The sequence below is a fragment of the Ursus americanus genome, chromosome 11, assembly GCF_024610735.1.
Source record: "Ursus americanus isolate L20-20 chromosome 11, mUrsAme1.1.p, whole genome shotgun sequence".
NCBI lineage: Eukaryota > Metazoa > Chordata > Mammalia > Carnivora > Ursidae > Ursus > Ursus americanus.
This window is the reverse complement of record NC_142137.1, coordinates 30883206-30955294: the sequence shown is the minus strand read 5'-3', so window position 1 is coordinate 30955294 and position 72089 is coordinate 30883206.

Here is a 72089-nt window from a genome sequence, read left to right as displayed (position 1 = left end):
GCAGGAGCTGCTGTGATGATTTCTCTGAAGTTAGTGTGAAGTTGATTAGCTTTAGCTAACATGACATTGCAAAAAGGGCAGTTTTAGTCTCATAATGATTCCAAGTCAAACGAGTGGGAGAAAGTTAGAAGTGTTAGTTTGGGGAGTTCTAGCTACATATTGGAGGAAATTAGAAAAATTCAGAACCCAGTCCTGCTTACAGGTAGAAAGCAAACCTCAAAGATAATTAATAACACTGAAATCTGATATCCATCAAGGTGCATTACTGAAATAGAGTTTTTTCTAATCATCCCCATTTCTATCAAAGAGAACCATAGTAAGATTAATTTGTTTGTGAATTAAGTTCAGTCTTAATAAACTTGACTTGATTATTTATACAAGAGCAGCAAATGATTGTCCATATAGGTTTTTTTTTTTTTTTTAAGATTTTATTTATTTATTCGACAGAGAGAGAGGCAGCGAAACAGGGAACACAAGCAGGGGGAGTGGGAGAGGGAGAAGCAGGCCTCCTGCTCAACAGGGAGCCCGACGCAGGGCTCAATCCCAGGATCCTGGTACATGACCTGAGCTGAAGGCAGATGCTTAATGACTGAGCCACCCAGGCACCCTGCCCATTTAGGTTTTTTAAAATCAGCATTGCTGAAACTTTTCATAAGGAATCTCAGATTGGCTTTTCGATGACTCTTTAGGCTAAAAAGTCAAGCCAAGGACTTGTCCAATTGTATCCTGTTACAAGGAAACCAAATTTTTACTGAACATATGTAACTATATATACTGTTAGGAAAAGTAAGGATATTTAATAAGAGCTTCCAAATTCTGGAGAGATCAGGTGGAGAGTAAAAGATGAATGTTTTAACTTTTGTGCAAAGATACATTTTCTTAGAAAAGAAAAAGGGGTCTTTTAAATCTAGAAAACAAAACATTAAAGAACAAGCAATATTTTAAATGAAGCCATAAAAATTATAATAAGCATTAGCAGTTTATCCAGGCTTATGTACTTAATTCTTATTCTCTTTCATCTATTGTTAGCAATTTTATGAATTCATCAGTTTACACATCAGAGTTTTAGAAATTCTTCCTGGCTCAGTGTTATGATCTTAAAATTATCAGAAACCTGTATTCTAGGATTCTTGTTAAGATCTTTTCCATGGTTTCTTTGAAGATGAAACCTATCTGTAAAGGCATCAGGATAAAACAATAATTGCCTGCAAATGACAAAAGACCTAAAAATGACAATGGTTAAAGTTTAGATGACAGTTCTTTATAATAACATATAATTCACAAGGAATTTGGTTATTTCTATGACATACATTTTAAAATTATGACTGATAACATTATACCAGAGCATACCAGAATTTTAGGAATTTGATATAACTTCTGGAATATTTATAAAATACACTTATATAAATACAACATAAAGAAGGCCTAGTGTTACTTTTTCTTTGATAATGCTTCCCATGAATGGGTATTTAATATACCAAATAAGCCTAATTACTGTATATGCTCCTTTTATACTGAGAGAAAATTATCTGTTTAACCAAGGTGGCAATAAAAGATTTTAAAGGCAAGTATAAAAGGTAAGAGCAAAATGTAGCTCTTCATATTGAGAAAACTGGGTTTACTTAAACAATTAAAGACTTGATGGTAAAAATAACATTAAGTACAAGGAGATCATTCTGATACATAAAATCTTTGGTTTCTAGGCAGACTCCTTAAAAGGTCTAAAGGACAACTTTTGCATATGATTTTTTTTATTAACAGCAGACCACTAATTTAAGAAAATGTTATGTTTTTAACAGAGAGAAAACCAAATTCTAATTTTACAGCAATATGCTTTTGATAGCAAATTTTTTTTAACTTAAATAAATGCATTCCAATCTTAGTTTGATTACACACAAAGTTCCCTTCTCAAGATTTCCCTTCTACAAACCTTCTGCAACTTACTCTATCTAAGTTTTGTCCTACCTTTTTTCCTTTCTTACTCTGAAACAATCAGTTTACTTTAGGACGAAACCATTTTTCTTTTTCTCAACCAAAGTACATCTCCATTCCTCATGCCTTCTTTTTTCAAAAACATACACCCTACTTTCCTTAATTCTTAGAAATAATCATCTGTCTTTCCTCAATCATCAGAACTCTGCTCTCCATTTCACCACTTTCCCAGATATTCCACCTCTGAGTCCCACGCAGGTTTTGTCACAAGTGCCTGGATCTTCTGTGGCCTCCTTTGCCCTCCTAGCTTTGCAAAATAACAAAATAAGGCCTCCAATGTTGAATTTCACATCCTGCCCTCCCATCTTGTCTGCCATACCTGAAGGTGGCAGAGCAGTGGACACCTGCCCGTCCTTCCCTAATCTCAGCTCTTCCAACTTCTGTTTGTAATCTTTGCTTTTCAGTGAAAAATAGGAAGCAAGCAAATTGTGAATTGCTCGTCATATATTGAGATACTGTGGTTAATTAGCAAGGTTATAAATACATTTTTTAATTTCTAGAAGTATATTTTCTTCATAGTAAATTTTTCAGTGTGGACAAAACATGTTTATTAATAGACCCAAATATCTTTAGCTCCTCTGTAAAAGAAGTCAAAAGTAGATAAATTTATTTTTAGTAATGTTTCAGTATTTTACTTCTATTTTATTTTATTTTATTTCATTTCATTTCATTTTACTTTACTTGGAGATGACCTAGATACCCAATAAATTTGACTTAACTCATTATTTAACATAACTTAGCAAAGCTTTAAGGTTCTCAGTAACCAAAAGATTTCGGAAACCGTTTGCTGAAAAGTTCACCTAGAACTCTTACCCAGTTTGTATCTATTTAAATCATTTTTTTTAAACAATCTTATTTAGGTTACTCCTAAAGATTTCATGATTCATTAAAGCAGTTAGCCAACATTTTAAGTTATTTTTCTTGCTGACAAATTTTTGTAACAGAGATAATATGAGCTTATTTGATTTTCAGTAAATTTAGGTCGAATAAAGTATTATACTTCATGTTGGTAACTCTAAGGACATGTCTGTTTTAATTAAACAGATGAACTTAAGCTAACTTTTATTTATCAAAGATTATTCCAGATCTGTAACTTGAAAAACATTTGGGTTAATTTCCGTTTCTGAGAATATACTTTATATAAATGTTTGATTTTTTTAAGCCAATTAAATAGAGCTCTTTACAAATTAATTTCGCCAAGGGAACTTCTACAGCAATCTGTGCTTTAAAAGGCTCTTTGCTCCCTTTGTTTTTCTTTTAGTCTCTATGGGTAATGTTTTGAAGACTAGGGCAATTACTATTTAAATTTTTTCCTTCTTTTTTTTTAAGTGCAGGACAATTGTTTTCCAATGTCCTGATTTTTTAATTGTATCTGCAAATGTCTGAGGAAAATAAGAAAGGATCTGGATCCATTTTGAGTTCAAATCAAGAATTTTTATTTCAATTCTCTCCTTTCTCTATTTTTTTAACAGGAAAAACTAGAAACCATTTAGCACTAGAGAAGAAGGGGAGTTCAAATAACAGAAGGAAGTTTGGGCGACCTGGCTGGTTCTGTGAGGAAGAGGCCCCAGATACTTTGAAAATTTCTTTTCAGTTGTTTATTTGCTTCAGTTAACTTAGAAATAGTATTTTGTAAAGAGGCAACTTTAGAATTCTGGATACATTTAGAAGCCTCTAGAACCAATTAAAATAGCTATAGGAAAACAAGTTTGGGGAGTTTGCAGGTTCCCCATGCAGGGCATTGAAATTCTAAATTATAAGGTTGGTCCATTTAGTCAAACATACATATGAAGAGGGGTCATAAATTTTGAATGTAAAACTGATGGGGTCCCTGAAGGAAGGCTATCCCTAGAGCATTTAGATGACTGGAATCCCATTTCTCAGAGGTTTTACTAGAGGAAAAGAAGAAAAAAAATCTCTAAATAGCCTGATGGGTATGCTTTCAGTGTTGAGAGTTGTGTTTTGTTTCACAGTGTGCTTTTCATGGGATACTATTTCTCATGGTGGACAACCTTTGTCCCCAGTTGTCCAACCTATGATCAGGTGTCCCCTGTTGCATGGAAATTGTCTTTCACTTGGCAGATGACCCACCATAAATGTGGTCTGTTTATGCCTGACTAATCCTCTTACAGGAATTTTTTGGTTGGGTTTGGTTTGGTTTGGTTTTGAAGTCTCTCGTAAGGAGGTAACAAATGCTCCACTAGTGTTTATTTGCTCAACTACTCATGACCACGGATATTATTATTTTTGTTTTGTTTTCTTCTCAAGAATTCCAAAGGAATTATACTGAAATTCTAATGTGTTGTCAATAAAAATATAACCAAGTACTCACCGGAATGGATAAAGCTTTTAAACAGATCCCAAATAAAGTCAGAGCTCAACCAAAAGTGAGGGAATGTAAAGAGGGGGAATTCAGGGAGAGTCAGTTAAAATAAAAAACAAATGGAGACCAGCTTTGAAAACTACCCAAGCAACGAAACCAGTCCAGTTACACAAACAAAGCTCAATTCAGCCCACTTCGCGAGACCAACACAACCTGGGTCAGGTTTGTTCATGCCTCCAGCAAAACTTCTCAAGGTTTGTTCATGCCTCCAGCAAAACTTCTCAAGGTTGACATGAAACAACCTCTGTTCAACCTCCCACTCTCCAAGAAAATTCAAACACTATCAGTTTTCTGTAAATCAGGTATTTTTTTGGGAAATCAGTCTCTTGTCTTCCTGCGGGTACATATATGAGATTCTCCATTTTATATCTCTGATTCTATTTTAGATTATTATTCTTCCACAGTATATACCCAAAAGAATAGAAAGAAAAAAAAAAAAGGAAGGTACTCAACAAACACATGTACACACATATTCATAGCAGTACTATTCACAGCAGACAAAAGGTGGAAATAATCCAAATGCCCATCAATGGATATATGGAAAAATGAATTGTAGTAAATACATCCAATGAAATGGTATTCATTCAAAATGAATTATGATATATACTTACGTCAAAATATTATTTAGTCATAAAAAGTAAATGAATGACACATGTTACAATATAGATGAATCTGGAATGCATTATGCCGAGTAAAAGAAAGTAGACAACAAGAGGCCATAGGATTCCATTTATATGAAATATCCAGAGTAGGTGGAGATGGAAAGCAGATTGGTAGTTACCAGAAGTTAGGTGTAGAGAGCAACGGAGATTAAATGCTTAATGAGCGCAGGGCTTTCTTCTGGGATGATAAAAATGTTTTAGAACTAGATAGAGCTGATGGTTGCACAACATTGTGAATGTACTGAATGCCACTTAATTGTTCATCTTAAAGTGTTGACTTTTATATTATATAATGTTCACCTTACTTGAAAAACACAGAAGAGCAGTAGGCTTTGAGAAGTTATCTTTTACCCAAAAGTATGAAAAAAAAGAAGTAATTTGAGCTCCACACTCAGTCAGTCTTACAGGAGATTGAGTACTATTTTTCTTTTTGCTGTACTGATTCTGTTTTGCTTTGTTTTGTTTTATTGGAAGCAATGTTTGTTTGTTTGTTTGTTTTTGAAAGATTTTATTTATTTATTTGACAGAGATAGAGACAGCCAGCGAGAGAGGGAACACAAGCAGGGAGAGTGGGAGAGGAAGAAGCAGGCTTCCAGCGGAGGAGCCTGATGTGGGGCTCGATCCCATAATGTCGGGATCACGCCCTGAGCCGAAGGCAGACACTTAACCGCTGTGCCACCCAGGCGCCCTGAAAGCAATGTTTTTATATGCCTATAGAATGTTTGCTCTGAAATCTATCATTGCCTTTAGTGTTTTGCCTTTACAAGATGAGAAAGGAGATACTTGTAATTGTCGAGAAATCCATGGTTTCCTGTTGCAAGACAGAATTCTTTTAGCCACTAAAGAAGTATGCCATCTATATCTAAAGCTCAAGACTTAAATTTCAAGAGATGCTTAAAAGAGAATCTTAAAATTCAAGTTGTTAAAAAGCAAATTTTATTCAGGGGGAACTTGCATTTACAATGCCCAGACAATTGCTAAGATTTGTAACCAACTCAGTTTCTACAGGAAGTAACCAGTAACAAATTAACCTGAATCCATTTGTTTCCTTCCCTAAACTCCAGTCCTGGGTGTTTCAAGTTCTTGCATTAGGGTGGCTCTACAGTAAACAAGTTTCCCCCCAAGATCACGTCCTCAGAAATCATAGATATTTAGTTGGATCAAGGTTTTGTGAAAACAGAAAGTGCATATATTATTAAGCTGTGGGGGAAAAAAATAAGAAAGATAGGACGATCGGTACAATAAAAAATATGGATTAAGGTCAGGATCTTAGGGCTGGAAAAGAAAGGTTTGGAATTCATCAGCAATAAGTATCTTTAATGGCTACTTAAGGATTGTGAAGATAATCCAGAGAGACTGCACAGCGCAAGAGAAGAGAAAAAGGAAAGATCAAACACCATGGATTATTAGTACTTAAGGGCAGGGAAGTGAAGGGACAGCATACATTATATATTGATCTTTGAAAAATACAGGGGAAGAAATAGTAGAGAACTTTGACAGAGGCATCAAGGAAATAAAGCAAGACACAAGAGACAAATGGTTCATGCTATCATCGAGGGATCAAGTAAGACATGAAATAAAAATAATACATGGAATTGGCGTTTATGGATTAAGTAAGACCCTAGGGAACATAATTTTAGGCAGAAGCTTGATTAGTAAAAAGTAGAGAAGAGTAGATTCTGAAGGGAAGGAGGTAGGTATGTACCACCTGGAAAAGTGGTTTTCAAAAAGGTTATAAAGATGGGAGAAACCTGATCCTGTGTATATGTGGAGGTAAAACAGACAGCAATGGAGGTGTGACTGAATAAGATACTTGATCAAGAAGAGATAACTGATAAAGAGAAGTACTAAATAGGATAGGATATAGAAGATAGGAAAAGTTTAGCCCCTGAAAGATGAGGAAACTACTACTTTTGATCTTGAGTGAAGTGATCTAGAGCGGTCACCTAGAATATGTGCTGAGTCCATCCACTCTGTCCACCTCTCTACACAAAGCTGCCACCATCTCTCTAGACTGTAGCAATACAGTCTACAGATTCTGTTCTTACCACACTCTCATTCTGTTCCCACAGGGAATCCAGAATGATTTGTTAATACATAAATCAGATTATGTTACCTCCGGTTTAAGCCCAGTGCAGCTTCCCATTACAATGACAATTGTATCAGATGTCTGTCAGGACCCTCAAAGTTTCTCATGAGAACGAACCAGGACCTGTATTTCCATAACACTCATCATCCTTGCTCCCTTTACTCTCTCTGATCCAATCAACTTGGTTTTCTTTTCATGAACACACTAGTTCTTCTCATAGAGAAGGCCTTTCTGGATACTGTTCCCTGCATCTGAAATATTCTTCTTCTTCATACTCAACAGATAGGCAGCTTCTTCTCATTTTTCAGGTTTCAATGCGAAAATAGCTCCAACAGAAAGGACTTCGGTCACAAATCAATATAAAAAAGACCTCTCTCCTCTCAAAGTATCCTTCCTAATATTTATGACAAATTTATCATTTGTTTAATCAACCAAATTATAGACTCAGTGATGATAAAGACACAGATGCTCAATGAGTACTTGCTGCATGAATGGCAAACAGTATCTACAACTACATCTATCCAGTGATATCAAGTGAAGTAGAATTGAGGTGTGACTAGCTGATACCAAATTTCTCTGTGAATTAAAAATCAAATTCCATTACTTTTGCTAAAGTAATGAGTTTTTGTTAGGGGCCAAATTAATGGCATCCTGAAGGCTTTTCAGAGGAAGATAAAATCTGAAGGATGAAAAGATTTAGCTACAGGAAGCTGAGGGGGAAGGGTGTTTATCCCCCTTATAGAGAAAGGGTGACCAGAGGGGCTGAAAAGGGATCAGAAACTCTTAGTCCAGCCACAGATAGCGTTGACCTCCTATGGGAGAGCTGTCTTTTTATTTTGTTATTGTTATTGTATTTGTTTGTTTAATTTTCATTTAAGATTCTGAGTCAGTTACAAGAAGAAACAATATAAAAAGGGCAGCATACCTTTCTACTTCATTTTTTAAAAAATATTTAAACAATGTACAGAAAAGCTAAGCTTAAATCACTGCCCTGTCCCTTAATAACCCCCCTGCAATGACCACTTGAGAAAAAAAATGAACAAAAAAACTTTTTTAGGCCTTTTGGTGGTCATGCACTACTCTAAAAGATTTGAGCCCTATTTCTTGATCTACTAACTTTAAAAGTCATCTCTTGACTTCTAGCTACTCACCCATCCCTTCTTTAAATAATAATATATCATTCTTCTAATTTCTCTACTGATCTGTGCTGCCACAAATGGTGAACCTAAATCTTTATTACTTGTCCCATCAAACACAGACTCTTTTGACCCCAACTTTATAAAAGGAGACATTAACCTGTACTATTCCTGCTCTCTTTTGCAGATCAACCTCCAGCCACTATAATTTTTTCTTGACACAAAGATAATAACATTCTATCTAGTAATCATAATAAAGATTTCCTTCCCCTGTCAATAGCTTGACCTTAAACACTGAAAATCAATGCAATGGAATATATTTTTTAAATAACTCACCATCTATTCTGTCCTGTCAGTGATCCGATGATTCCTGCTTACCCCTCGAAGCCCCTTCACCATGGGACAGAGAGGAGAGCAAATTTCACCTAAAGAGAAAGAAATGATAGTTTGGAAATTCCCATCAAGAAAGAAAATAAAATATAAATTTCTTCCAGGTTGGGAGGAAAATAGAGAATGAGAAATACTCATGTAGTAATAATCTAAAGGGTATAAATTCTCAGCCTTTACACTGCCTCCTTTTCTCATATTTCTCCAAGTGTCAAAATTCCAGGTTCAGAAGTGTATAAAAACACACGGGTTTAATTGAAACCTCCCCCCACAATGAAATGTACATTATTAATCCTGTTCTGTTTTTCCTTCATGTGCTTATCATATGGTAAACACCGCAAATCAAGTTCCCAAACAGAAGGTCTGAAGGAAAAACCACCGAACTTTGCCCTCACTGCTTAGAGTTTCAGGTCAGAAAGATATTACTTTTGTTCACTAGGTGTTTAGCAGAGCACACACAGCGTTAAGTGATATAGAAAGATGAACAGCGACAACAAAGCACTATCAGAGAGATACATGAAAAAAAGGGAAGATACAGAAAGCTTTTCTGATATCTTCAACAAGTTAAATTGCAAGTTCCATTCTGCATGTTTTATTTCCTATAAAAAATAAATGTGCTTTCTCTGTAAGTGCCCATTGACTGATATTTTTTTTAAATTAGTTTTTTGAGAATATACAAAAAACATCAGTAAGCCACCGTTTGAAAAAAATTCAACTTTGCAGGCCAAATTATTTACAACAAATATAGCAGGTTTATATTAATATCCGGAATCTTACAAAGAACTAATTCTTATATATGTTATTGTGGAGATCTTATTTAAAAGGTCATTTATGTAAGGTCTTAAATAGGCAAAGAAATATTGTTCAGACGTTGTAGATACAGGGAATGGTTTGAAAACTGAAAATTTTAGCTGGAGTATTTGGAAGAATTTGGAAGCAGGTAAAAGGCCACCATTAAAATGGGATAAATGTAAAGCTAAATATGAATATATTTATTAGCTAATTAAGGAATCATGAAAATGGTGGACCTGGGCATGCTTTGACCTTCAAAACTTACCTTGTTCTCCCAAATTTTTATTTTCCCCCATACTCAAGGTTTGAACACTGTTATGTCAAGTTGTCAGATTCCAAAAATCATACTTACCCAGTTTCTTACAGACCTCCTCCTATCCTCATGTACTAAACATCTAAACTCAAATGAAAAATACATGTTGGGAGACTCTCCCTGCAATCTTCCCTCCTGTATGAACACTGGAGGAAAACATTTTCCAAATAATTATCTTGATGAGATAAATAAAAATGATATAGATATCCATTCATTATATTAAAAAAGAATTTTGGCTCAGAATCCACTGCCCCAACTATAAACATACAAGACAGTTTTTCCCCAAATGAAAGAAAAGCGGGAAGGGAAACAGAACTTGAAAAGTTACACTACATAGATGCTGATCGTCCGGAAGCGCCCAGGGTCAACAGAACCTACTGGCCTGCAACAGCTGAAGACAGAGTGGTTTAATTTGTAGAAAACCATTATACTCTCCATACTGCAAAGGCAAAGCCACTGCCAACAATGGAAAATTCTGCGGGCCGTGGCCCTAGCTACTGTACAGAATATAGGCTCTCACCTAATCAATGTGTATGACTTCAGGTCACCCATCTGTCTTTCTAAACAGGCAAGCAACTGCACTATGAAAAGCAACATCTTAAAAATAAACATGGATGATACATTTTACCTGTAGGCTGAAGTTGGCACTACATATCTAACCCGACATCTCTAATATCTACATCCACCATCTACAAAGGGCTTTCTCCCCATTTTGGATTCCCATGTTGCAATAATAGAACATTACCTCAAAACTGCAAAATCTTTTAAAGCTTATCTTATTCTGGGAAGCAATCACTCCTATTTTCTCACAATGAATTTAACTTTCATAATAAAGAATGTTTAATTATAGCAGCAGTAACCCATTTGGAATTGAAGTTTGATATCTGCTGTGTTTTTTTTTTTTATGACAAGCTAGAGCTTTTTGAAGATATATTTTATTTTCCAGAAGATTCAAGCAATTCTTCAAATGAGTTTGAATCTTCAATTAGGAAAAAGGCACTTATACAGGCTTGGAGGAAAAGGCACTTATATAGTGGCTTCAATTTTACTTTGCCAGATAATGATATAAACCGCAACACATCAGAGAAGATAATGAGCTTCTAGAGCTTTCACCAAAACCTCATGAGCTTAAATCAGATCTTACTGTCCCTAACCCATATCTGAACATTCCACTGGATGTGCAGAAAATTGCTTAAAGACAAAGATATATGGTTTTGAGGCTTTAAAGTCCTTATAATACAGACACATATCACACAGATTTTGACAAGCCTCCCTAGATACCAAAGATGAGCTGTCATGGCATACACATCCCCCACAGAAACAAGTTCCAATTATCAATTTCACCACTAATATATCTACCTTAGGAAAACATACTAACCCAATTCTGTGTATAGCCATTTAATTTTTTCCCCCGAGGGACTAAAAACTCCCAGAAATGAAAATTTCTCATGAAAAGCAAAGTAAAAATTTTCTATAGCACACTGTGAAAAAAATTTAAAAAAAAACTTAGTGATTTTTAGTGATCTCAAATGATTGTGTTTTTTTCACTCATTTTTCTGCACAGATCAAAAATATTTTAATTATATCACCTTCCAAAGTGAGTTTTGTAGCAAAATAAGCAAAAGAAAGCAAAACCAATCCAACATGCACATTAAAAAGTGGCAAAAGAGATCACCAACACGAAATCATTAAATGCTACACATTCTCAGTAACAAAGCGTAGGTCTTAACTATCATTCTCATCGATCCACTGAACAAACACAAATATTGAGATACTTCTAGTTACTGTGAAATGTGGGTTTTTATTTCTCATGCTTTTGAGCTTCCACATGAAAAATAAAAGAGAATAAAATGTGTTTTAAAAATGTACCCTCTTAGGGGAGCCTGGGGTGTTCAGCCGGTTAAGTGCCTGCCTTCGGCTCAGGCTATGATCCCAGGGTCCTAAGATCAAGTCCCACATCAGCCTTGCTCAGCAGGGAGCCTGCTTCTCCCTCTCTCTCTGCCTGCCATTCCCCCTGCTTGTGCTCTCTTGCTCTGTCAAATAAATAAATAAAATCTTTAAAAGAAAAATCTACCCGGCTTTAAGCAAAATAAATGCAGTAATGCAAAAGTTAGCTACTAACTTTTGTTTCAGGCGAAGATATTATCTGCACCAAATTTCTAGGAATTAAAACAATATTGTATAGTAAAAGAAGACCTCCCTAAAAGGTCAATAGACAGCAAACATTAGATTTCCAAAGACAGTTTTAAAGAATATAGTTTGGACTCCTTAGGATTTCTAAGAACGTCAGATCCAAAAAGAACACTTTCATTGAGAAGAACTTGCTTAGCAATCAAGAATCTAAAAACAGTGTGTGCCTAGCCAGGGACAGCTACACTAGGCTCAGGACAAATAAAAATGTGAGAGCCCTTGTTATAACGACAGGGATGGGGGAAGCTTGTTCTTTTTTTCTATGGTCTTTCTCACTGTCAACTTGTTTTTGTTTTGATTTTTAAGATTTTATTTATTTATTTATTTAGCAAGAGAGAGCATGAGTAGGGGAGGGGCAGAGGAAGAGAGAGAGAGAACCTCAAGTGGACTCCTCGTTGCTCACAGATCCCGACGCAGGGCTCCATCTCAGGACCCTGAGATCATGACCTAAGCGGAAATCAAGAGTCAGATGCCTAACCAACTGAGCCACCCCGGCATCCCCTCAACTTCTGTTGGGTTTTCATTTGCTACTTAAAGTTCCATTCTCCACTATGAGAAGAGTCCTCGGTGAGGGCAGACCTCCACAGGCCCACGGGAACTGCTGGGGTAACTTAGCACATAGGGCGCATAGGCCCAATCACCGCCCTCTCAGTGTCTGCACTCAGCCTCCTCCATGGGTAGGAGAAGGAGCAGTTGGCTGAGAGCCCGTCCCAGGGTAGGGAGGAGGTCATGGACATTGGGCCCCTACCTGAGCTGAAAGTCCAAGTCCCAGTGCCAACTCTATTGTCCCATAAGACTCCAGGCACAAAACACAAATCCCAAAATAAAATTATTAATATTTTTGAGATAGTGACTGCAGACATAAAACTTAAGTCCTTTCTGAATGTGTGGCCCTGTGAGACTGCACTGTTCATAATTCCAAGAAGCCAGCCCAGCTCTAGACTGGAGTTTTGGGTGCAATTGACATCTGGGGCTAGATAATTCCTTTTTGTGTGGCTGTCCTGGGCATTATAAGATGTTTCATAGCATCTCTGGTGTTTACTCACTAGATATTTGCCAGTTGAGAACAAAGCCCTAAATTAATATTTACCTGCACAAACCCAGGATGCCATTTTTGCACTCCTGACATTCACTTACTGATAAGCAGAGAAGGAGAGATTCTAAAATGCACAATTAACCTTATGATAATCATTTAGCAGTTACCAGTTAAAGAAACAGAAGGCATCAAAAGACGTGGCTTATGACAGACTTTTGGTGCTCAGCACTGACCGCCTGCCAGGACAACTTCTGCCTGGGGCAAGGAGCAAGTGATTCAGCCTTGTAAGGAGGTTAGGGAAAAGCTCAAAGGACATACTTCCTATTCTTCAAACAGAAGGCATAGAGTCCAGTTACTACTCTATTCAGCTCCTATTTTCTCTGGAGCAAATAAATCAAGCAAATATCCCCCACGTTGTAAGCCTCTTGAGAATTATTGCTTGGATTTTGTCGAGTTGGAAGCAGAAAGGGTGGATCAGACAGCTTTAGGAGTGCCATCTAATAGGGCATTGCCTGGGACACAAGGATCAGGTAGAAAATGTTTCTCCCTATCAACTTCTGTGGAGGCCACACTGATTTTTAGTTTATAAAAATTTTGTTTATATTCATTGCGTATTCCTAGGTACCAAAATCCCAGTACATTAGTCGGCTTATTATGATTGACCAGCAGCTTCTTTGGCCATCTTTTACCATCTCTCCAACACCTCCCCAGTTCCCTACCTCTCCTCCCCACCTTTATCCCTGCCTTCTACTTCTCCCAAGGACTCTGTACTTATCAGCTGGAGTAACTCTTCCTCCTTCAGGACCAAATCAGTTACCTGATAAAGGGGGAATGGGTACTGGGGGGACAAGTACAATAAAGTACACTAAGCTGCCATTCCAGTCTTGTGTCCCCCCCCATTTCCCCACATAAGCTCATAGACGGACAAAGATGTACGCAGTCTTACATATTCCACCCTTCCTTGTCTTTCCTCATGATGTGCCCATGCCAACTGCTTGCCTCTACACCTGTTGCATTTCTTTCATTTGTCCAGATCCAGGTCAAATGCAGCTTCCATGAGGCACCTGGGTGCCTCAGTCTGTTAAGTGTCTGCCTTCGGCTCAGGTCATGATCCCGGGGTCCTGGGATTGAGTCCCGCATCAGGGTCCCTGCTCAGTGGGGAGTCTGCTGTCCCTGCCCCTCTGTCCATCCCCCTGCTCCAGCTCTCTTTCTCTCTCTCAAATAAATAAAATATTTAAAACAAAACAAAACAAAACAAATGCAGCTTCTGCTATGAACCTTTTCTGACCATCCCATTCCATGAAAATTGCAGGCTTTCCCAATTTTGTGAGCATGGTGGTCTGTGCAGCCTATGGGGCATACCGCCTGGCACATGGTGGTCAGTCAGTTCCCAGCTATGGAAAAATAAAATCTCCTCACGTTTTAAATCAGTTACTATGATACAATGTAATGTTTTGTCATTCTTCCCAACTATATTATAACCCTCAAGAGCAGAAGTTATCCTTCCATAGAATGAATAAATTAATGCATAATTTGTCATTACTTTAATTCTGTGCTCTTAGTTTGTCCTCTTCTTAAACTGAAGCTGTCCCGAAGGAGGACTCTTTATTCTCTACCCTTGAAAAACCATCAGTCCCCAAATTCAGCTCTTCCCAAGTAGATATTTCCCCAGTAAAGGAAAACATTGACATCTTCTCACTGCTTCCTGCCAAATTATTGATTATCTATCAGCTCTTGGATTGTGTTATATTGGTTAAATAATCATCCTACTAGGGGCTGTTTTTCCAGGTGTTAGAGTTTACATACACATGGCAGGCAGAAACATTGTGATTATTATTTTAACAAGCGAAGCACAGGCCCTTATACTTGTGGAACAAAATCAAGAAGCATAAGAAAATTGTTTGGGTCCAGTCGGAGCAAACTGAGAATAACTTTTTGTTAGAGGTATTCAGTTAAATCTGAATCTTATAAACGATCTTAAGAAAGCATGAATGAATTGGACATGTTTTGTGGCCTGATAGAAACAATCGTCTCTTTACACTGAGGGTAGAACAACATTATGAGATGTTTTATCAGCTGAGTGGATAAAACTGTAAGTTAACAGAGTGAACACAAATGAACAGCTGTGGTTTGAGACTGGCGAAACAGTGAGAGAGCAGTCCACCTACGCGATGCTCATTGAAACTCATATTTCATTGGCATATTTGTAATCTCTGCAAATCAAACAATAATTTAGATCTCAAAGGAAACGTTCAACAGTTAATAGTCAAACTTGGTCAGGAGGAAGTTTATAACAGTTAATATATGTCAGTTTTAATTGTGAGTGTATCTTGATTCCTGGCACACTTGTTGACCCACTGTTGATCACTGCAGAATTATAAGATAAGTAAGATATGCAATTATAAGATACGTGAAGTATATGGTGTGATTCTGCCTTTTATAGCTTTGTCTAACTCTTTCAGGGGTTAATACTAGGATATCACCCAGTCATTTAAAATTAAGACTACATGTTCAAAAACCTTCCAATGAAAGTTTTATGATTTTATGTAATTGTGATCTATTAAATGAGACTCTAAGAAAGGAGAGGGAAGGTTTTGTTATGCTAGTTTTTCTTTTAATGGGAAGTACTTATTTAGATTCTGAGATTTTTTAAAAATTTAAACGTATAATTAAATACTGTTAAATAAAGTGGATATATCAGTTAAGGAAAATTAGAGGAAAGAAGAAATAAAACAAATAATAAAAGTGACCAAATAGCAAAAATGTTTATGTGTCAGTGAAAAACAGGAAGATGGGCTGGAAAAAGAGCAGTCGCGCTGTATTCCGTCCAGAACAGATGGACCAGAGAAGTCCACCTGCACCCGCAGCTTCAGAGGAAACTTACACCGACTGGAATTTGAAGACACTGTTTTATGTTCCCAACCTCATGGGCACTCAGCAGGAGACAATTGCCATCAATTCATCCCAATTAGTGTCACATTTTGGCGCAGCCGAGATCTGCCCATATGGAGGTCCAAAATTTGTAAATAAGCTGTTTCAAGAATATATGGGGGGTAATATGCAGCGTGAGGACCAGGGAGTTGTTGGAAACTCATCGAAAACGTAGTTTAGGTTTGTAAAAGCTAAATATCATTTGGAAGTACCAGGGAAGAGAACATATTTTCAATCCCAAAATAGATCTTCTCTTTCTGGCTCTGTCTCTCAAGTCCAAGAAAGGATGCGCTTAAAGGTGCTTGTGAAAGTTTATACTTTAATGAATGCAGAGCAGCCAGGCTTGAAAACAACTTTCTGGATGTATTCCTGGAATCCTAGTGTATTGTTCTAATGATATGAATGGCAGTCCGAAACTTTGGGTTTAGCTTCCCCTTTGACAAGAACCCACCCATCTGCATGACCTTTTTGTCACCCTGCCTATGTAAAAATACCATAGTAGACACTATTAGCACAAAAATTACCCTTATGCATAATGAATGCAGGAGGAAACATGCAAATGACTCTGAAAGTTACTTTTTGAACTGCAAATTTTCCTATCATATCTTGGGGACAAATGACAAATGCAAAGATGTGACCTCCTGTGAGATGCTTGGCATGCTATACACCTTATGTAGCGTCTTTCCTCCTTCTGCCTGCCACAGAAACCAAACTGCTCTCCAAAGGATTGAGCTAAGAGGTATTCATTCATGGGGCGCCTGGGTGGCACAGCGGTTAAGCGTCTGCCTTCAGCTCAGGGCATGATCCCGGCGTTCTGGGATCGAGCCCCACATCAGGCTCCTCTGCTATGAGCCTGCTTCTTTCTCTCCCACTCCCCCTGCTTGTGTTCCCTCTCTCGGTGGCTATCACTATCTCTGTCGAATGAATAAATAAAATATTTAAAAAAAAAAGAGGTATTCATTCACTCACCCAAGCATGGTTCTTTGACAAATGACAGACTCAATTTTATTCCAACATTGGAAAAATGTGGAATTGTATTTAATATGATTGATAGAAAATTCATCCTTTCCCTCTCCTTGTTTTTCAGTAATCAGCAATTTCCATGTTATATAAACATCAGAATCAGCCATTCTTAAAGTGAATAACATTTTTTCCTACTACTTAAAATTGTATGTTTGGGAAAAAATATGTTGCTTATGTAATTTTCTTCTCTTTAGTTGATTAAAATAGTACTATAATCTAAAACATTGGTATATGATCATTAGCATAACAATTAACGTACGGCTCAAATTGTCCTATTATTAAGTTTTTTTAAATAAAAAGTTTACTTTGGATTAATATAGAAAAACAATTCATTATTTTTTATTAAAGTAAGTTAAGGCGTAGTGCTCTCTAGAGCAAATAAATACCAGAGAGAGAGAGAGAGGAGAGACAGAGAGAAATACAAAGAGCATTACTATGTCATCATATAGAAATAAGATAAAGCTGCCATTTTAGAACTTCCAAAAGTGCGCCCTACCAGAATCAACCCAGAAGTTCTAAGAAGGGAATTTCTGGTTGTCTGGTCCTTAAGGAATGTGGATAATCCCCAGCTGGGCCAGGTTTCCAGAGTCCTACTAGCAATCCCTCAATAACACTTCTTTTTTTGATATGATAACTCTGAACGAAAGTGTATTTTGGAAGTACCATGGATGCCGCATTATGCAGACTAGACTAGGGCCAATGAAACCTGTTGCCAAATATCTTTGCCACTGCATTACCAAAAACAACAACACAGAAGACTCAGGAGTTATCAAGATCCTGGTTCCCAAAGGGTGAAAAATACACACAACCATCATATTCACAGAAAGCAATGCCCATGAGTGATTAGAGTTCATGTGGAAAACTTTTTAAGGAATTTAAAGTATTAATAAGTACTCTAAATCATGCATAAATATTTAACAAAGACATATTATTTTTAGATTACAAACAAATACAGGTTTCCCCGGCTATCTAAAGTAGAGCATTTCTGTGAAAACTTTTTAAACCCAAATGGCATAAAGCAAAGAAATAATTACCATTAATTTATATAGAAAATTTTTTGAGCATTCCCAGACCCCCAAAATAACCTCTTTTAGGGTTTTCTGATACCTTAAAACACATCTTGCTAACAGACGCATGAAATAAATTGAGATAAAGCCCAGATGCCCACAGACATAGGTCAAAGCCGTGGTGGCTCGCTGCTGAGATGCTGAGTGGAATTCCAGGGCAGGGAGCTTGGTCGTGCCGCCCTCCCTGCTTGAAGTGCACATTGCCTCCGTAAGGGCTCCCTGCAAAACAAACGCTAAACACTACTTTTGCTTTTCAACTTTTGTTGTAAATGCAAAAACCCTCCTCAGATTTCTTTTGGTTAGTGAAAACAGGTACTAGTGTAGTCTTTTGTAAAACCAAAGGGGCATAACGCAAACTTTCAAAAAGCAGGGGCTACCTATGTAAGTCCAAAATAAATTCATGCTCATTTTCTATAATCGTGGTCCTAGCATCAGTAGATATCAATCCTCCTTCCTTTATGTGAATGCTTCCAAGTTACATGAATCAGGGGTTTAATCTTTTCAAAATATTTCAGTCAACACATTCTTTTGAAAATAAAACTCATCAAAAAGATAGGATGAAGAGATAAATTCTACAGTCATGGAGCTTTGACACTCAAATCCTAGTATTGCTTTTATTCTGATTGTCTGCAGCAGGGTCTTGGCAGGAAACACAGATGCACTTATAACGTTAATTGAAAGAAGTTGAATAAGGAGATGTTCCCATGTGTGGGTCGGTTTCAGGGACATGGACCTGCCGGGCTGGCTGCACGGGCCTGCCAGCTCTACTGCTGCACAGGTCCCCGTGCTTCAATGCCCTGTGCTTGCTGTAAAGCTCTACTGTTGCCATCTTGAAATTCTTAATAATTTGTGAACAAGGGGCCCCACACTTTGTCTTCCTTGCACCCCACAAATTACGTAGTCAGTCGTGTCAACAGGAAATGTTGAAGTACCTGAAGGAATTCTACTCCAGACTTCCTTCAGACTCAAGACTGCAATGTTAACTCTTCTCTAGGTCTCCAGCCTGCTGCTGCCTCCCTTACTGATTTCAGACCTGCCAGGCCCCATAATCATGTGAGCCAATGCCTTAAATAAAAATCTGATAGAAAAATCTAGAGACAGATAGGTAGATCAGTTACTCTCTCTAGTGTCCTGTTCCTTCTTGTTTCTTTAGATGTAGAAATGATAGTCATCTCTTTCTATCCAGATAGATATATATAGAGATGTATAGAGATGTACAGAGGATACTATATTATATATTTTATAAATGATAGATAGATATAGATCCAGTGAAATAAATACTCCAGACTTAACTCTTCTCTATCCTAAAATTTCCCCGTCAAATCCTCTCTTTGCCTTAAACTAATTAAAAGCTAAAGAATAGGAGAATTCGTTCACGTAACTTACAAATATTGCCTTTTGAGGCACAGAGAAAGATGGAAAAAAGTGAGAATGGACCTAGAGGGCAAAATAATAATACCCATCATTCTCGTATAATTTTCTAATCGTAAAATTCTAAATATAGTTTTTAGTTGATGTATAGTTATCAGTATAATGATCGCTTTATCATACTGAACTTTTTTTTTTCAAATTCATGAGATGTAGTTGCTCTTCTGTCTTCACAGATGAGGAAATAAAGACTTAGAAAATTTAAGTAATGTGTCCAATATCATAGAGCTCCTAAATGACAGAGCTGGGATTCAAATTCTAGTCGGTCTGATCCCAGAGACCGTGGTTTTGGCTAATTCCTAAGCAGATGTGTGTATTTTTCTTCAGTGCACTCTTATCCTCAATACACCTGAACACAAAACATTCAAGTTATTCCGAATATCTCCCTTATATCTCATGGTCAATTTATTTCCAATACCTACAATCTTATTCTCCTAGCTTATTCTCCTGGTGGGAAATTATTTCTGCTGAGATATCACCTAACAGCATACTCTAGAAGGTAAGGGGAAGTTTTCTCAAATACCAGGAAGTCACAGAATTTGCAGCTGACTGCATGAAAAGCATTTTTCATATTTGTCTTTTTGTGAATATTTGTTTCCCAACTTTTTTGGATAACCTTTGAAAGGAAAGAAGAATTATAAAGTTGTTTTGTTTTGTTTTGTTTCCACACTTCTACAACTCTTTACTCTGACAGTGTGAATAGCTGGCAATCAACATCTAGTGAGTGAACATTTTGCATAGTTAATAATCTGGGTGGAGTGTTTGATCATTTCCAACAGGAGATTTGAGCATGGAGAGTCTTGATCTTGTCTTAGTCCTACCCGCCAAAGCAGGAAAAAGGACCAGGCATCAACTCACCCATGAGTTTTGATAGGAGATAAGTAGGACAAAGCAGCAGAGTTTAGTCTCTGCACATCTCCTGCAAATGGGCCTCCAACATAAAGTGTAGAACCTGGAGTCGGCTGCATCACAGAAGTTCCGGCATGTGCAGTCAGTATCAAAGGCATCTATCAGAAGTGGTAGAATTCCATTCAAAGGTCAGGGTTTAAGATCAGAGCTCTTGATTCAGGAGTGAGAATGACAAGAGCAAGAGTATGTTAGGGTCCATAAAGAGGAATTGCCCTGAATTCTAAGCAGGCTACTAAATGATGGATAATTTTAACAACTGTCACAGAAGCAAAGAGCAAGGTAGAGACCTATTTATCCAACTTAAACCTCATACCAAATCCTCAGAGTGAGGGTTAATGGTAGTCTCAGGCCTGTCTGCCATTCTTGGACCATGCTTGACACAAGATAAATCAGACCAGAGCAACTGATGGAGGCAGAGACTCTGGATCAGACTGAAATCCATAAATGCAAGCAGCCTTTATTTCAAATATCAGATGATATTTATTTTTTACCTGAGACACAAAACAGAGTCCATTTGGAGTAATCAGACACCCTAGACTAAAAATTCATTGACTCATGAAAAGCATATATTGTGTTCTGGTTTTGAGCTCTAAAGTCCCAATGAGTTCAAATCCTTTTAGTCAAACTAAGAGAGAGGCTAGATGGAATGTTAAGTTTGAACTGGGGGCTCCTATCAACTTTTGTTCTTTAATTTCTCTGATTACTTATGAATTTAATATAATGATTAATATGGAGGTGGAGGGCTATGTATACATAGTCAACCTCTCAGAAGTGAGTATCTGAGTTACTTTCTCAGACAAGTAGGAGTTTGTCCATTGGCCTGCTATACTTATACAGGACCACCTATGTAACCAGAATTCCCAGATTATAAATGGTTAAACTGTCATTCATTGATTTATGCATCAATTTATGTAATCTATGTGAGTGATAATTATGTAGGAGATTTTGAGTTGATGGGCCCAACAATGGGTTACACGTGATCATTATATTCATTTGATGAAAACCTCTGGACTATCTGTAACATCAAAGGTTAAGTGGTTCTGTCCATTTAGGAACTGAATGAAGACATCTATTGACACCTTGATTATACGATTGATAATCTGGTATAGCCTCAGGATACAGAGAGAATCTGCCACTGTTCTGAGATACTACCACTCTTGTGAGATCAGATTTGTGATGCATGCCGAGAGTGGAGGCTCTAATTTGAACACACTTTACAATTTTTATATTATTGACCCTGTTCATTCAATAACATGTAGATCCAAATCCAGTGAAGCCATTCATTTTCTACTCTATATGCTGGAGTAGATATTTAGATGGTATAATTCTTTTCTTTAGGACTATGGACACACTTGTCCATTAATTCCTTATGGTTCTAGAAATCTTGAGAAGTTTGAGTTTGAAATAAGTTTTTGACTATAATAAAATTTGCCAAACTTCCTTGAAGAAAATCAGGCACATATGGTAAGCACCAGCTCTAAAAATATCAATGAGCACCAATTGTACATTATAAACAATCACTGGGAATCAAAATCCTCTCAGGATTAAATATTTATTTTAGAATCCATTATGTTAATGATTCAAGGTCACCACATTAATACAAAGACACCACAAGTAAACAGAAGAAAGTCTTAGGACAACATGATGATTACTGCTTTTGTGGACAAGTTTACTGAGGGTTACCCTAAATTTATAAATACCAGTAATTCTTAGAATGTGCATTAAGTATTATTTAAGTGTAACTGACAAATCATTTAGACCTGCGCTGATCAGCTATACTCTAAATGCACTGGGATAATGATAATGGTTCAGGTAGCTGCTATAATTTCTTATTAATGAGTGGTCTATACATATAGTTCATTAAAAGTACATTCAAGGACTTCTTGGATTTCTCAAGAGATAGGAAACATTTCTTAGGGAAATATGGCCAAGAATTTTTCAGCAATTACCTATAAGTACCATATAGTTATTTGCACCACAGAAAAAGATAAAACAGTGAAGAAGTTTGCAAAAAACTGACCTAAACTGAATAGACAGATTTTTTAAGAAAAGGTAAGTAGAAGGAGGATCAGGACTTCCGGACTCTCTCTCAGATAAACTAATATTTTGCTGCCAGAAATTATTGAATTTACCAAAAGTGCAGACTAATAAACCAAGAGACTATATTCTTTCCAGATAAATTATATCCTAACTAAATCATTTAGTTACCTACTCAAAAAATAAAAATGAAGCTCAAACAATATATAAAAATGAGAATGTGGAAATAATCAAAGACATAGGGGATTAAAAAATTATGAAATTATTTTGTTTATATGTACACAAAAATGTTTTGAAAATCTGACTTAGTTTTTCTATAAAAATATAAATATGCTCATTCCTTCAATAAAATTCTCAGTGAACTATTCTCTCCAAACATACACCAAGTAATTGTAAAGATTAAGTCTTTCAAATGCATGTGGAAAGAAGAAGAAAATCTTTCTTGTTTTACTTGTGAGCTGCCTGGGTTCAAAACCTACCTTCAACTAGCTTTACTGGAGTTTCTTAACTTCCTTGTGCCTCCCTTTTGTAATTTGCAAAATGAGGATGCTAACAGTATTTCCTTCATAGATCTGTTATGAGCACTGAATAAGTTAACATTTGTGAAACATTTAGGGCAGTTCTTGGTGCTTAGTGCTATATATGATTTTGTTAAATAAAATCAAATATCTAACAAAATACATTTTTTTAAAACCACTGACATTACAAATTTTAATGTGAATGTCACAAACATTAGCAAAATTATTTCATCAATGCAATAAATGGATAATATGCAATGAAAAACAGATTTTATACTGGAATTCACTGATAATAGTCTAGGATTATAATTTGCTAAATTTAAATATTAATTTACATAAGGAGTTTAATAATATTTCATGACAAAAAGTTTTTAAAAATGAAATTATATCAAAAAAATGTCTCTTTGTATAATTACCACTTACATAAAGGAAATACAAACAATTTGAAAAGAAACAAGTGAAAACATAAAATACAGTATTTAATTGATTTTTTTTTTTTCTAAAAAATAACACTAGAGGCAAGTAATACTTTTAAAGATATTCTCAAAAAGGCCCTGGAGAAATAGACATTTCCCACAGAAGAATTCCTTTTGAACTGAGAAAAAAAAAAAAAAAAACTAATCTATGTGGAATTAATGCTTTTTAAAAATAAAATTGTTCTACATTTAAAATGCCCAGAGCAACTGGAAGTAATAACGTATTCTTTATGTTCCCTTTATGTTAATAACTACATTTTTAAGAAAAGTGAGACCAAAAAAGTTAGTTTGGTTCAATCATCATCAATATAAGTGCTCATATTGTGAATTTCATGCTTGCAAATAGCAGCTTTTGCTACCATGCATTATTTTCCAATTTTAAACTCAGTCTGGAATCATGAGATAACCTTTGGCTGGACATCTTCAATTTCTATATTAAACAAAGAAAAGAAAAAGGAATACATATACAAAGAAATAGTAGGATATTTTTTTCTTATTTCTGTATTTTTAGTTTATTTCTACATAAAGTATATAAAATACACTCCTCAATCTCAGAGTCAGGAGAAATAAAAAAAAAAACAAGCATTTGTTGAGAACCTCATATATTTCCCAAATTTTTAAAGATATATGGAAACTGAAAAGTATACAAAATGGCTTCTCTCTTTAAGAAGCTTATGATCCAGTTGAAGGGAACACCACAATCATAGCTGAAACAGTTTGAGAACACGCGGTACTTAAGCTGTAACAGCACCGTGGTCTCAGAGAAGAGAAGAGGTATGTGAGGTCTTAGGGGGGATGTAAGACTTGAGCTGAGCCTGGAAGATTCAGGGGATCTGAGTGGTGATAGGGATAGCAGGGAAGGCCGTGATCTTAAGGTGAAAGGCAGAGTCTGATTTTTGCAGTGTACTGTGGAAATTGTCCTATCCGAGGTCTGGAATGCTTAAATGGGAAATGAGATTTTATGACAAGATTCAGTTCCTATTATAAGTCAATCTTTATAACATAGGTGGTTATGGGCAGGATTAGAAGTGAGACAGTGGAGTCAACTTGAACCTGGAGCTACAGGAAACTACTTTAAGCTCTTAAACAGTGAAGTAACATAAGGAAAGATAACTCTTAAAGATAATTTGGTTACTCTCTGCCAACTGGGTTTCAAGAAAGAAAATTTTAGGGTCAGGAAGATCTGTCAGGGATTTGTTGTAGCACTCCAGGTATCAGAAGGTTTAGTAGTTTTAAAATGTGCACACAAATCCTTTAATACTCCTCCTTTCAAAAAGTGTAGCCTAATTCCCTTCTCTTTGAGTCAGCTAGATTTAATGACTCTTTTAGTGTATTCCAACCGATAGAATAAAGTAGAAGTGATGGTATGTCACTTCTGAGACTGTATCATAAAAATACATTGTGGATTTCTCCTTGCTTTCTTTCTCAGGGTAGTTAGCTGGCACGTCATGAGTATTCCTTTGGAGGGGCTCATGTGGGGAGGAGTTAAGGTTTCCAACCAACACACAGCTAGAAAGTGAAGCCTCTAGATCACAGCCATGTGAGTGAACCTTCTTGAAGCATATTCTTCAACCCCAGTCAAGTCTGCGGATGACTACGGCTCTTGCCAATATTCTACAGCTTCGTAAGTGACTCTGAACCAGAACCAACCGGCTAAGCTACTCCCAGATTCCTGACGCTTGAAAATTATGTGAGATAGCAAATATTTGTTCTTTTAAGCAACTAGGTTTTGAGGTAATTTGTTATACCACAACAGAAACCAGTAACAGAATGAAAGTCTAAAAAAGAGCTAATAATAAATTGGTTGGTTTTCTCCTGTTGTTTGGTTGGTTTCTAATTTTTTTAAGGAGTGTGGAGAGAAGTATGTGTAGAATGCAACAGTTTGACCATTTCAAGTAACAAAAGAAAATCTCAAAAGGCTGGTATTATAGTATATTTGGTAAGGTTGGAAGCTACCCTCATTTTGACCTAAAGCCGTGTTAGTAAGATCAACATCTTATGGAATCTGGTCATAATTTTGTTATTTCAAGACAGAGAGAGATCAGGCCCTGAAAAACAAAATCAGGAGATCAATGTAAGATTCAGGAAAAGAAAAACAAAACATCTACAATGGGAGAAAAACTATGAAGAGGGGATGTAAACTTGTCCTTGCTCTGGGCTCCAGTCCAAAATCCAAATCCATGGGAAATCAATTTATAATCAGTTGTGAATTCAGCAAGCATAGAATTAAAGCAGATATATCTGATCTAAGTGATGATATAAACTAAAACTTTAAAATAGAGAAATTGTTTTGTGTGATCCCCATTCTTTGTATTTACTAGCTAAGGTCTCTGTGCTTTAAGCAGTGTTGAGTAAGTTCAGATAATCATGTGTGCCAATTTCTTAGTTGACATACCCCACAGCACACAGCTTGTTGATATGATCATTTATGTTGGTTACTTCTTGATGATATACTCTACACATTAATCCTATTAGTACGTTGTCTCAACAACTAATAATACGTAATTTTGTCCCTAGAATTAGCACTGTGTACTGAGTATGAGATCTTTTTTTTAAGATATTAATTTATTTACTTGTTTAAGAGAGAAAGAGGCAAGAGCATGCATGAGTAGGGAGAGGAGCAAAGGGAGAGGGACAGCGGACTCCACACTGAGCGCAGTGCCTGATGCAGGGCTCAATTTCACGACCCTGAGATCATGACCTGAGTGGAAATCAAGAGTTGGGGCTTAACCAACTGAACCACCCAGGCACCTCGAGTGTGATATCTCTTATTCTGTCCCTATCAAAATAAAAATAGGGGTGCCTGGGTGGCACAGTTGGTTAAGTGTCTGCTTTTGGCTCAGGTCATGATCCCAGGGTCGTGGTACTGAGCCCCACATCGGGCTCCCTGCTCGGCAGGGAGTCTGCTTTTCCCTTTCTCTCTGCCCCTGCCCACGCCCCGCCACACACTCATGCTCTCTTTCTCTCAAATAAATAAATTCTTTGAAAAAAAAGAAAGAAAAAAAATGATGTTGAGGCACCTAGTGGTTCAGTCGGTTAAGCATCTGACTCTTGGTTTTAGCGCAGGTCATGATCTCTGGGTCCTAAGATCAAGCAAGCCTGTGTGGAGCTCTGAGCTGGGTGTGGAGCCTACTTAAGATTCTCATTCTTCCTCTCCCTCTGCCCAAAAGAGAGAACATCCTGCTTGTGTTCTCTCTTTAAAAAAATTATTTTATGACTTTTATATGTTTATAAGCAAAGGTTGATGGTAAGATCTAGTCTTTCTGCTTGAGTTCTGCAATAGCATAAAGATTCTACCTTGAAGAAATGGAATGGTGATATTACGGACAGAGATAAAATAGTTGATATTACAGCCAATTTTGAATAGAAGAAAAAGTTATACTACATTTGTGTTCCCCAAAGGGTGTTTCTCTGGTAGTAGGTCAGCAAGTTAATAGAATTTGTTCATAAATAGATTCTGTGGTCAAAATATTTGAGTAGCAAAACCTGGCACACACATTTTGGTATGGGATTTCCTAGATGAGTTATATGTCAATTTTCAATGTTTGAAAGCTGTGATAAATTCAGTTTCAGTCATACAGATGGAAATAACAAAAGAAGAGCACACGTTGAACCATGAATCTCTAGTAACAGTTTAAACAATACCACAATGCTCTGAAAAGTTGTAATTATCTTTGCCACACTGATTTAAAATGAGTATAAAACAAAACACTTTGTGAGATGGATCCATATGTTTCTTCCTATTTCCCTCTATTAAAATTAAATTCCAAAATTAAAATAGCTGAAAGGCATTCTCTTCCTATGAATCCAATAATGTGCAAACAGCTTCCTTGTGCCTAGACAAATATAGGTTGTCTGGACTGTGATGTTTTAATGATTTAATAAGTAGGAAAAATTAGGGGGTTAATAGAGTCAGTAGGCGAGTATGAGTCTTGCTATAAAAGTCGTTTCCCAATAATATTCTTAAGATACAAAAGAGGCAATTTTCATATTTTCCATGGTAAATAATCCTACTAATTAGCAAAGCAATACCCATCATTGCATGCAATGAACTAAAAGGAAGATGAGACATTTGCAATTACAGCAAATGATTAGAAAAAGGCCTCGGGATACAAAGTATGATCCAATGTGCCCTGGTGATGTATATAATGGAACAATGTGTCTATAAAATTTTCCACGGAGTAAATGTCCAATCATCTATATTCTATTCAAAGTAGGTTCAAAATGGTATTCAAAAAATGCTCTACGAGATCTGAAATTAAGGCTGAAGGTACAGTTTCTGTCATTGGTGTAGACCACTAAGAGTGAAGAATGAGTTTCATTTAAAACTTTACTCTGTTTCCATGATGTTCTTATAAGTTTCCGTCACGGTAGAAAAATAGGCACTTGAAAATTTCCAATATGCTATTTCCCTTCCTTTGTGGAGCTGGAAGTTCTAATATAAACATCTACACTTTTTACCTTTTTCAAACACTTATAGTAACAGAAACCTTTTGAAACTATTTACAGAGCAATGATTTGGCATGCCTCATGCCAACACACAATTTTTACAATCGGTTGTCAAGTTTACTTGCTATACTAATTTCAATAGGTAGGGTTTTCAGATCAAATATAGGACATCCAGATGAACTTGTATTACAGACCAACAATAAATACATTTTTGGTTTAGTACATCCCAAATATTGTGTAGAACATACTTATGGAAAAAAGGGTTTATTGTTACCTTAAATTAGAATTTAACAGGGTGTCGCGTATTTTCATTTGATAGTTATGGTACCACTAACAACCAGCAATTGCCTTTATAAATTAACTAAAAATTAGGTAGTGTAAAATAAGAATGGTAATATTAGACTGAGCAAAGAGATGAGTAACAGACTGTCAGAAAAATAGTTTCACTGAATTCTAATAGACAATAAAATTGCTTTCTTCCAAAAAAAGGAATTTATGTATTGTGAAGCAAACCTTAAAGTTCGCTGTACAGTTTCCATTTATGTAAATATAACAATTTTCTATGTGGTACCTTTCAAATAAGCAGCTCAGTAATTTTTGTAACACATTTATTGAGTATAATTCACATACCATAAAATTCACCACATTAAGGTGTACAATTTAGTGGTTTGTAGTATATTCACAGAGTTGTACAGCCATTCCCAAAATGAATTCTAGGCCATCTTTATCACCACAAAAAGAAAAGTACATCTGTTAGCACTCCCTCCCCATTCCCCCATACCCAACCCCAAACTCCAGGCAAACCTACAATCTTCTGACTCTATAGATTTGCCTGTTCCAGACATTTCATATAAATGGAATCATATAATATGTGGACCTTTGTGACTGGATTCTGTTATTAACATAATATTTTCAGGGGTTGTTCGTGTTATAGAATGTATGCTACTCTATTTCTATCCTTGAATAATATTCCCTGTATGAATATACCTCCTTTATTTATCATCAGTTAATGGATATTTGGTAATTTCCACTTTTAAGCTATTGTTAATAATGCTGTTATCGAAGTTGCATACATGTGTTTGTGTAGACCAATGTTTTCATTTCTCTTCAGTAGATTCCTAGGACTGGGATTATTGGTTTATATGGTAATTCTATGACAATTCCTTTGAGGAACTGCCAAATTGGTTTTCTAAGTAAATGCACCATTTTACTGTCCCAACACCAATTTACAAGGATTCCAGTTACTCCACATCCTCTCCAAATTTTACTATCTGTCTTTATGTTTATAGCCATCCTAGTGCATATGAAGTGATATTTTATTGAGTTTTTTGTTTTGCCCTGATGATTAATGATGTTGATCATTTTTTCATGTGTTTGTCATTTGTACATCTTTGTTGGAGAAATGTCTATTCAGATCTTTTTCTCATTTCTTAATTTTGCTGTTCATTCTTTTATTATTGAACTATAAAAGGAACTGGACTCTCCCTTAGGGCCTCCAAAAAGAATACAAATCTTCCAACTCATTTTAGATCTTTGTGAGGAGACAGGTGAGGTCTCCTAACACTCTACCTTGGTGATATCACTGTCTCCTGCAACCTTAATGAAGTCATTTATCAGTTCTAACAGTTTTTGTTGCTGTTAAGTCTTTAGAGTTTTCCACATATATGATCATGTCATCTGGAAACACATAATTTTATTTCTTTTTTTAATTTGAATGCCTTTTCTTTCTTTTTCTTGTCTACTTGCTCTGGCTAAGATTTCAAGTACTATGTTGAATAGAAATAGCAAGACTGGGCGTCCTTGCCTTGTACTGGATATTAGAAGAAAAGCTTTTATTTTTTCCATGGATTATGATGTTAGCTGTAGGTTTTTCATATATAGCCATACCAGCTATCAAAATATAGTAAAAGAAACAACTGAGGAATTGACAGATATACCAAAAAATATCTGTTCAAAAACAAAAGTAGTGAAGAAATAGAAGGAAAAAAGACATAAAACATGGAGAAAATAAAAAGCAAAATGGTAAAGAAAAATCATACTTTATGTGTAATCATATTTAAATAAACTAAACATTCCAATCGAAAGAAAGAAATTGGCACATTTCATTTAAAAAATCCAACTACATGCTGCCTATAACATATACTTTAGATTCAAAGATAAAATAGGTTGAAAGGAAAAGGAAGGAAAAAGGAAAATACATACTATAAAACCAGTACCAGTAAGGTCTTGATCTGGATTCATTTTTTTGCACCTAAATGTCCAGTTGTTCCTGCACTATTTTTGAAAAGACTGTGTTTGCTTCATTGCATTTAGTGCACCTTTATCAAAGATCAGTTGACTATATTTATGTAGGTCTGTTTCTGGACTCTCTATTCTGTTCCAATTATTTATTTCCCTATTCTATTGCCAATACCAGACTGTCTTCCTCTCTGTAACTTTAGTCATGAGGTAGCACAGTACATCAACTTTGTTGTTCTCCTCTCATACTGTGTTAGCTATTCTGGGTCTTTTGTCTTTCCGCATACCTTGAATCAGCTTGTCTATACCCTCAAAATAACTTGCTGGGATTTTGACTGGGATTGCAATGAATCTAGAGATCAATGGAAATAATTGATACCTTAACAATATTGAGTTTATCTACTCACGAACATGGAATATCTCTCCACTTATTTGATTTCATTCAGAGGTTTGTAGTTTTCCTCTTATAGATCTTGTACGTATTTTGTTGGATGTAAACCTGTTTTGTTTTTTTGTGTATGCTAAATATAAATGGTATTGTGTTTTTAATTTTAAATTCCTCTTGTTCATTCCTAGTATATAGGAAGTGATTGACTTTTGTATATTAACTTGTATCCTACAACCATGCTATAATCATTTATTACTTCCAAAAGTTATTTTGTCAATTCTTTCACATTTTTCTGGATTGGTGATTATGTCATCTGCAAATAAAGACAGCTTTGTTTCTTCCTTCTCCATCTATACATTTTTATTATTACTATTCTTATTATCATCATCATTGTTTTTCTTATTTATTGCATTACCTAGAATGTTCAGTTTGATATTGAAAAGAGGAGATGAGATGAGACATCTTTGTGTTGTAACTGATCTTGGTGGGAAAGCTTTGAGTTTCTATCAACTATTGTAGCTGTTTTTTGTAGATATTCTTCCTCAAGTTGAGGAAACCCTAGTTTACTAAGGGTTTTTTTGTTGTTGTTATTTTTTGTTGTTGTTGTTATTTTTTTGTTTTGTTATTTTTTTAAATAATAAGTGCTGGAATCTTGTCAAATGCCTTTTCAGCTTAATATAATCTTGTGGGGGTTTTTTCCCTGTTGATGTGGTAAATTACATTAATGTTTTTTTAGTGTTAAACTGCCTTGCATACCTGGGATAAATCCCACTTAATGGTGGTGTACAATTCTCTTCATGTATTGTTGGATTTAATTACTAATAATTTGTTGAGATTTTTGCATCTATGTTGAAGAGAGATACTGATCTGTAGTTTTCTTTTTGTAATGTCTTTGTCTGGTTTTGGTATAAAAATAACGCAAACCTCACAGAATGAGTTAGGAAGTATTATTCTATTCTCCTAAAGTGATTGTAGAGAATTGGTATAAACTTTTTTAAATGTTTGATAGAGTTCACCAGTGAACTCATTGAGCTTAGTGCTTTCTGTTTTGAGAGGCTATTGATTATTGATTTGGTAGATATAGGCCTATTCAGATTGTCTATTTCTTATGTTAGTTTTAGCACATTGTGTCTTTCAATGAATTGGTCTATTTCATCTAGGTTATCAAATTTGTGGGTATAGAGTTGGTCACAGCATTCCTTTTTTTATGCTTCTAATGTCTATACGATCCCTCTTGATGTCCTGCCTTTCACTTCTGATCTTAATAATTAGCGTCATCTATCTTTTTTCTTAGTTAATCTGACTAGAAGCTTATCAGTGTTACTGATCTTTTTGAAGAGCCAGCTTTTGATTTCCTTTGGTATTTTCTATTGATTTCTTCTTTCAAATTTTATTGATTTCTGCTCTAATTTTTTTCATAAAATGAGGTGCAATTGACATATAAAATTATATTAGTTGCAGGTATATGGCATAATTATTTAAAATATGTATATATTGCAAAACGATCAATAAGACACAATAAGTCTCTTTAACATTCATCACTACATATCATTTAAGACACAGTAAGTCTCTTTAACATCCATCACTACATATCATTATAATTTTTTTCTTATCATGAGAACTTTTAAGATCCTCAGCAACTTTCCAAAATACAACACAATATTATTAACTATAGGCACTGTTGTACATTATATCTCAGGACTAATTTTATAACTGGAAGTTTGCTCTAATTCTTAGTATTTCTTTTCTTACACTTACTTTGGATTGTATTTGCTATTCTTTTCTTAGGTTCCTAAGGTGGAAACTTAGATAATTGATTTTAGAACCTTAATTAATTTTTAAATACTAAGTAATACATCCTGAAAGATATGTTTGTATGGTAGTTGGAACTGACAAGTATTATGGGTCTCATTTAAGCTGTAAATAAACAGGGACAAAAACTTAAAAGATTTATGTGACATATCCCAGAATCTTGAATAGCATGTTGATAAATTAGCCATAAATATTTAACAGTTCAGATATTTATTTTTATTTTGGGGCCTTTACAGGTTTTCTCAGGATTTTGCCCTTGTAAAATCTCTTTAGAAATGGAATACGCCTCAATAGGATTAAACAAACCACAAAAATATTTTTGGAGGGAATCCTGGTTTACTATTTCAGATTCTAATTGCCCATTTATGATGACAATGGGCTGCACAGATGTGACAGCACATTATAAACAGGAAGTAATGACAATAATTTTATGAAATACAAAAACTAAAAAAAAAAAAAAAAAATTCCTGTAAGGGAAGCAATCATTTTTTCCAAGTTTCCCAAAAACAGTTTCTCACATTTTTTACTCTGAAAATCAGGAACACACACTATAGCATGCAATAATTCTAGAGTTCATTTTACTTTTGGTAACACATTGAGTTCTGCTATAACACGAGGTAGTACATTTTTAAACAGGTCCAATTGTGAAGAAATACACAAATACTGCAATAAATATGGTACTGTACCTTGAAAAATACCTCAAGTTTACTGGTAGCAGTGAGCATAAAAAGGTTTTCATCTTGTGAGTTATTCCGAAATGGAGGAATAGGTTTATCTGAATGAGGAGGGAAAGTTGTAATTAGAGATGTGGAAGAGTATCTCATAGACATGTGGAAACTGGTAGGTACTTGAGATGTGCATGTCTGCGTTTGGTCTATCTCTTCACTTTGGTGTATTCGGCTGAATGTATTTTTTCCATTCGTCTGGTGTTTCTTGTGGGGGAAACTGCACAGAGGCAAATGCAGGATTTGTGTTAGGCTCCAACTGTTTCTTAATCTATAGGTTGCATTGGAACAAATTTGAGTTCTCAAAGCAATCGTAGCAGAGCTAACCATATCTGAAAACTTCTACATTAAAAAATATAAAACTCTTGATTGCATACTCACCACAGATGTACGCTTGAGTAAGGAGATGGAGCAAATAAACCCCCCCTTCTCTTGTTGGCAATCCAGGGACTGTTAGGGAAGTCCTTTGAGCTGACACCGTTGAGGTGGTGAAGATATGTCTGTTGGGGAAACTGAAAACGTGCTGCCTGAGAGGCCAGCCACAGCATTTGTAAACCTCAGAGAAAAACACACCGGCCCAGTCAGCTTCACACTACAGCCATTCTTGCACTCCACTAAATCCCGGGTCACGAGTATAATGCGGTTCTCCTAAACACGGATAAACCGTCTTTTTCCCTGGTGCTAAGGTAAACGCATACACCTCATTTCTAAGCTTTCTTGGAAAATACTGATTTTATTTCATGCCACCAGCCTGTTACACTAGTTAATACGTTCTTCTGTGTATAAATTATATAGAAATAGAATCAAAGCTTTAACAGTATATCTACCTTCAGAATGGCCCTGATGTCTTCATTTGCATAATCTCATATTCTTGAAGATTTTATTTATGCAAGTAAATATGCAAGGCGTAATATGAGATTGATATGAAGAGGTTACAAGTTTTTTAATTCTTTTTTTCCTTTTTCATAAATATCGTGTAAGGCTTTGGCATAACATTGTTCATCCCCTCCTTCGTTTCTGTCCTATCTTACAGATAGTTTTACGTTTGTTTCATTAAGTAAGTTATACCTAATTTTAGTATTTTTGTCATCTTTTTTGTTATTGGTATTGAAATAAAAGTCTGAGATATTTCTTACTTTCACTATTCTTATAGTTCTCTGACTAATAATATTTTCAAGCCATATTCAAGCCTAAGTGTTTGAATATTTGATACGTTTAGATGAGATTTAAAGCAGGTGTTATTATTTTCTATACTTGATTTATATATTTATATGTATTATATGTAAATATATGTATATATTATTTATATATTATAAATATAAATGTCTAAATGTATAATCTATATAATTTATATATAAATATATAATATATAGGTACATATTTATATAGAAATATATATAATTTGAAAAAAAAGAAATATATATAATTTGTATTACATATGCATAGGTACACATTACATATATATAATTTGGAAGAGGTGAGCCACAGATATTTTCCAGTATTTTTTACAGTGACTTGTTTACAATTAAATACATAATGATGCAAACCTTCAGAGATTATAGTATGTTCATAATATCCAAGCAGGCAGGAAAAATGTTTTTAAAACTTCATTTCTAAAATGTAATGGTTTCTAAACCAGAGTTACATTAATTTCCCCTTTGGTTCCTTAAAATTTGGAGTAAAGAAAGTAATTGCATGGTACTAGGTTTAGGGGCTGCCAGATGTGACTGCCATTCAGTCTTTCTTTTCTGGACTAAACTTCAAGCAAAGAGAATTATCCAAATCCTGTTCTCTAATTATTACTGGGAAATTCTCAGCCCAAGTATTAGGCTTGTAGGCAAAATTACAGGTGCCGGCATTCTTTGGGTGTTTTGTTCCCTTCTGCAGCCCATGATTATAGCTGGTCTTGGACTTTACTCCCTCACATTTGAATAGGTTAAATTATACTATCAAATAGCCTAGCAATGAACTCATAGCTCTAGCCTAATAGCACTAGACTTCTTCATATGCCCTGAATATAAATTGGATTTCCAAGGGAAATTTCCTTCTTTTAAAGACAAGATTTTTTTTAATGTTTTTTATTATATTATGTTAGTCACCATGCAGTACATCCCTGGTTTTTGATGTAAAGTTCAATGATTTGTTAGTTGCGTATAACTCCCAGTGCCCCATGCAATACGTTAAAGACAAGATTTTACCTTGCCAGACCTTTACGTTTTCCTTAGTTCATCTCTCATCTACTAAATTTAGGATTTCACTTCAGATTTTTAGTTCTTATATTCTCCCTGAATATTTGGCAATATTCAAATATTTTTGCTTAAAAAACTTTTTTTGTCCATAATTTTTGAATTCTTAGATAAATTCAGAACTTCAGAATTTCACATTGATCTTTGCTTATGGTAAAGCATTTTATTGTCCTTACAATTATTATTCACAGACAACTAACTTGAGGATTAAAACAAAGTTATGCCTATCACATTAGGTTAAATGCAGAGATCTCAGTTCAAAAGCACTCAGATTCTCTAATTCTGTATTAAGACTTTTATTTACATAAAAATTTAGGGAATATATGAAATCCCATGCATTCAAGTAAATTACTGAACAAACGAACTCCATCATAATACATTATTTTATAATTAATTTGCTCAAATCCTTCCATTAAAAAAAGTTAAACAATAAAACCTCGTGCAACTCTAAAAACTTCATACGGACAACATCAAGTGTTCTATGACACTTTCAGTATAGCAGATATTCACAGAGCCTCATGCTAATGGAAATTTTTATTTAAACTACTCACTGATTTTGTAACAAAACCTTGAATGCAACTATTAGAAACTGTATGCCTGTGGGTATTAGAAATTTTTCTGAAATAAAGCTTAATGTTCTTACGGCTGATGTCATTTTATTCTAGTATTCTGACAAAAAAAAATTTTCTAAACCTTACATTTCAAGATATATTAGTCATATAGTTTACCTATTAAAACTCAGATTTTGTTATGGTTTCCCTGAACCATTATTTGTATTATTTCCTTTTTTTTTTTTTAATTTTATTTATTCAACAGAGATAGAGACAGCCAGCGAGAGAGGGAACACAAGCAGGGGGAGTGGGAGAGGAAGAAGCAGGCTCATAGTGGAGGAGCCTGATGTGGGGCTCGATCCTGTAACGCCGGGATCACGCCCTGAGCCGAAGGCAGACGCTTAACCGCTGTGCCACCCAGGCGCCCCTGTATTATTTCCTATTTTTTATGTCCAATATGTCTGATGCCTCGCACATGAAAAGAGTCAATAAAACGTGTCACCACAGCATCGCCCTGCTTCCTAAATCACATTTGTATCTCTCAAATTCTGCCGGGAATGGCCAGCAATCCCTGTACCTTAACGGACAGATGAAAGATGACTCCAAACTTTGCCGTGAAAGAGAAGAGAAGGCAGGCGGATCGACGCTCAGAGGCGAAGACCCTGTCCTCTTCTTTGCTCCCGCTTTTATTCGTCCTTCAGCATAATCACAAATCCTTATCACTGTTTCTCAAACACGTGATGTGAGATCACGGCTCTTACTGACACTGGGAGGATCTATTTATGGGAAAGATACGATATGCTAATTTGGGCGTGTGCTCCGAGTGCGGCTACGCATAGCCTAAGGGACGCTGCCTACAAGTCTTTAGATCACAGGGCGACTGTTGGGGCTAGAAAAGTTTCAGAAAGGCAACTCCCCAGGGCTTTCCAACCGCAGAGTGGTCACACAGGCCTCAGCCTTCCAAAGGCCTACGCCCTTCTCTGAAACCTTCCCTCGCTCTCAGGGGCCTCCGTGTTACATTGTAGCGAGCCGGGTATTATGGCTGATTTCATGCTCTACGCTAACCCCAACACAATTCTGGGCTACTAACTGGTCACTTACCCATGTATTCATCCATGTATGTAAACAAGCATTTATTTAATATCAACCCTGTACCAGGTAAATATTGTAGGTGTGAAAAATCATCAAGATTAAGTTGCTAGCTTCCAGAGGCTCAGAGAATAGGGAGACAAGTAAAAAGAAGATAAAGGTACATGCAATACATCTGAAAATAAGCATAAACATAAGAAACTATGAATTTCCTGGAGTAAATTTTCCTGGGCTGAGTCCTGTAGTATTAATAAGATTTAGCCATATGGAAAGTGAAGGGGGAAGGGGGAAAAAGAACCTACCAGGAACTAAAAAGAATATCCTGTGTAAAGGTTTTGGATTACACGTGTTACATGCGGGTTGATGATCATGGGTAGAAAAGGTAGCGTTGGAAGAGGAGAGAAGGAACGGGATGGCGAGGAGGCGGCGAAAACAGAGGTAAGAACAAGAGCCATGTGTCCCAAGTCCAGCGAGTCACTGAAAACTTCAAGAGAAGTGTCTGCGTTCAAGTTTTATTTTAGAAAGATCATAAAGGAAAAAGAACAGAAAACAAGCTGAAATGTGACACTAGAAAACTGTGGCTATAGTTAGGAGGATTCTGTAATCATCCAGAACAGAAATGTTATGAGAGAATGAGCTGGGGACAGGGATCACGAGTAGACATCAGTGAAGACCTGGAGTTGATTTGTATTCAACTTGCAGCTCATTTGAAGGTAAGGAGTGAAGGAGAGCCGTGGCTGGTTGGCCTCAAGATTCTGCATTTAGAAGCAAAGGAGACATCAGTGAAAGGGAGCAAGTTTAGACAGGAAAAAAATTAGTGCACTTTATCCGTTCAGTTTTGGATGCTCGCCTTACAGATATTCTTTACGGGGTTGGAAATGCTGTTCTGAAGCTAAGAGAAAATAAGATTAGTGAGAGAGATTTGGGAGTAATTAGCACATTAATGATAATTCTAGACTTGGGAAGAAATCACCAGGAAAGTTAAGATTCAAAGGTTGTCAGGTTGTTTTTTTGAGTCAGTGGAGTGTCTATTAAAGCTTTGCATTTGAGCTTTTTTTTTTTTTTTTTTTTTAATGGGGAAGGACCTCTCTAGTTTGTTCCAGCCCTCAGCAGGCACTATCTCATTAAACCGCCTGCTCCACTCCCTTCTTTTACCAGCCTGGACGCCAAAAACAATTGATTGCAAAACCCAGAAGGAGATAACACGAAGGATTGATCTCAGAAAAACATCAATATTTGGGTAGTGGACAAAGCAAGAGAAGCAGGTGAATGATACTGAGAAAGGGATCTACATCGTGAAAAAAGGAGATTGGGAATAAACCTGCTAGTATTGGGAGGCTTCAATTGATTTGCTCCTCAATTGCTGTTTCCCACTCTCATATATATTTAATTGACTAAACAAAGGAAATACCTTTTATTCTTCTTCATAGTGTGGATATCCTACCACATTCTTTCACTAAAGATTCAAAGCCATTTAGGGAAATCATAATTTAGAAATATTGGCGATACCAAGAGTTTAGGGTAGTTCTCCTTCATTTTTGTTCATTCCCCTCTTCTTTTTGTTATTTGGAGAATAACTATTGCTGAGATGCCTGACATATAGAAGCTTCTAAACACATGTTTATTTTTTTCTTTATATAGCATTTCTTTTTTCACAAAGTTGGGAATGTGGATGTGTGTAATAGCATCCTCTACCTCATTAGCAGCAAATTTTTGTAAAAAGAAAGGAAAATGAAAAGGAGGAAGGGCTAGAATAGGCAGATATTCATTTGTTTATTTATTCTTGAAAGACAGTTCATATTGATTTTTTTTCCCTTACTGGACAGAAAAAATGTGTGGAAGAATAGTGCTGAGGGAAAACTAGTCCCATCTGATAATAAAATACATTATTAAATAGCAGTAATAGAAATTGTACTGGACAAGGAATAGATGTAAATTAACAGGACAAAATAAAGGCCCCAGAAATGAGTCCAGATATATATAGGAATTGAGTTTTCTACAAATTCATCATTTTTTTGTCAGTAAGAAGAATACTTAATTAATAAATGCCATTGGAACTAATACATAGCCATTTGAAAAAGTTGTATCTCTAACTATGAGACAAATGAAGACTGACAAATGTAATTGCATAAACATTTAAAAGCTGAAATAGTAAGAAACACCATTTACTTGGCAAAAAAAATGTAAATAAAATACTGGGAAGATAATTTTCAGTATTAGATTTTAGAAGAAACATGGAATTAGTTTGCCACAATAAATACTTTATATGAGTAAATAAGAGAAGGACATATAACCCCAAAGAAAACAGGCAAGGAAAATAAATAGGCAACTCATGGAATGAGAAAAAATATTGAAAGAATGCTCAATCTCACTAGCATTTGAAAAACTACAAATTCAAATAATGAGCTATATCTTTTTGCCCAACACCTGGGCAAAATGGAAAAGATTGATTGCATTTATTAATCATTCATCGTGTAGAAATAGCCATTCTAATACTATATTGGTAGAGGTTAAATTGGTTCAGCTTTCTGGAGATCATTTCAACAATACTTATTACAATTTTAAATTTTCATACAGTTAGATTCAATTTCTACTTCTACATACCTATCCTAAAGAAATACTTGCACATGTATATAAAGGCATATGTTTTAAGCAATGCAACTACAACATTGTTTGTAATACTGAAAAAAAGATCTCATCACTACGGATATAGTTAAAGGGTACCAGCATACTAGGGAATATATTACCTAGCAATTAAGAAGTGTAGAGCTGACTCTGGACTTCTCCAGGCCATGTGAAGAAGAAGGAGAAGTAATGAGGTTGAATGAAGATGGGGGTGGATGTGGGGGTTGGGTTGTTACTGTTTGTGTTTATCAGTTGGAGGTCCACAGCTAGACAGAATCACATGGGATTTAGCGTCAGACCAGGAATCTGCATTTTGACCATGTTTTTCTTTTTTCTCTTTACTGAGGCATGTTTTTACATATTATATAATTCACCCATTTCACATATACAACTTAATAATTTATAGCAATTTTACCAATGTGTGGGGTGCCTGGGTGGCTCACTTGGTTAAGCATCTGACTCTTGGTTTCAGCTCAGGTCATGATCTCAGGGTCATGAGATCAAACCCTGTGTCAGGCTCCATGCTCAGCACAGAGTCTGCTTGAGATTCTCTCCCTCTGCCTCTCCCCATGCTTGTTTTCTCTCTTTCCCTCTGCCTAAAATAAATAAATAAAATCTAAAAAAAAAAGAAAAAGAAAAAAGAAAAAGAAATTTTAGCAATTTGTGCCTCCATCACTGTAAATCAATTTTAGAGCATTTCATCACCATAAGATCCTTCATGTCTTTTTACTGTTCATCCTCATTCCCACCCCCTGCCCAGGCAACCATTAATTTACTGTCTCTATCAATTTGTATTTTTTGGACATTTCATATAAATAGCATGTTTCAAAGTTTAACATGCATAGGAATCACCTGGGAATCACTGTTAAAATGCAGTTTGAGGAGCTCTGGAGCAAGCTTTGAAATCTGCAGGCCTAACAACTTGTCCTGGTCCATGGACCACATTTCCTGGAGCAGGGCCCTGAGGATGCTTCTGATCCTTCCATGCAGCAAATTTTGAGAGCCATTGATACATATCTGTCTGTACTTTCAGTTTTTAACCATGAACACTCATTCCTATTTTACATCTATCATTTTTTAAAGAAGAAATTAAGGTAATAGGCAAATTTATAACTCTATCTAATAATAGCAAGAATTTCAGTCCAGGGACACGTGGGTGGCTCAGTCCGTTAAATGTATGACTTCGGCTCAGGTCATGATCTCGGGGTCCTGGAATCGAGTCCCACATCAGGCTCCTGGCTTAGCAGGGAGCCTGCTTCTCTCTCTGCCTGCTTTTCCCCCAGCTTGTGCTTTCTCTCTCTCTCTGACAAATAAATAAATAAAATCTTTAAACAAAGAATTTTAGTCCAATAACAATAATTGAAAACTTCATTACGTTCTGAAACCTTTGCAACTTCCCTAATTTTGTCATCTTTGTATTGTCTTTTGCTTTCTAAAGAGAGGTTAGTCATGAAATATGTGATTACTTGGGGCAGTAGGAACATGGAGGTCCACCTCATGGAGATAAGAGTCTCAGGAAATAAGAAAAATATTGAAAAAAAAGCACACCAGATAAATTTCTGGGCCTGTGGTCAGGTGGCTGACCAAGGAAAGACCGAGGTAGGACCCAGGCTGTTCCCCACTCTTGTTACTATTGAGAAGTGATGAAAGTCACTTTTACTTATTTGTACCGTCTCTTGACTAGTTTACTTTAGTGCCTGCCCTTAAATTGTTTTTCCAGCCCTATTAGTGGTTGGACCAATTTATTTCTGGTTGCAGATGGATATTTTCTATGTGTTGTGTAACATAAACTCCTTAGGCAGCACTCTTCTATTATTATGTACCTCTAGCTGGGGCCTGAGCAATGCATCACCAGCTACGTTAGCATTCGGTTTCTCCCTGAGCAATATCTTGCTATGAACACAAAGGAAGAACAATAGAAGATGTCTAGAACACTGTTATCCTTATTGTGAGTTCTTGGTTGAGTGAATCTAAATCATACTTTCATCCAAGCCAATCATTTTCACGCAGTGTGTATTTACCATACTCCGTTGCTCAACTCGCTCTTCTTTTCAATACTACTATTGAATTTCCGTATGAAGAAAAACTGTGGTTTGGGTAATCCAAAGCAATAGCTAGTTAGGAAATGTTTTATCAAATTCTGTTGTTGTTAGCTTGAGTCTCCAAAGCCCAGAAGTTAGGTATAGGGAATCCTGGGGCTATAAAAGTTATCTGAGGACTATCAGAAAGAAGGAAATACAATATATATACAATATATATTTTTAATTTTCCCACTTCTTTTGCATTCCTGCAAGTATGTCTTTTTTCATAATTATCATTATTTGTTTTGTACAACAATGGAATATCTTTTGACCTATGATTTTGTAATACAAAGAATTTGTCATGCCTCTAATGACCTTAGCAGATAAACTGAAGTTTTTCTTAGGAAATGTTTATGTATTTGAGCACACTTCTACAAGTATATGTAGGAAAAAAAAAACTTGAAAGCAGAAAAACTTTATATTTGAAGATGCTCGTCACATTATTATACATAAGAGAAAATACTCAAAATAGCCTAAAAGCTGGATAATATGAAAATTATTAAGTAATGATGAGCCAAAGCTTAAAAATAGTTTTCATCATACATTTTAACATGTATTGTTTATAACTGTATTCATTAATTTATTCATATATTTAACAAATGTTTTTACTATATGCCAGACACTATATAATAAAAAGTATTCATATAATAAGTTCTGAGAAGCAGCCTGCAAAGTTATAAATTATTTATTATTGAAACTGTTTTAGTACCATGATGACAGAAATTGTGAATATAAAAAGACCAGAAGAAAAGGTAGTAACAATGAAAAATGAATGTCTATCTTCCAGTTTTCAGTATTTTATCATTTACATTCTGATTATTTCAAAGAGTATTCTAAAAAACTTAAGAACTAAGTAGAGCTTGAAAACCATGGCTTACAAAATTTAGTGACAAAATAATTAAAATATACTTTCTAAGGTATATATATATATATTTTTTTTAAATGTGCTGTCTTTTTCAGCTCTCTATTCTCTTTATGCATAACAGAGCTTGTCTACTCTAGTTATTTTCTATTTCAATATCAACGATAACCAGGCCAGAGGGCTCCCAGTCTTTGAAAATGTAGTATATAACAGATTAGTTATAGGGTATCAGTAAATTGGATCTAAACCCAAGGCATTTCTCACATGCCTCTCAATGTTGTTTTTCAGATTCTTACTTGTAACTTCAGTAGCAGCACAAGTAGAAAGCCAGCTTAGCCTACAGAAAAAAACTTTTCAACTGATATTAATTTTTATGTCCAAAGTAAAAAATTTCAGGGGTTGACTCACAGGCTGGCTGCATTAATTTCAAACCAAGTGAACTTCCTATAGAGATATGGACATAAGTTTCTCTCAGCAAGATTCCTAAATCTTTTGCAGAATATATCTGAAATTTCTGACCACAAGACAATGATAAGAGGGAAAGTGCACTGAGTGGCAAATGATTGAATAAAAAGGTTTGTGTTCTGCTAAATACTTTACTTCTAACTCAAAAGCTGTGAAGACCATCTGGGATGGTTAATTTCATGCGTCAACAACTTAGGTAGACTATGGTACCCAGTATTTGGTCAAACACCATTCTACATATTTCTGGAAAGTTCTTTTTGGGATGGATATACCACTTAAATAGGTAAATTTTGAGTAAGCAAGTGGCCCTCCATAATGTAAACGGCCCTCATGCAATCAGTTGAAGGTCCTGAGGAACAAGACTCTTTCTCTCTCTCTCTTTCTTTCTGCCCCTGGACTCAAACTGCAGGACTTGCTAGTCTCCACAACCATGTGAGGCAATTCCTTAAAATAAGTCTCTCTCTTTCTTTCTCTGAAATAACCCCCCCACTCTACACACACACACACGCACACACATGCACGCATGCGCGGTCACACGCTCTCACACGCTACTGGCTCTGTTTCTTTGGAGAACCCTAATGAATCATCTTATGTCGCCTTTATAATACACTAGCTGTTACCAACACCAAGTATACTGGCCTCCTTCTCTAAGTATCATAATTAACAAAGTTGCTTGTGGAATATAATTAACCATGTCATAAATTCATAGGAAATTCTGTCATAATTCAGCTGGTGAACCAGATCCTAGTCCAGGTGGCAGGTGTCTTCCCCATCCACGGCTTTCACATACATTGACTGATAAGAGGACACGTTGTATCCTAGAGCTAGGAATAATTGCCATATCATGAAACCATAAGTGACTGAGCTTTTACCAGGACATTTTTAAGCAAACAAGTCATTTCATTTGGAAGTTTAATTGTAGTCTAGGTATATCATAGAAATGGATGTTTATGTTATTTTACTGACAATACTTGCAAGGAAAAGGAAGTGTCTTTTAATGTACTTGGTTATGGTAAACAGTTAAGTCCACATGGGTTTTATAGAACTTTACCTCAGATTTGATGCCACACAGACATTCTGCAAGCTTTGCATATGCTGTGAACTCATTTTTAGGACTTCGGTCAGGAATAAGCCTTCTGAGCTATATGAGAAGTCTTGTGGTTAAGACTGACGCAACATTGTTTTTCATAGTTTGTCTAAGAACAAAGATGACATCCTAAGTAATTTTACATATAAAGAAAAGAAAAAAATTTGCAAGACCAAATTTGCTCCAATCTAAGAAAAAAATATTTTTCTACCCAAAGTCTTCATTGATATCTCTTACCTGCAACACAAAAGATAATACTTCAGATTGGAGAAACCCAGTCAAAATTAATATGCCCATCTGACGTACTAAAATGAGATCAAAATTAAACTCCATATTTAAAGGTTTCATTATTGGATCAGATATTGGGTATATCCATTACTGATTTGAAAGGAAATATTAGATCCATAATGTTTCCCAGTTTTTTTGCTTTCACTTATGGCCACAGTTCACCAGGATAAAGATTTGAGGGGGCAGAGAGTGAATACATCACCATACTAGGGCTTTGTGATATACTGACTGTATTGTCAAGCTTATTCAGAGACATGTAGTGACAGAATTGTCTGCACAGCTTTCTTATGAACTTTGTATCTTAATGTTGTTCACCAGGCCTCTCTGAGCTACTGAAAAAAAAAAATACATAGAAAACTTGGGGATAGATCTTTGTGCCCTGAGCTCCAGGGGTTAAGGCAGTCAAATAAAGGGAAGGATACTCTGGGTGAGAGCTAGATGGACAGAGGTAACCTCATATGAAAGAGTGTGGCACACCTGGGGAGGGAAACAGCAGCTGAAGTGAACAATGTTCTGGTGTGTAACGAGGAAAAGTCATTCATACATCTTCCAACCCAACTCCAAGATACTTACAGAAGTAACCTATGGAAAATTGGAGAAATTAGCCAAACTGTCCTCAACAGCTTTTACTGTAGCAGTAAAATGAACACAAGTCAAGAATCTGCTAAGAAGTAAAGCAGCAAATAAAGTGAGAACAGAAACATGGTTTAAACAACAGTAAGTCATTTCTCCAATCAGCCTTGTGAGAGCATGAACCACTTAGCAGCAGTGGGGAAAAACAAAACAAAACAAAAAACTCCTGGCATCTTGCATTTCCAGTGGTTCATAGGGAAGTTGCACTGGACTTAAAGCCGTTATAGCTGCTCAAATCTGGATTGTTCCTCAAAGGAGTCTAGAAGCAAGCGGCTTGACCTGAGGTTCTGTATTTAATTCATCTTACTTTCTAAATAGCAAAATGATGCACAGTATTAGAATATTGGCTCAAAATGTTTTTGTAGCACACATTTTCATAACTGACCAGTAAAGAAGACTGGTGAAATTCTTATTTCCCTGAGAAAATGCGTCAAATAATTACTTTGATCTGAAAGAATAACTTTAAATTTTCCCATAGTGATCAACGTAATTGCCAGCTCCCCTTGAATGCAGTTATCTCATTAAAACAAAATGTTCCAAAATAAAAAAGTTTAGTACCTAAATAATACTTTCTCTTGACTTTTCTAGATTTCCCCTTGTCTTTTTTTTTTTTTTTTAAGATTTTATTTATTTAACAGAGAGGGAGACAGCCAGCGAGAGAGGGAACACAAGCAGGGGGAGTGGGAGAGGAAGAAGCAGGCTCCCAGCAGAGGAGCCCGATGTGGGGCTCAATTCCAGGCCGCAGAGATCACGCCCTGAGCTGAAGGCAGACGCTTAACGTCTGAGCCACCCAGGCGCCCCAAGATTTCCCCTTGTCTTGATGCTACCTCCTTCTCAACCTCTGTGGCAAGCTTCTCGTTTATTCAGATTATTTAAATAGCCAGGCTTCTCAGCATTGAGTATTAGGCTTTCTTCTCCTCTCCCTCTGCACCCTGTCCTTCGATTCTTTTGTCGGCTCTTATGCCTTCAATTCAATTGCCATCTACTGGCCAATGACTCCCATACCTCCTGTCCAATCACATTGCTTATTTCATATATATATTATATGTACACAAACTCATACAAATCCTATGAGTAGAGGCTAGACTATATGAGTAACTTAGCATGTTGGATGTCAATTTGGGTGACTCACAACAATTTCAAACGTTTGAATGTTCAAACATTTGAAAACATGAATTATTAATCTCTGTCTGCAAAACTTCCTTCTTCCCAGTCTTTATTGTATCAGTAATGGGCATTTCCAGCCTTGTCATTTCCTTCTCCATCGTTTTCTGTGGTCAGTTCATCACCAAGTCCTCTTGCCTCTACATCCAAAATACATATCGAATGTATGTGGTTGCCTTCATTTTTACCATCCAGACTCTGATTCCATCCATCACTATCCCTTACCTGGATCATCACTAAAGACTCTTAACTGGTCTCCCTGCTTCTTCTTCACTTTTCCTCTAATTCTTCCCGCACATATGCTAATGTGACCCTACCAAACTATAATCTGGATCATATCACTCTCCAGCCCAAAATCCTTCGGTCCCACTGAATATATTCAGTTAGTATCTAAAAATCCTCTGCATGGCTTGGAAGTTCTTTACAGATTCATCTAATGCCACAGTTCATTCCACCTCCACTGACCTTCATCCCTTGATCACTCAACTCCAGACCCATCAGGCACCTCTCACTTCCTCAAGTATGTCAAGATCTTCTCTGCCCAGCTCCCAAAGGTGCAGTCCCCTCTAACCCTCTAACTGGATTAGTCTTCCTTCCTCCCAGTCTCCTTCCCATCAATGGCAGGGGTAAATTTTTAGTATCTGACACATCACAACTTCCTCTGAGAAGACTTCCCTAAGCACTTAACCAAAGTTAGAATTCTTATTTTACTCTCACACTGCACACGGTGCTTTCTTAGAACACTTACGTTATATAATCATATATTGGAGTAATTATGTGTTTAATGTTTTCCTTTCACCGTAGAACCAGGAGAATGGAGTTATATTTGTGTTATTTGGTATTATGTAATCAGTTAGTAAATGACTCGTGTGAAATAAAATAAGGGTTTTATTTTATTCAATATCAGTATGAAATATTCATAATGACACTAATACAAGTTGTTTCCCTCAAAATGTTTTCTGTTTAATTTTATAGCTTAACATTACTTATGAATTCCTAAGCAGTTGTTAAAATTCTTTATGAATAATCTATCTTGTTCCATGAAGGACTTCTTGAATAATCTCAGTCCCAGGATTTAAGAGTACTGGTTCACAGGTTATTTAGAAGTCACTTTGTTTCCTTTAGAAAGGTTATTTTTCCTTAATTTTAGTGTAAAGTCTTTGAGGACTCCCCCCCCCCCATATTTAAATTATATTGCATATTTTTATGTAGGCAGACCCTGTCTACTGCCAGATTTTTTTCTGTCCATAACTATATGGACCTGGCATGTGTTATGCTATTAAATTTGTAGGCATTTGTATTTTCCCAAGTGCTGTCAGCATGCAGATCATAGAGCTGCATAAGATAGGATACCTCACTAGAAAAACATTTACAAAGAAAAAAATAGTTATGTGGCATTGGCATAGCTACTTCAGAAGCTAGTTGAAGCAATTCGATTTTAATAAGATATTATTTGAGAGAGCTAGGGTATCATTTAATTTTCGAGTCATGTTGCTTTGCTTTTATTCTTACCAATCGTGGTGTATTTTGTTCTCTCAAACTAGATTGTCTATGAAAAGTCTGGAACTGTACATCACTTCCTTTGACCAGTAACTTGCTCCCCCTGGTGGTCTTGCTAAGTTCAAGCTGTTGACCAAACAAATGTATAATTTGACTTTTTTTCCCTAACACTTTGGAAGACTGACATCGCAACAGCGTATTTCTAGGATAGGATGAGTTGTCACTGAACTTAACGTTAAGAAATGCTGTCCATTGATTTGGAGGCATCATTCCTGTGATAACTGTATTTCAAAAATCTTTCATTACTATAGTCCCTAAATCAAACCATTTTTATGTGCTGTTGTATGAGTTAACATTAAGAAGCATGGTGACAGGCTAATAACTGAATGCTTATCATAAGAATCTATCGAGATGGACCAATATCTAGAAATGGGGGGTGGGGGAGGCAAAGATCTCCCGTTTGGGAAAAATCTTCCACGTTGACCCTGTCACATTATTTCCCATTTCATTGAATATTATTACAACTTAAGGAATTCCTCTTGAAATCACTGAATATTTCTGACATAAAAGAAATACAAGTTGAAAAGGATTTGGATTAAGGGAAGTAGCACTTACTTGAATCCAGTTTCTCGAAATAAGGTAGAACATTAAAAATAAATGGCCGCATTTCTAAAGATCATTAAAAATAAATGGTCTTTTCTAATTTGACATCACGTAAATACTTCAGATGTTTAATGGTGGCAGAGTACAAGCTAAATTCTGAGTCAAATGCTAAAACAGTATATTTGTGTCAAAATGTCATATTGGCTTCCAACTTAAGAAGCCTTCAGCAAAATGCTCGCTGAGCAAAGGGGAGGGGAGCTGTCTTCAGCTGAATATATGTATGCTCCCAAGCTGTACTTGAAATGCTTTACTCTGGGCTCTTCATGCTGGAGGAGCATTCAGAAGGAAATCTACAATATATTTTCTTCAGATGTCTTATTGTGAAGACTTTGCATTTTTTAAGCCTCCCTATCTGTCAGAGCCCAGTGAAAAGATGGCTTCACTCCAGTAAGTTTTGAAAAAACTACTGGCCATTAAGAATAATGCATTAGAAAGGAAAACAGAAAGAAGGCTGACAATAAAAGAGGGAAGTGAGTTGAACATTTACATCTGAAATATAAAGGACTCCAGAATGTTTTTGGCTTAACAATATTGTTTACGTAACAAATACTCAAGCACATTTGGAACTCCTTGGAATCATAAGGATTTAGGTGATTTTAGTGACATTTCATTCAATCACTATTCAGCACAGATTTATATTAATGCTACTAGACTTATCCCATCAACATTAGCTGCTTATGGTAGCGCTAGTAGGTACTGTAACTGTGCAGAAATAATAACTAGTAACTGTGCCATATTAAGAATCCTCTGGAGACATCATCTGTGACGTTCTTTTGTAAGATCGGGGCATCTATGAGGCTCTTCTGTATTGATCTGGAGATATTTAGTGAGTCTGGAAGGGAGCTAAACCTTTTCCATTTACGGTAGCCCTAATCTTAACAGAGAGCCAGCTGGTCCCTGCAAAGCCCTCTGTTACATTTAGCATGAGGCTTTGTTGTACGTAGTTTTCTTGAGTCAATTAAAACTTGACATTTTGTACCCTCTGTAATTAAAATGCAAATGAAGGGGAAATTTTTGTTTTCACAAACAGATTACACAGGTTAATTAAGATGAAAACTACCTAGGCCAAGGTTTACAGATAAGTCGTACTTTCAAAGAGCCTGCTCACATGGTAGACTAGGAATTCTGAGCCTGTGTTCTACATCACGGAAAGATCCATTATCTACGTGTCAAAGCAAGGGAAGGAAGGCCCAGAGACTATAAAATATAATTATTAGGTATATGCTTTAAAGTAATGGTGAGGAGAAAGCCATTCACCCACTTTCTGTTTGAAATTAACTTTTCCGTGGTTCCATTTTGCTTAAGACTTAGAAAATACTAGCTTTAAAAAGCACAGAGCCTTTAGATGGTATGGAGAATGAAAATGGCCACAATGGATGCATTTATGAAACCCATAAACTTTTGTGCACTCTACTTTTAATCTGTCCACCTGAGTAATTAAAGGGAAGCTTCTGGACACACTAGAGACATTTGGGTCACAATTCAAATACATAACATCCCTCCCTAAGAGGAAAGGTGAACAAAGCTAAGAAAAGCAAACACTTTAGAAATGACCTTGCATTATTCTTGGTGCTACTGCAAGAAAATGCAATTCTAAGGGTGATGATGGAAAGGAATAAAATGCAACATTCATTTTCCACACTGAAAAGCCAAATAATGCTTTGTTAGTGGTTTTTCTTAGGGAGCATTTTCCAGTCTTTGCCACTTAATCATAGCTGAACTCCTTGCACATAAAAAACACAATGTCATATTTAATTTTTAGCCATTAGAAAGATGGATACTGTGTAGATGTTTAAAGCAGCAAAGATAAAGAAACAATTACATGATATTTATGGCATAAGAAAGAAAATATCCCCAGATCTCACAGATCAGATGCAATAATTATTTTTAAAACTGAAAGACCTACCACCAAATTGAAAATTTGGGGCATGGGATAATTAACAGAGGGTTAGAGAAGGTCACCATAGCTACCTTGAAACTAAAACTATTGCTACAATATAAATTAGGCCCTTCGAAATTGAGTGTGGGAGTTGAACCAGCACCCACAGCATGATATAGTACCCTGGAACATCTCATTAAATACTTCAAATTGATGAAGTGCTTTAACATCCTTATGTTTTTATTTACGGATTTAAATTCAGCCCTACAAAGCAGAAAACAAGACAGAGTACATTCTAGAGCGAAAAGGAGAGCTAAGAGGAAGGAGACGTTTTTACTGGATTCTTCAGAATATATTTGTTTCTCACGGAAGTCACTTCAGTGGGCTTCCAGGGCATGGCTTTTCTCAAGAGAAAATGAAGACTGCATGTTTTTCTCTCATTGAGATATTTACCCCTTCCATCTCTCATGCTTTTTTAAAGAACCAAGTCCCTAATTACTGTTACCTTTACTCTACAATTTGGACATAACCAGATATTTGAAATCCCAGCCTAATAAAATCTGTATGCTTTTGGCTTTTAATAACAAATGAGTTTCCAGAGATATTGCTTACCATTTTCATTATACACTCAGTATGTCAGTCATTCTTTAGGATTTTTGTTATGTTTTACACACGTACACACTTTTTTTTAATGTTCTACTTTCTGCGAAAGTTTTCTTCTGAGCCTTATAAACATTTTTAAGCACCGTAAGAATCTGTACTCTCAAGTATGTTATATTGGTTCTCTGTCTTCGTCAGACTTCTCAACTCCTTGTTTTGAATCTTCAGTTCACTCTTTTTTCCCCTTATCATTTCAATCATGTGATTCCAGAAGGCTTTTGTTACGGGGTATCCAGATGTGGCCAAATGTCGATCCTCTGTATGGCAAACTGATAGATCCTGGTTATTCAGGAAATGCAGCCCTTTCATCTACTCTGAGGGCGTAACAGGCAATCCACTCTGGTTTAAATTGCAGAAAGGCACTGATTGTGCCCCTGGGGTTAGCTCACGTCCTCTCATTCCCCAGCTGCTGGTCAAGTCCTTTAAAGAAGATGATGGGCAGCAATACATGAGTGTTGCCAGGGGAAATTCCACCAGCCCTGAAAACAAGCAAACCACCCCTTTGGGATAAATAGAGACTGTTGCCACAGAATTAGCCCGGCTTCTCCCTCATTTACTTTCTCTCCTCAGTGACTGCTGCTCTCAGAAACACCTTGTTTCTCTTTCTAAGAGTTTCTTTCAGTTCACCCCAGGGGAGGGTCCCTGTTTACATTTTCCTCCAGTCCTAGGGAAGGCAACTTTCCTTAGTTACTAGCTACCGTCTCAATAGGGAATCAGGAATCAGTACCATAGATCATTACTTCCAGAAGTTTAGAGTTCTCTGGCTTCTTCTGAAGGAGGAGTTTTCCCATCCACTGAAAACCACTACAATTTACAATTTACAATTTCCTGTCCCAGGAAATGAATTATCTTTCCTCTCCAACCTTAATCTCGAAGTTTCCAGAGACATTATAACGAGTTCTCATGAACAGTTTGTTGGAACTCTGAAGAACTGTCCGTCCACCTGCAACATAGATTGTCTGACGACACCTGGAACCTGGCCTGGTAGAAATGGCACAACAACTAAACTTGGAGCTACGTGGAGCTCCGAGATACAGCCATACCACCACACTTGACATCCTCATCACCCTTAATCAGAACCCAGAGTGTAGCCCTTCACTCATTTTCATATAGCTTTGTGCTTGATTTCCCTACTTAGCCTTCACTGACTTTTTCCTCTCAAAGCTTTATCCATTCCTTCTAAATCTATGTTCCATGGTAAGCAAGGCAAAACAAGGCAAAAACAAAACAAAACCCTCTTTCCCATTCCTCCAGTTCCTAGCTTTTGCCTAAAGTTGTCTCTTCTTCCATTAATTCCAGCTTTTTGCAATGGAGACAGTGAAGTCACAGGGACAAGGAATTCATGCATCAGAAAAGGAGCCAGCATTCCACTCTACGTCTAGACAGAGCACTTGAGAACTCTTAACTCCTCCACTCCCATAGACGTGGCTTGCCTTGCTTATATCATGCCATTGGGCTCCACAATCCAGGGTCATGCAGGAACCTTTAAGTCCTTCCTCCATATTTTATTCAGCACCATGCTGTGGCCTTTCCTTCCACTTAAATTTTTGTCAGTGTTCTGTGTTGGTTCAATGCCCATGCAGGAGACCAGTCCAGTTGCTTGTCCACAGTTTTGTTTTTGAGTTCTTTGTTTTGTTTTGCTTTGTTTTGTTTTGTTTTGTTTTGAGGGGGGGAGTTGGTTTGTTTTGTTTTTGTTTTTAGTTTTTCAACTCTGGTGACTTTTGTATTCACTTTGTCATAAGCCCTCAAACTCAAAACTCCACCTTGGATCATGTAAGCACCTAGAACTACTCCATCTCTAAAGTAAATTTTCACTTGTATCAGCGCCTACCCTTCCTTTCTCTCATTATTGTCTCATTTACTCCTATTATGGTTGTAACTGAACCCTGTAAAACCTATCATTTCTTCTGTCCCTGCCATTCCTCAGTCTATGAAAAAACTCCATTTTCCTTCTTATCCAGTCTACACCCACCAACCTGAATGTACCTCATTGACCACATTAACTTCCTTTCCACTTCTGCTGGCCCTGCTCTGAAATAAAGCTCCAGCCTGCATCTGGAACATCCCACCTCTTCTGTGTTTACATGAGAGCTGCTGGAATGAAATTGGAGACAATCACACAGCTGTGCACATCGGGCCATAGTATATTGCAAGTGTCCAACCTCAGCTTGGCACCATACCCTGCTTGGCAATCATTCCGGTTAGCTACTTTGTACACCTACAAATACTGGTTGCTTCAACTATTCTCAATTGTGGTATCCTGCCACATCCACATAAATTTTAAAATTAACATGATACAATAAAAGATGCACAAAAGTTTACAATTTGATGGGTTTTCAAAAACTTAATATGCCTGGGTAAGCCAACACCTTAACCAGGAAACCAAGCATTATAGCAACGCAGAAACACTGCTGTGCTCCCCAGCCCCCCATTCAACTGACTTTGAACAGTGCAGGTTACACTGTATTTTTTAATCCTCTTCTCTTTTCTTTTCTTTTTCTTTCTTTCTTTCTTTTTTTCCTACTATTTATTTATTTATTTTATCCTATACCCTGTATTCTTTTGTCTATGGCTTCTTTAGTTCAAGATTATGCTCTTGAGATTCATCAGGGTTATAGGGTGTAGCCTTGTCTTACTCAATGATGTGTGGTATTCCATTTTATGAATATGCCATAAATGCATTTTATAATACAATGCATTTATCCATCATATTATAGAGAGACATTTGATATGCTTCTAATTTTGGAGTATTAAAAATAGTACTGGGAGCCTGGCTGGCTCAGTCAGTTAAGCGTCTGCCTTCGGCTCAGGTCATGATCCTGGAGTCCTGGGTTGAGTCCGCATGGGGGGGAGAGGGGGGTCCCTGCTCAGAGGGGAGTCTGTGTTTCACCCTGCCCCTCCCCCCTCTCATGCTCTCTCTCTCTCTCTCTCTCTCAAAAATAAATAAATACAATCCTTAAAAAAATAAAAATAGTGCTATTATAAAAATTCTAGTATATGTCTGGATGAACATAGTTGTGCACTTCTAACGGATGTATACTTAGGAATGGAATTAAATAATATGGCCTCCTTTGTTCAACTCTACTAGATAGTGCCAAACCACTTTGTAAATTGGGTGCACCATTTTATACTCTTATACAGACTTTGATCCCATGGAACTACTTTTCAGTGAGAGAAAACAAATAAGGAGTAAACAAATAAACTAAATAATTACAGGTTGTACCGAATGTTACGAAGGACGTAAACAAGTGATGTTGATGATAGACAGGACTTAGAAGAGTAAACGTGTGTTGCATGTGTAGTGAAGAAGGAATATTCTGAGGAGACTGGACTGGACTTATATTAGGGAGAGATACCCATTGGAAGAGCCAGGAAAAACACATGCTAGGGAGAAAGAAGAGCAACTGCAAAAATCTGAGGCAGGAAAGAATTTGATATGCTCAGGGCACACAAAGAAGGTAAGAGACACAGTCAGCTGATAACTTATCAGAAAAAGAGAGAAGGGCATGAGTTTTGAGTTGAGTTGGAAAAGGTGAGCAGGAATCAGCCCCTGAAAGGCCTTATAGGCTGTTGGCTGGAGTTTGCTTTTAACTGCATGTCCAGCAGAAGTCTATAGGAAGTTTATATCCAGGGGCAAGTGGGGAGGGGTGCTGACACCATGTGTTTACTCTTCACTCCTGCAGGCATTTGAAGAACAAGCTGTATAGAGACAAGGGTGGAAAGAAATTCATCCATTAGTAGAGTGGCCATTCATCTTGGGACCCTTGCATTTTGTCAAATGTTCCATCTAAATATAAATAATATCCTTTATCTATCTCAAAAAATCTCTTTTTTAAAGTTAGGAAATTAAGTATATGGTCACCCTATCTTTCAAGGGACTTCAGTAGGAGTATAGAAGATAGATACCATTGGCCTGAACTGGGTTGGTGGTGGTAAAAAGGGAAAAAATTATTAAATTCAAGACCTATTTTAAAGGTAGCACTGAAAAACATATTGATGGATTGCATATGAGAGGTAAGGAAAAGCCACAGACTGAGGATGATTTCTAGATTTTGCATCCTAAACTGATGGTGGTACCATTTACAAAGATAGGGATGTCTGAGGTAAAAACAGGCTTGGGTAGAGAAAGACAGTCTACCCAACTTACTGAGAATCAAGACAGGAGAGATGAAAGAAAACACGAAAGATAATATTGCCAAAATAGACATTTACTTCTTTTCTTCATCTTTTAGTAGAAGCAAGATCTCCCCCAATCTGAAGGATAACTTTGCACTTGTTTTCTGAATTTTCTCCCCTTTCTACTTCATCTGCCTCGTATTCTTTCTATCCCTGATTCAGTGCTGTCATCACCATCTTCTTATTTGCTCTCTCTAAAAGTCTATAGATATGAACAATTATAAACCATCTTAAAAAGAGATGAATAAAAAAGGACTAGCAAGCCCTCAACTCTCTCCATGGACCCTATACCTTTTTTTCACTTCCTCAATTCCCTGGACCTTTAGAGCCAAGTTTCTGAAAAGCATAATCTACATTCGAGTTCGCTAATTCTGTGACTCTTATTTCCACAAAATCACTGGCACTATGATTTCCATCCTCATCACTCTGATTAAAATCTTTCCCAACAATAACCTCCCCATGTTAGATGAGTGGATACTTGTGAGTCTTCATTTTTCAGACTTTCCACATCTTTTAACACTTGTTTGGAACTGCCCTCATAATTTGTTTTCACCCCCTTTTAGTTCCTCTACCTCTCTTCCGATTTCTTTTTTCTTAGTCTCTAACATTTTTTCTACCCTTCCTTAAAATTAATATACCTCAGGAATCTACTGAGCCCGATTTTCTTCTCATTCTTAAAGGCATTCCTCCAAGGGGTGCCTCACTGGCTCAGTCATTTGAGCATCCAACTCTTGATTTTGGCTCAGGTGATGATCTCAGGGTTGTGAGATGGAGCCCTGAGTTGGGCTCCACGTTCAGGGTGGAGTCTGCTGGAGACTCTCTCCTCTCTCTCCGCCCCTCCCCCCCAACTCTGTCTCTCTCAAATAAATAAATAAAATCTTTAAAATAAAATAAAATAAAACAAAACAAAATAAAATATAAAATAAATTGAAATGAAATAAAATAAAATAAAAGGTATTCTTCCAAAAGCTTTCTCTTGACTCTTATACTCACTTCAAAAGGATAATAAACATACTTTCTATTCTGATTGTGGTGATGTTTTCATGAATGTACACACAAAGCAAAGCTTATGAAACTATAAACTTCAAATATGTGCAATTTATTGTAAATAAAGTTGTTTTTAAAATTGCCTCTTACTTTAAATGAACTTTGGCAGAAAATCCATCAAAATCCATCCAAGAAAAGACTTGTTCCCGCGTCACTCTTATTACGGTAGAGATTTTCTGATCCCCAGTGGGCCACCTGAGTTAAATCATCCATCACTAGCTCTTTATCATCTAGATGTGGGTAATCTGTTCCTAGAAGCAAAATTCAATAAAACTGACTTTAGAGACGTCAAGTATGAATCTATGTACGACTTTTCAGATGAGTCTGATATGAAGCTTTCTTAATGGATATATATTTTTTTCTCATGAATTCCTCTCTCTCCCATCTTATGTCCAAAGAACCAAGATGAGTTAACTCTCTGTTTTCTCTCTGAACCTTCAGGTTACCACGACTTCTTTTCAGCGTGTTACGGTATGCTAGAGAGTACTCTATTATAAAGTGACATAGTTCCTAAGTAGACCTCCTGCCTCTCCTACCAGAAGGGCTCCATTTTTCCCTCCTGGTGTCACTCTGAAACTCCAGATCACTTTGTTAGGCAGCAAACTTCAAGCCTAGGGTTTCATCACTGCTGTTGTGTGAATTCCAGAGATCTCCCCAGATATTAACTTGGCCAAAATTTTTAGGATGAAATCAAATCAAATGTTTGCTGCCTCAGAGGTTCTACACACACACCCTTGGCAGGTGGGGCATTAGTGCTCTGAGAGCACAACCTGTAGGACAGAGCAAATGTATCTCTTTTGCTCAATCCTGACCCCAAAATAAAGTCTGGAATACAGTCTCATAGGGCTGCCATTTTGAAATTCCTTGTAGCTTCCAGCATAGCTCTAGTCAAGACAAAAGGGAAAGAGACATTATCAGTCCACACTAAAAGGATAGTGTATACATATGCTTCCGATCATTGTCAATGGTGAACTACTTCAGCAGTAAAACTTACATTTAGAAATGGGGCATCAGACTTAGCCATCAGATGGGTTCCTTTAGAAACTGCCCCTTTTCCTGGAGATCAAATATAGCACCATAAGCTTTCCAAATTGGCTTCAGTGGTCCTATCAAAACGTTTTAGGTGGTCAGGAAAACTCATTACTGGAATAATTCAAGGTCACTTTCAGGCATTCCCTGTCTCTCATCTGACGCTTATATTTACTTTTTGGGTATGTACATTAATATTCACTAAACGCTGGCATCTACTATTTTGCCTAAACCAGCCCTAGGCCAATTTACTAAGGATAATCCCAAATTCACTGTCACTAAAAGTAGTACCTAAATTTCTTTGATCAAGTACTCATACCACTAACAATTAATTAATTTAAAAATAAATGTAAATAATAAAATAACAGTTATGTGATCAGAATGTAATATGCATTACTTTTCTTTAAATATTATACATGTGTTTGTGCTGCTATTATAAGCTGATGATTCAAGGCACAATATATGTTTAAGATGAGGTTTATTGCTAAAAATAGTGTATGTGAATTTATACTTCAAATAGTTAGCAATTTTATAATTTCAAAGAGTTTAGATTTCTTTCTTTTTTTAATCAGAACCAATTAAGTCTTTATTGATCTTGCCTTGAAGTATAGTTGGAAAATGCCCATACTAGCCGCAAAAATTTCAACTGTAATTTTTTTAGGGGATATTGAGAAAGACTGTTGTTTGCTTATACTTAAAAATATTATCTTCAACCCAGTGTTATTTTGCTGCATTCATTTGATCCACTTGTTCATTTTCACAAGTTTATTATAATTAAAACTAGATAATATAATCCATATAACCACTTAATGAGACCTGTGTAGACCACAGGACCTTACAAAGCAATGAAGTCAAACATCCTCTTGGCGTTTTATCTTTTCCCTCAAACAACTTATAGATTCTTCATGAAGTAAGAAATATGATGTAAGACTCCGGAAGCTATTCACATTTCAAATATCGACAAGCATGATTTCTATTTCCTATTCAGGAAAAAAATAAATATCAGTGCTAATATTTTTTTCTCACACTTCAATGGCTTATTGTTTCTATCTCATGGTGCACTCACCCCAATTCAGAGACCTCTGCTTTATACATAAGCGGTGAGCCAAAGCTCTTGCTGGTTCTCTCTTCTCTGTGTATTTGATCAGTGCAGCTAAGATCTCTTCCACCCTGGTTGTTTATTTTAAACACAATTAAGTAAGACATTATGTCTCTGCTTTTTCTTAGTCTATATATACCTTATTAAAACCTTTAATTCCGCAACTCTCTTTTTATCCAAAAAAAATGGATATTCTAATTTTTAACCTTATCCTATAACAGTGTTTAGTTACGTCATTCAGTACTAGTAAATAAAGTAAGTTATTTGATTTAGGAAATTCTGCAAACACTAATATACAGGTGGTATTGACACCTTGCCAGCAACAGTCCAGGCCTCCAGCTAGGTCTGTTTGATGGACACTCACTCAGTTTTGCCTCAATAGCAAACTCTATCTATATACTCAAGAGATGCAATGATTGTTGTTTCACTACCATATCTAAAGGAATAAAATATGAATCCCATTTTTATATATTCCTGCCCTCTAAGAACATTAATATTTAAACATTATTAAATATTCAATAGTTTAATTTCATAGCTAGATACTTAGAAAAAGTCACTGAGTCTTAGACATGCATGTTATTGAATAGACAATACCTATAAAGCATTATCTATGAGTAGAGCAAAATAATCTAAAATTGAACGTGCCAGTTCAGCAATAATTTTGCATATGAGTGAAACATGGAATTAATTCCATTTATTTAATGAGCAGTCACTATGTTTCGAGCAGGCTAGTGGATCCTGCTGTGAATCACCAAGTTGACTGAAGGACTAATTTAAAAAAGGAAGTAGATGATGCGGACTGGCACTAAGTACAAAGATGAGGGGAAATAAATGTGTCATAAATGAAAGTAAAGGGGATTGAGAGTTTAACTGAGAAGGTAGGAGGGAATAAACAAGGTGTGTTCCTTTTCTCCGCAAATAGAAGTTCTGGAGTTCAGAAGTCAGCTTGTCCCAGAAAAACTATCATCTTGATTATGTTTCTAACATTTTAGTTTATGACTCCTGGCTTAATGCAATCTTTTTTAGAATGTAATTTCTACCTGGTGCTCAGTAAATATTTGTTAAAAAAAAAAAAAGAAGAAAAACAAATTAGAAAAAATGGGTATTAGATATGAAATGCACAATTTTTGTTGTGTGTAGTGCTTAATATGAACTTGCATTATGTCTTTTGTTATGGTCCAAAATATTAAGATTATGGTTTATATAATTTTATATAGCCTCTGGTACTATGAAAAAAGTGCTTTTTAAAATTTTGAACATACAGTGGACTTTGCTACTTATGGTGCAATATGGTCAGTATTAGGGTTAGGGTTCAGGTTGGGTTAAGTTCAGAGAAATAATGCTCATAATCTATATAATATATGTTTAATGTTTCAGGGATATGTGTTCTTGTTGTTGGACTAATGTGACAGCAAACAATTGACAGCCCCCAAACAGGCCTTCACAGTTCATGTTTTGCTAGCACTTTTCTCTGACTATAGAAGTAACTTAACTAATCTAGGAAAATTAGAACATTCTGAGGGGCAAAAAGAATAAATAAAGTCTACCCACAGTCAAGATTAATGTTTCAGTGGATTTCAAGCATGTCTTCTCTTAGGTGTATACATTTGTAACATGAAATTATATTCCTACAATATGCAGTTGCATTTGATTTGTTTTTTCTTTGAGCCCCCTATTGTGAACACTCATTAAATACTCTCCAAAAACATGACTTTAAACGTTTTTATAATATTCCGCTCTATAGTTGTAATGTAATTCACATAGCCTTAAACGTCTGATGCAATTTGCAAAGTGACCTTTCCTGAAGGGCTGTAGGTTCTTACACTTCTTATACCCAAGTGAGCAGTGTACAAGAGAAACTCCCTGTTTTACCACAGTTTTATAAGTGCTAGATATCATGTTACTTAACCCTCACTAGCATGGAAGATGAAATAGTATTATGTATTCAGTTTTCCAGTTTTTATTTGACTGTTCTTAAAACCACCAACAAACATATTTTTACATCTTTGCTTTCATAGATGATTTTTGAATTTACTGTCTATGTTCTTCTCTGAATTTTCTCCTGGTGTTGCAATTTTCTAACTGATTTTAATTTTATATTTCTTTACACACTAAGGATGATGCAGCTATGTTTAATATATATATTCTGAATATTTCCCTCAGGTTATTATTACTGCTAATTTTTTGACCTTCAAAGTTTAAATCATTTTCATCCAACCTTTATTTTTTATTTTTCTTTTGCCATTCATTCTGCCGTTTCCATGCTTAGAAAGTTCTCCATTCTGAAACCATATACATGTATACCTAAATTTCCATCCAGTTGTTAGGGTTTTGTTTTCTTATATTTCATTATTTAATCTATCTGAAATAATTTGGTATAGGGTATATAAGAGATTAACTTTATTTTTGTTCTGGAACAAATGTCTCAGCACTATATAGTGAATCCACATTTTCATTCAAAAAGCATTCCATGCTCTAATTGAACCAGCCACTGCCATGATCCTGAATCATTCTCCCTCTACCACGGTGCTCATTGTCAATCCTTTAAAAGTACACTGTAATCATTTCTTGTGCCTGTAATATATTAAGTATTGTCTATTTATAATACATTCTTTTCTTTGGTTGTTTTTGCTTTTCATTGAGATGTAATGGACATATAACATTATATTAGTTTTAGGCCTACTGCATGATAATTTGATGTATGTATATATTAAGCAATGATCACCCCATGAGTTTAATTTACATACATCCTCATACATAGTTACCAGTTTTTTCTAATGATGAGAACTTTTTTTTAAAAAAGTATTTATTTATTTATTTGAGAGAGAGAGAGAGCAGGGGCGCCTGGGTGGCTCAGTTGTTAAGCATCTGCCTTCGGCTCAGGGCGTGATCCCAGTGTTATGGGATCAAGTCCCGCATCAGGCTCCTCCACTGGGAGCCTGCCTCTTCCTCTCCCACTCCCCCTGCTTGTGTTCCCTCTCTCTCTGGCTGTCTCTCTCTCTGTCAAATAAATAAATAAAATCTTTTAAAAAAAGAGAGAGAGAGAGAGAGCACAAGTAGCGGAGGGGAGGTGCACAGGGACAAGCCGACTCCCTGCTGAGGACCCTGAGATCATGACCTGAGACAAAGGCAGACGCTTAACCGCCTGAGTCACCCAGGCACCCCTGGGTGAGATAATGAGAACTTTTAAGATCTACTCTCCTAGCAACTTTGATATATACAAGATGAACTATAGTCACCATGTCATATATAAATAGGCAGGACTTACCCTAGAACTGGAACATTGTAACTTTTGAACCCCTTCACCCATTTTGCCCACTCCCCAAGCCCTGCCTCTGGCAACCACCATTCTAGTACGTAATGGGACACCTCTTCTTCAGATGTCCCTAGCTATTCTGTTTGTTTGGATACTTAGGGACAATGTGTGGGACTGGAAGGGACAAAGAAGGTGGGCAATAATCTTTACTTTTTTTTCTTCATTCAATTATGTATGGTTTTAATTTTAATAACATAGATCACTTTTACAACTGCCTTATTACTTTTTAACTACTTTGTCAAGTTCAATGTTCCTCTCATTATTCTGGTTAGAATCACATTATATTAATGAATTAATATGAAAGTAATTAATGTATCTTTTTTATAATATTCAACTTCCCATTTAAGAATATATTATGTCTTTTTGTTTAGCCATTTAATTTTAACCTCATTACTATTTGCAATTATTTTCACAAGGACCTCGTGTATTTCTTTTTTATACTTCAATTTTTAGACTATTGAGAATGTGATATTTTAAAATTTCTCTGGCAGCTGTTTTTGGCTACTATAGAACTCCATTGTGTGATATATTTACTTGTAACAGGTTTCTTTAATCTTTTAATATTTCTAATTTATTTTCAGTGGAATCTCTTAATTTATACTTATTTTACCTGAGAATGCTGTGAAATGTATTTCTTCCTTTTTAATAGTGCTAACACTTATAACTGCTGACTGCTGCAATTGATTGGTTCCTGCTCCCAGAACAATACTAATAGGCGTGTCAGTGCCTCCTGGTCTTGTCTGACTCTAATGCGAATGCTTCTGGTGTTTCAAGGTTAAGCACCGTATTGTCTATTGACTTCAATAGATAGCCTTTATTCTAAAAGATAACTTTCCATTTCTATCTTTCTATAATTTTAAAATAAGAATTGGTTGTTGTATACTATAAAATTCCTTCCTGCATCTTTTGAAAATGGTGGTTTTTCCCCTACTGACTTATTGATTATATGTATTATATTAACAGATTTTCTAACATAAAACCCTTTGTGTTTTCCTAAAGTAAACCACATCTGGATATGTTATATTAATCTCTTCATGGAAAGATCTGAAATAGAAATAGTCTGTAGTTTTCTCTTTTGTGCTTTCATCTACAGATATTGGTATGTAGATCATGATTGTTTCATTTAAAAAATGACACATTTTCAAATAGGATTTTTTTGTGCGTGTGGGTGTATTTTTTGTTGTTGTTGTTTTCTTTTGGTGGGGAGGTAATAGGTTATATGCAAAGAGAATTAGTGGTTATTTGAAAACTGAAAAGATGGGGTGCCTGGGAGGCTCAGTTGGTTAAGAGTCTGACTTTTGACTGCAGCTTGGGTAATGATCTCTGGGTCACGAGATTGAGCTCCATGCTAGGCTCTGAGCTGCGTGTGGAGCCTGCTTGAGATTCTCTCTTTCTCTTTCCTTCTGCCCCTCCCCTCTCTACTCCTGGCTCTATCTCTAAAAAGAAAAAAAAGGAAGTCAGGAAGGAAGGAAGGAAGGAAGGAAGGAGAAAGAAAGAAAGAAAGAAAGAAAGAAAGAAAGAAAGAAAGAAAGAAAGAAAGAAAGAAAAGAAAGAATAAAAACTGAAGAGTGTTATTTGTTAAGCATACAATATGATGGGGTTTAGAGCCTTAATGAAGTAATTATTTGACTTTTGGTTTTCAGTTTCTTGTGGGCTTCGTCAATGATGTCCAGCAGCTCTAAACTGCATTTATTTGTTGCTGTGCTTTTTAATGGGGTTCTGGGTAAATCTTACTGCATTTGGTCGTCACAACAACACTACAAATTATGTGTCGATAGTCATTTCCTCATCAAAGGTAAAAATAGTAGCACGAACAGATCTGACTTGTCCAACGTCACACTAGTTTACCAAGCAGCAGTGAAGGTGAATATCCCAAATAATTCAGGGCCCAGATTTCTTTTGACCTCCCTGTCTTGCCTCTTACTCTAACTTATAAATAGCTTATGGGTCACCTTAACTTATCCCTCCAGTGTAATTCAGCACTTATTTTCCTACGTGATCCTTGAAATATATTCCATCATTTCTTTTACTACACTGTGTTTGACAGGACGGCCTTAATGTTTCCCTCAGTTTGACTAAACCTGAAGCAGGCTTCTTCTTGCCTAGAGGCCCCTGACCTCCCTTTTAGAGCATTTACTTTAGATAAAAATAGTAAATGTTTTCTTTGTCTTTCTCTCCGATATAAGTGTTCTCCTAGCCTCTTACCGGTGTTACAAGGCAGGAAGGTCTTTCTCAAGGACCTGGGAATCATACCCTTGAAAGGAGATCATCAAGAAAGATAACACCTCTATTCCCCAGTCTCTTTGTGAAGATAGGAGCCTATCTTCCATAAGATTTTCACCAAGTAGCAAAAACAGAGGTCCTAATTTCACTGACTAACTTCCCCTCTGATATCCTCTCGTATTTTCTCATTAGCTCAGTTCAACGCTGAAAAACTCCCCCACCTATCGTCTCAGTGGAGTTGAGGTCAATCTCTCTCCCCTATTTTAATTCTCTTGAATGAAGTATCCCTCGCCCACTTAACTCTGTAAGGTACAATTTTTCTTTTACAGAATTAAAACGTTCCTATTTATTGGGTAATCTTCCTCTCTGCTCTTTGAAGTTGTCAGAGGCTCTACCGGGTTTTAATCCTGTTTATGATTCCTAACATTTAACAAAAGTGACTAAAGGTATTAGGTACTTAATAAATGTTGGTTGAATACATGGAATATGTTTGAATGAATGAATGAATGAATGAATGAATGAATGAATGAATGAGCTGCAGAAAGACAATTCTAGTTTTGGAGGCCCTGTCCCCATTATAAAGATAGCTCTCGTAATTTTGTGTGTAGAACATGTGCAAGCATGGCCCTTGTACTGATGCCTCCTGCTGTGTAGACATGAAAAATGGGCAAGTGGCTGGTATCTAAGAGGCATCCCTTTTAGAGGAGATCCAGACATTGTTGAGGGGCTGATGTCATCCTTCTAATTTAAGTTCATCTTCCATTTTTCTCAAGGACTACTAGTTGAAATAATACTATCAATACTAGTTGAGTAATACTATACTCAAGAATGATAAATTAAATGAGTGTCTTGTTGGTAGATGTCCTCGAAATATAGTAGGTCTATATAGTTTTAGTGAAAGTGTTCCCACCTGCCAAAATTCACCTTTCCTCAGGTAGCAAAAATTCAGAGTGACTTTGCTGTTGTCAGTTGAAGGGACAGACATAAAAGTTTGAAAAAAGCACAAATTGAACAAATGTCAATGCCTTTTTCAGCCACTTCCTTCTAAAAGTTGTTTTCTGCCCGTGGCGATGTCACGGGACTGTTTATTAGTGAAAGCTAGATCATTAGGGTCCTCGTCCTGACTCACCATTCATTATACTGCAGTTTTCTTCACCAGCACTACGTGTCAAGGCCTTGGCCCTTCCTTTCACTCCCTTCTCGTGCTTGCTTTAATTCTATTTTCTGCTGTTGTATGTAGCTGGCCAATATGTATAGTTTTTGCAATTTTATCCATCTTCCAAGTCATATTCTTTCTTTCAGACCAAACCAACCTTATTTCTGTTTTTGTTCCCTCCTTTCTGTAGGGTATGTGCATCTCCAGTACCTTCCTTCACTGAGGACAGGCTCTTTAACTTTACAGGTGGTAGCCCCAGCAGGAGGCCAGCCCCGGGAACCTTCTCATCTGCCCACTACACCTGTAACTGGGCCTCCAGGAGCTTCCTTACGACTTCCTATATTGACGTTTCCTTAGTACAATTTGCAGTTATGTGTTTATTTGTTCAATATATGTCTCTTCCACTAGCCTGAAAACTGTGGTTATAGGTCTCGTTATTTACTTCTGTATTCCAACACATGGTAGACATTCAATAAATACCTCCTGGGTGCAAAATGAGAATCTCAAAGGAATCAGGACACAACTGAGAGAGGAAACCCACATGCCTGGGATGGAGAGTTCACCCAAGGTTGGCAGTCCAGGACAGAGCTCTGGTCTCACAAGGTCTTCCCAGCAACTCCTACCAGGAAAAGAGGTGTCCCAAGCCTGTCAGCAGCCCTTCACCCACAAGCTGCCATCACTTCTTTAAAGTATTTGAAAAATGTATACTTAAAAAGGCTACCATTTAGGGATGTAGCATTTATGGGACATCTACAATATCTTGATCACTTTTTATACAGCAGTTTAGCACCAGTGTTTATAATTGTTCTGAAATATTTTCTTCTAACAATCCAGGAAATCTAACTTCTGAAAATTAACCACCATTTATTTAGTCATGAACTTTATTTATTCTCAGTCTGGAGCCAGGAGGAGCAACTAGGGCCAACTGAGGAGTCCACATACCATCCCGGGACCCTCTCCTCTGCCTCCTTCACCTGTAACTGCAGTCAGGTGCTGCCCTTTCACATGCCATTTTGCGTTTTCCTGACACAAGGTACACATTTCAAGTGAAGTCTTGCAAGGGGGAATGGATAAGGTCAGATGGGTTCTAGAATGCTGCCCAATATTAAAATATTTACCTGAGGTGTAAAAGCCAGAATGGCAAATTATGTCATTGTCCATTTTCCTATTTGGGCAGTGATGAGAATAGTTGTGCGCAGGTGTCATTCGTGGTTAGAACACAGGTTTGAGGACCAAGCATACATTAGTATCTTTACAGTAACTTAGCAATCAGATAGTCTTAAGCAAGTTCCTTCACCTTTTTGAGACCAGTTTTTATGGTACATAAAATAACATGATATGTAAAAAATCACAATATTTTTTTAAGAGCCAAGGATATAATATTTGTAAATTGCCTAATGCAGTGTCAGGCACATTTTTGTGCTCAGTAAATGGTGACGATAGTGATATTGCTGCTGCTGATGATTTGATTCAGTCACCTTCATATTATGAATAATTCAAAGTACTGTTATAAAGCATGTATGCCACAATACACCCCAAAGTCTTTAATTTTAAATTGTTCAAATTTAGCAGAAAAACTCATATACATACCACCCTTCATTCACTCTAAATTATCTTTCTCTCACACATGTTCATCTCCCACCAATAGCCACTTGTGTGTGTCATACTGTGTTGAGAGCCTACATTTTCCTGGATTGGGGGTAGGAGAGGGGCCGGGAGCTATCAGGAAGTCTGACCAATGTCAGAAGAGCTGTCAATCCACAATGTCTGATGCCTTTTCTCCGGAGACCTGGGTTCTAGTCTTGACTTTACTATCAGTTAATGATATGACCTTGGGCAAGTGACAACCTGTCTAGGCTTAGCGCCTTCATTTGTAAAATGAAGAGATTGGCAAAGATTCCCTTCTAAAGCTCCTTCCAGTTCTACAAGGACTATGATTAGTGCCCGTCACTCTAGGCAACATCTTACTGTCTTTGCTAATAAGGTCACGCATGTTCAAAGTCTATCAATACATCATTTTGCAGAGGTGTTACAACCCTTTACAGATATTCTTCAGATCAGTTGGAATAAGTGCTAACTATTAGCAGAAATGCTCTCCCTAAAAATGTAGCAGGTAATAAACTTGTCGTTTACCCCACACACTCATTAACAAGTTATTCCCCGGAGTTCAATAACACTATTTCTTTAGGCTCACTCTTATCTTTGCAGGTATCACATCAGTTAATCCTGACATCAATGGCCATCATTATCCTCACCAATTACTATTATTAGTGACACAACAGACTCACAGGCTTTTCTTAGGACATCTAGAAATTATACAGCTTTGTCTCTCAGAAGAAAAGCCAAGAGAAATAAAGTAGCTCTCTACATAATTCCTGTTTTTCTCTTATTTTTCTTTCTTAAGAGAATTAGGACGTGGGGCACTTTATCCTTCCACTTCATTTTGCTGGTTACATTTAATTAATCTTTTATTATGTAACTTGTATCAAGTTTTTATTCAAAACTGTTTTGTTCATTTCTTTCCCAGAATCATATTTCTAGGCTTTAATAACTTTGTCTTTCTTGGTCCCCACAGGATTTAAACACACACACACACACACACACACACACACACACACACACACACACACACACACAGAGTGGAGTTTATCTTTCTTTATAACGCAGATCTCTTCACAGGACTTGACTTCATCAGATTCTTTAGAAATGCTTTCTACTTGTGACACAATAACCCCATAGGTAAATGTCCTGAATAGATAGCATAATTAAATTAAAAATTGGAGGCCGATTTCCTTCACCTTGTGGTGCTGGTAGCTGGATCAGAGTATTTACATTCACATTTTAATCCTTTAATCTAGGAATCAATGTATGACCTAAGGCAACAAGTTAAGAGCTTGCCAAAACTAAGCCGGGGCAGATGGCAACATTGATCCAGATTTCAATTCCCCAAGACCCCTGGAAATATCTGGTGCAAGAGCAAGACACAGTCACAAAGGAGTCAAAACCCTTCCCCAACAGCTCTCTGATCCCTGTGACATCATTTACTTTCTCTCCCAATTCAGGGTGCTCTCGCAAATCTTGCACTTACTGTAAAAAAAAAAAAAAAAAAAAAAAGTATACATTTTGTTAACAAGTCCCATTTTCTCTAGGACAGCATGAATCAAGATGAATCATATTTCTATTTCATTCGTTCAGGTTGTTACAGATATGCCCTCTCCTTTCTCGATTATTTCAGTAACATATCCCTGTAATTATTTCCAAGGTTTTCTTTCTGTCTTTCTTTTTTAATTCTGCCTTTTTTACTTGTCACTTTCTATTCTTTGGAGCTCTTGAGATGTTATATTCTTTTTTGAGAACAATTCCCAAAACGCTCCAAATTTTTCTTTTTAGGTAGAACCTTCAGGGCCTTGTCTTCACAGCAGATGGCCAACAGGACGCCCCACCACCATAGATGCACTGGGCTGGTGACAGTTCCCACATGTAAAAGAGCAGTATTGTTCCTGGGAAGCACTCAGACGAATGCACTGAAACTCTGCTATTTTGAATATTTGTGCTCCTTAGCCTAGAACACACTTCCCCATGTGCTTGCCTTGCTCATTTATGCTTTTCTTTCCCTTATTCCTCTAACTCCCAAAGTGAAAGGTGTATCTTTTTTTCTTTTCCTGTCCAATTTTTAATCTTGCAGGTGGTGTTTGCTTCTGAGGTCCCAATAGACATTTGATGACCAGCATATAGTCCATTTGATGGTGATTACTCATAGTTTCTATCTCTTTCATTGAGTAGATCTTATTTTTAACAATCTAGCTATTTTATGTTCCCTGATCCCTAATTAATTAAGGATAATTAAATAAGTAATTGGTGATAACTGACCTAGTTGTCTTGCTTACTTCATTTTCACATGTAGTGCTCATGGTGCGATTAGTTCTCTGATCAATTCATAACCCTGCTCAAAATCTGATTTCTTGCAAATTATCTAAGCTTATTTTCCACTATCCCTCAGCATGCCTCGCCCACTTTGCTCGGATTTGCCTTCTCTTTTTTTCACTGAGCACTCAGTGCTCATTCCTGCTTCTCCTTGGCCTGCCTGGAACACGGCGCTCTTTCCATGGACAGCCTGTCTGCCTCGGCATCCCCGAAGCCACTCTGCCTACAGCAGCCCATGTACCGCACTGTCCTGCTTACCTTCTCGGCACTTCAGCAGGACTTACAGCTGAGTACAAATCCACTCTTGGAGGTGGAGCTGCTAGCAAGCTCTCTGCCCCAGACTCTCTCGCGGTGCCTCGTACCATCCTCAGCCCCACCTGTGGCAAGTACCACATCGTCAGCACTTTGCGATTAAACAATTTCAATGGGCCACTTTGTATTACATCTTGATTTCCACAATCTCAAGATATGACACATCTTAAAATTAATATCTCCCGCTTTTATCCCCAAATAAAAAAGTACCGCAAAACTCATTGTACAAAAGATCGATAAATAACAACAATCTCTACGATCCAAATACTCAGAGAATATCTATCGTTAATATGTTGATATACTTCTTTCCAGTCTTTTATAGATGGAAAGAAAGATAGAAAAGTCACTTACTTATTTCTTTAATTATCAGAAAATGTGTTTTTCCATTTTATTTTTTGCACTGAGCAGAAAATGAAGATTTTTATAATGATATAATATAGCCTTCAGAAGCATGATCGTATATGTGTATAATCATCTAATTATTCTCATATTATTGAGCATTTAGACTTAGTCCAATACTCTATTTTTTTAATATTATTAGTAGTGCTGTTATGAATACACATAAATGCGTGTGTTTCTGATGTTTTCCTTAGGACAGATACCTGAAGTGGAATTGCCAGATCAAAGGCTAGGAATTAACGTAAGACATTTGATTGATATTGCTAATTTGGCAGGGCTAGAGTGCCCTCTTGATTTCTTTTGAACTCATTATTCATTTTCTTATTAAATGTATTCATTCTACAAACATTTGTTGAGTCAGGGTATCTGCTGTTTGCTGAGGAGAGCTCCAAGCAGACGTCAGTCCAGTTCTATTGTCGCAATGCGGGGAAAATCCCTCTGGGATTAGGGTGGCATGCTGTCCATCAGTCTATGTGCCATTAAGTTTTATTTTTTTTAAATGAGGTGGTTTTCTTCCCTGCACTTTACCCTCAAGTGATTTCCTGAGCGTCATCACAAGTCCTGGGTTGTTTCTTTTACCAGGTCCAACTCAATTAACCCTGAATGAAAGGCAACTGAATGGTGCTCACTCCCTTTCAAATTTCTACTCCTCAATATAAAACAACCACCATTCTACCATTTCACCAGTGCCTTTGAATGCTGCATACATACTTTTTCATTTCAGGAGACAACAGAGTACTGTCTGAAATACCCCTTTGCTGAAAGTTTGATAGCCCTTCCAATATCAGCTCTTGGATTTGGGGTTATATTTTTTTAAAGATTTTATTTATTTATTTGACAGAGAGAGAAAGCGCCCCAGAGAGCACAAGTGGGGAGGAGGGGAGCGCCCCACTGAGCAGGGAGCCCAATGTGGGGCTTGATCCCAGGACCCTGGGATCATGACCTGAGTGGAACACAGACGCTTAATCGACTGAGCCACCCAGGTGCCCCTTGAGGTTGTATTTAATAAGTTGTACAGAATACGTTTAATTTCTCTACTGAACGAATGATCACACTGGAACACTAATTTCTGGAAATTGAATTGCCTTCAAATATGTCTCTTGGGTTTATTTCAGTTGAATGATATGAAGATTCCTACCATTTTATTTACTTTGTGATGGTATCTCTTCCAGAGGGTTCTAAAAGTTTACCTCGTCAAAACTTCAAATGCCAATATCCAACTTCATTATAGGCAGCAGAAATCAGGAGGCAAGGTGAGTGAGTCAGCATGGACAGGATATCAAAATGTGAGTTGTCTGATCCTAAATTAGAAACTTTATACTTTCTATCCTGGTTTTACATTTTTGGCAACAGGAGAAAAATCCACCTCTGATGGTGCTACTTGCCCTCATTTGCATTCAACAAAGAAATGGAAGGTATGGATTCTAACACTTTTCATAAAGCTGCAAAAGTACTACTCATACTTTATTTCTCTGGATTTCTTTCCTTCCAGACACTGTCCAGAAAACAACACAAAAGGATGCCTTTCCCCTTCTTCTGTGTTGCCATTACCTACTTTGGTCTGGCTTCCACTACGACACAGCTGCAGGGGGGAGGCTTAACTGGGGAGGCCATGATGGAATGAACGGACCTAATTATAGAGCCTCTGAGAAAGGATGCTAGAATCTGGATTTCTACAGAAATGGTGAACTCGATGAACTTGACCTTTATTCAGGGATACCTAAGGGAATCTAATTCAGTTAGATGGGCACAGCAGCTAATAGAGGCAATGATTCTCAGCTTCAGCAGTACATTAGGATTACCTGGGGAGCTTTCGCAACTACTGATAACCCAAGTGGTTCTGATCAACTTGCCTGTGGTGGGGGCTGAAATATCTGTATGATTTTAGAAGTTCCCCAGATGTTTTTAATGTGAAGTCAGCATGGAGAACCCTTGAGCTGGAATTTCTCCATGGTGGTAACTCTGTTTCAAGCATCAGTCAACAATGGGATTTTGGATGGAGTCTCCATTTCTTACAGGATTTCAAGAAATGTGTCAGAGAATAGTGTCTTATGCGTTGCTCCGAGTGGAAGGACTCACAAGAGATAGCCTGGGAGTCAGAGCTCCTACAAGCCAACTGAACTTTCTCCACATTATGTCACCCTTTTCAGGGAGAAGTAAAGTTCTCAAGAGAAACCAAGACAGAAGTGTAGACAGGAGAACTTGTCTAATACAACGTCAGAAAGGGTGACGTGTGAGATGGGCACATAGGGCTCCCCCAAGATACAGCAGACACTAGACCTAGCTTTCTCCATCATTAAGGATGAGTATCAAGTATAGTGGTCAGAATGGTTAAGACGTTTTAATGAGGGAGACTCTGAGGGATGGTATGTTGGAAATTCCAACTTAATGAAGCTGAGGACATCTGTGCTTCAAGTTCTCTAGCTTTCTGGCAGTGTTTCTCTAGCTCAATGATGTCATTTGATTTGGAGTGTGAAGCTGAATCGACTCAAGGTTTACTTAAAGATGTAGAGTATCATAGAGGTATGGAACTGCCGGGGTTTTACTCTCACGGCCCAGCTGTCTGGCAGTTTGAGCCATATATTCTACTATGAACATTCAAGAAAGAAGAAAATAAAAAACTAGAAGCAGCGG